General features: G+C 36.6%; 11 protein-coding genes, 1 long non-coding RNA gene and 1 pseudogene across 28 annotated transcripts; 6 read left to right on the top strand and 7 right to left on the bottom strand.

The window, feature by feature from the left end:
* Positions 1–3,535: 3,535 nt before the first annotated feature.
* MEE62 (Leucine-rich repeat protein kinase family protein) lies at positions 3,536–6,406 on the top strand. The gene is made up of 2 exons (XM_022284473.2): positions 3,536–5,111; positions 5,291–6,406. Exons 1-2 carry the CDS (start codon positions 3,629–3,631, stop codon positions 5,938–5,940), a joined length of 2,133 nt encoding a protein of 710 aa, XP_022140165.2. The 5' UTR covers positions 3,536–3,628; the 3' UTR covers positions 5,941–6,406.
* Positions 6,407–10,949: 4,543 nt separating this feature from the next.
* LOC111010773 (transcriptional regulator family protein) lies at positions 10,950–16,830 on the top strand. 8 transcript variants are annotated; one of them, XR_002601386.2, is made up of 11 exons: positions 10,950–11,576; positions 11,962–12,022; positions 12,780–13,006; positions 13,583–13,784; positions 14,282–14,416; positions 14,502–14,578; positions 14,687–14,796; positions 14,958–15,073; positions 15,531–15,583; positions 16,234–16,289; positions 16,405–16,830. XR_002601386.2 is itself a non-coding variant. In XM_022284313.2 (9 exons), exons 1-8 carry the CDS (start codon positions 11,142–11,144, stop codon positions 15,022–15,024), a joined length of 1,314 nt encoding a protein of 437 aa, XP_022140005.1. In that variant the 5' UTR covers positions 10,950–11,141; the 3' UTR covers positions 15,025–15,073; positions 15,531–16,830. The 8 variants fall into 8 exon arrangements, 2 of the variants coding, with proteins under 2 accessions (XP_022140005.1, XP_022140007.1); XR_015789806.1 differs by having other exon boundaries at positions 16,181–16,289; XR_002601387.2 differs by lacking the exon at positions 16,234–16,289.
* A 2,562-nt stretch (positions 16,831–19,392) lies between these two features.
* On the top strand, positions 19,393–23,124 carry LOC111010628 (Xanthine/uracil permease family protein). The gene is made up of 13 exons (XM_022284109.2): positions 19,393–19,852; positions 19,960–20,057; positions 20,266–20,442; positions 20,658–20,758; positions 20,857–20,932; positions 21,012–21,071; positions 21,224–21,408; positions 21,509–21,605; positions 21,693–21,838; positions 21,924–22,015; positions 22,109–22,186; positions 22,262–22,422; positions 22,516–23,124. Exons 1-13 carry the CDS (start codon positions 19,762–19,764, stop codon positions 22,726–22,728), a joined length of 1,575 nt encoding a protein of 524 aa, XP_022139801.1. The 5' UTR covers positions 19,393–19,761; the 3' UTR covers positions 22,729–23,124.
* A 32-nt stretch (positions 23,125–23,156) lies between these two features.
* Positions 23,157–28,842, bottom strand: LOC111010964 (O-fucosyltransferase family protein). Of its 6 annotated transcripts, XM_088121589.1 has the most exons (12): positions 28,644–28,842; positions 28,434–28,542; positions 27,705–27,966; positions 27,182–27,271; positions 26,984–27,083; positions 26,743–26,813; positions 26,058–26,146; positions 25,546–25,666; positions 25,321–25,464; positions 24,388–24,722; positions 24,032–24,272; positions 23,157–23,665 (listed from the first exon to the last, which is right to left on the bottom strand). In XM_088121589.1, exons 3-12 carry the CDS (start codon positions 27,813–27,815, stop codon positions 23,345–23,347), a joined length of 1,623 nt encoding a protein of 540 aa, XP_087977715.1. In that variant the 5' UTR covers positions 27,816–27,966; positions 28,434–28,542; positions 28,644–28,842; the 3' UTR covers positions 23,157–23,344. The 6 variants fall into 6 exon arrangements, with proteins under 6 accessions (XP_087977715.1, XP_087977714.1, XP_022140255.1 ...); XM_088121588.1 differs by having other exon boundaries at positions 28,434–28,842; XM_022284563.2 differs by lacking the exon at positions 27,705–27,966 and having other exon boundaries at positions 28,644–28,841.
* Positions 28,843–29,439: 597 nt separating this feature from the next.
* On the bottom strand, positions 29,440–34,730 carry LOC111010898 (uncharacterized). The gene is made up of 5 exons (XM_088121880.1): positions 34,118–34,730; positions 33,956–34,027; positions 33,440–33,799; positions 30,064–32,073; positions 29,440–29,964 (listed from the first exon to the last, which is right to left on the bottom strand). Exons 1-5 carry the CDS (start codon positions 34,728–34,730, stop codon positions 29,609–29,611), a joined length of 3,411 nt encoding a protein of 1,136 aa, XP_087978006.1. The 3' UTR covers positions 29,440–29,608.
* On the top strand, positions 33,673–35,898 carry LOC148212517 (uncharacterized). 2 transcript variants are annotated; one of them, XR_015789815.1, is made up of 2 exons: positions 33,673–33,844; positions 34,592–35,898. It is a non-coding gene; the product is annotated as an uncharacterized LOC148212517 (long non-coding RNA). The 2 variants fall into 2 exon arrangements; XR_015789816.1 differs by having other exon boundaries at positions 33,673–33,849.
* Positions 35,899–35,997: 99 nt separating this feature from the next.
* On the bottom strand, positions 35,998–40,528 carry LOC111010654 (uncharacterized; annotated as a pseudogene). Its single transcript, XR_015789814.1, has 5 exons — positions 39,692–40,528; positions 39,517–39,588; positions 39,060–39,419; positions 36,718–38,728; positions 35,998–36,625 (listed from the first exon to the last, which is right to left on the bottom strand). The product of XR_015789814.1 is annotated as an uncharacterized LOC111010654 (transcript).
* A 1,408-nt stretch (positions 40,529–41,936) lies between these two features.
* On the top strand, positions 41,937–43,667 carry LOC111010658 (large ribosomal subunit protein uL5z). Its single transcript, XM_022284153.2, has 5 exons — positions 41,937–42,094; positions 42,218–42,325; positions 42,434–42,476; positions 42,577–42,772; positions 43,306–43,667. Exons 1-5 carry the CDS (start codon positions 42,092–42,094, stop codon positions 43,502–43,504), a joined length of 549 nt encoding a protein of 182 aa, XP_022139845.1. The 5' UTR covers positions 41,937–42,091; the 3' UTR covers positions 43,505–43,667.
* Positions 43,668–43,941: 274 nt separating this feature from the next.
* LOC111010657 (Rho termination factor) lies at positions 43,942–45,330 on the bottom strand. Of its 2 annotated transcripts, none has more exons than XM_022284151.2 (3): positions 45,191–45,330; positions 44,710–45,030; positions 43,942–44,538 (listed from the first exon to the last, which is right to left on the bottom strand). In XM_022284151.2, exons 1-3 carry the CDS (start codon positions 45,273–45,275, stop codon positions 44,198–44,200), a joined length of 747 nt encoding a protein of 248 aa, XP_022139843.1. In that variant the 5' UTR covers positions 45,276–45,330; the 3' UTR covers positions 43,942–44,197. The 2 variants fall into 2 exon arrangements, with proteins under 2 accessions (XP_022139843.1, XP_022139842.1); XM_022284150.2 differs by having other exon boundaries at positions 44,710–45,047; positions 45,191–45,325.
* Positions 45,331–45,394: 64 nt separating this feature from the next.
* On the top strand, positions 45,395–48,233 carry DOT4 (Pentatricopeptide repeat (PPR) superfamily protein). The gene has a single exon (XM_022284147.2). The coding sequence runs from the start codon at positions 45,548–45,550 to the stop codon at positions 48,179–48,181; it is 2,634 nt and encodes an 877-aa protein (XP_022139839.1). The 5' UTR covers positions 45,395–45,547; the 3' UTR covers positions 48,182–48,233.
* A 152-nt stretch (positions 48,234–48,385) lies between these two features.
* Positions 48,386–50,160, bottom strand: RLP51 (receptor like protein 51). The gene has a single exon (XM_022284149.2). It carries the CDS (start codon positions 50,005–50,007, stop codon positions 48,661–48,663), a length of 1,347 nt encoding a protein of 448 aa, XP_022139841.1. The 5' UTR covers positions 50,008–50,160; the 3' UTR covers positions 48,386–48,660.
* A 246-nt stretch (positions 50,161–50,406) lies between these two features.
* On the bottom strand, positions 50,407–56,775 carry IRX1 (cellulose synthase family protein). The gene is made up of 13 exons (XM_088121877.1): positions 56,066–56,775; positions 55,562–55,638; positions 55,387–55,438; positions 55,161–55,302; positions 54,564–54,839; positions 53,782–54,127; positions 53,541–53,678; positions 52,922–53,047; positions 52,632–52,844; positions 52,246–52,507; positions 51,954–52,153; positions 51,521–51,874; positions 50,407–51,205 (listed from the first exon to the last, which is right to left on the bottom strand). Exons 1-13 carry the CDS (start codon positions 56,241–56,243, stop codon positions 50,618–50,620), a joined length of 2,952 nt encoding a protein of 983 aa, XP_087978003.1. The 5' UTR covers positions 56,244–56,775; the 3' UTR covers positions 50,407–50,617.
* Positions 56,776–57,503: 728 nt separating this feature from the next.
* LOC148212516 (Transducin/WD40 repeat-like superfamily protein) lies at positions 57,504–62,729 on the bottom strand. 2 transcript variants are annotated; one of them, XM_088121878.1, is made up of 11 exons: positions 62,480–62,729; positions 61,857–61,953; positions 61,468–61,529; positions 61,171–61,227; positions 60,881–60,940; positions 60,414–60,470; positions 60,233–60,275; positions 58,944–59,021; positions 58,208–58,529; positions 57,989–58,142; positions 57,504–57,894 (listed from the first exon to the last, which is right to left on the bottom strand). In XM_088121878.1, exons 1-11 carry the CDS (start codon positions 62,579–62,581, stop codon positions 57,805–57,807), a joined length of 1,122 nt encoding a protein of 373 aa, XP_087978004.1. In that variant the 5' UTR covers positions 62,582–62,729; the 3' UTR covers positions 57,504–57,804. The 2 variants fall into 2 exon arrangements, with proteins under 2 accessions (XP_087978004.1, XP_087978005.1); XM_088121879.1 differs by having other exon boundaries at positions 61,468–61,554; positions 62,480–62,687.
* Between the last annotated feature and the right edge of the window lie 3,869 nt (positions 62,730–66,598).

Here is a 66,598-nt window from a genome sequence, read left to right as displayed (position 1 = left end):
GTTCTCTTGGAATCTAACTCAGAGATGGAGATTGTGATTAAAGAAAAAAAGGGACAAAAAAAATTGAACACCCATTTGTTGGTGTTCGTGGAATGGAATTCCAGGTGTGAAACAGTGAAAAGGCGATTACTTTTTAGTTGGTTTGTGATTAATATGTCTGCTTACAAATGACCCATGTCCTAAACTGATCTAAAAACTCAAAGATAATAAGAAAAAAAAAATAGGATTAACTGTACAGACATCTTTTGTGATCTAAAACTCAAAGATAATAAGAAAAAAGATAGGATTAACAACTGTGCAGGCATCCTTTGTGCTTGGTTAAGATTCTTAATCATTCAAAGTTTTGTTGTTGTGAAGAGAGAAGTGTGTCGGCCATGGGCATTTGATGTGGTGGAAAAACGAATCAACAAAAAATATTTGCCACTGATGCTCCCTCCAAACTAGTACCTGGCTTGGCCGCAACCACAGAATTTCAACTTTGCAATTTTTATTCTCTAGAAATAAAGACGAAATTTGGATTGTTTTTGTTCTAGCTCTAATGATTTTTTTTGTTTGTTTGAAAATAAAAGGAATTTCATTAAGCAACCGAACAATCCTGCTTGACCAAAGTAATGAGCCAATCAAGAATAGTTACATTTCAAATAGTATTCTCTTGTAAATCACAAGATTTCTTTGCAATGGAATGAGCACACACATTTGTGGCTCTATCACCTTGACAAAATACAAAATGTTCTAATAAATACAAGATTTCATTCACCACCCACATAATTTCTATGAGGTCTTTGTTTTCGTTACACAATAAAGATATTACTTCTAATAAATATGATTCTCTCTTAATCGGGTAGACAAATCATATTTCAAGAATGATTCAGTCTCTCCAAAATCTTTATGCTCTTTCTCCAACTTGCGTTCCTCAAAATCCCAATCGAGATCCCCATTTGGCACTATTTCGACAAAGCTACATTGTCATTCAAGGTTCACATGTGAGGGGACGGGATGTCCAAGTTCTAGCTCTATTTGATTGACAAAGATTTATAGTTTTTCCTCATTTTTTAAAAGCTAAAGGTAAGATAAAATAGATTGATTTAATAATGACAGTTCGACTTCCAGATTTTGCTATTTTTACAAAAATTAAAAAGTAATTGTTATTTTTACAAATTCCTATTAATTTCTCTTAACGTATCACATGAGACGGGGTAAGAGTCGGGCAAAATGGGCCTAACCTTGCAGCGAGCTCTTGTTGGGCCTGATTCTGTTTCTGTTAAGTAACTTGTTGGGCTTCCGTAAAGCCTAAATAGTTCCGGCCCATTTATTTTGTGTACTGCCCTCTTGTGTGAGGACATGAAATCGATTCTTTGATTTTGAATTCATACAAATACAAAAACTTTGTTGTTTATCAAAACAACTTTTGTAGCGACATTGAGAAAAGCTCGAAAATAACATCATTGAAATTTGAAAGTGACACGAATCCAAGGTTTCATACACGAATGGATTTGCGAAACTCAATCCTTTTATAGCAATTTGATGGTTTGTAAATATTACAAAATTAGGATGCCACCAAGGAGGAAAAATTCCGCTGCTGTGGAGACAAAAGCAAAAGTTATAGAATTGCACACATAAAGATGTTAAATTGATAAAAATGCAAACTTTATTTGTTCTCAATGAGAAAGAAAATGAAGGGGGTTGGGTTGTAATTGAGTTGGAATTTTGGTTTGGAAGTATGTGGGAGAGAGTGATTCTAATTCAATTAAAGAAAATGGCAAATAAAGAAGCCAAAGATGTGACGTGGGAGAGCAGGTGAAATTGACCACTTTTTGGTTTTTGGTATCTGATTACAAGAATAGGTTGTTTTGCCAACTTCCAAATCCATTGGAATTGGTCAGTGGGTCACCAAAACGAACAGTTTTGGTTGCCCATTGGATACAACATTAGGTTTAGGTAGTCCATGTCAGCCATCTAACGAAGTTGTTCAATATCAGATTAGATTACACTAATTGTGTTTGTTTTTGGATGATCTTGTTACTATTATATATTTTCTAATTATGGATTTGTCATGTAATATCAAATTATTCAAATTTTTGATCAGCGAGAATAACTAAATCTAAACAACTTATTAAAATAATGTTGGTCGATTGGGTTAAATTGATATACTGGTTGCAAAAGTAGAAGATTGCTATTTTGGCTGATTGGCGAGCAAGCAATCTTATCTCTTACCCTGGATCACTTACTTGATTGCCTGCTAGTATTCACTAGGTCTGTTAGCCACAATCACACGTGTTGTTGTCTGTTAGGTATCTCTTTCATTTATTTCTTATTTCAGTTAAATTTTAAAATTGAACCAATCATCTTACAAATTGATTCATCAATTCAAATTTTAAAATTGGTGGTTACGATATTTATACCTTAATTGCAAAAGTTTTGCAAAGGAATGTAGTGCAAGGCAAACAATAGTGTATAAAAACCTTGTCTCCTAACTTTAGAATAAATAAAAATTATTTAATTCAAATATTCAAGTTTTAGAAATAATATTGGAGATGTGTTGTTTAATTGGTCAACTCATACGAATCAAATTCTAAGACCGATTGCGAAAGTGGGTGGAAAAAAGAAAAAGAAAAAAAAAGAAACCAAAACAGGAGGAATACGATGTTCAAAAGCATGAGAAAACATCAAAATGTTTTTTTTTTTTAATATTTTATTTCATTTGCTAAAAGTAAACTCATAAATTGACCTAAATTGCAAGATGTAGAAACTAACAATATGAATGGAAGACAATCACAATCTATTGCCAATAGTCAGAATTAATTTAATTGAAAAATAGTGTGAAGAAAATTAATAATGAAAATGATGGAGAACACGCGGAGGCCTTTTAGCCCTCACGGTCACCAGCTAACCTCTCACTTTACTCATTATTCTTTCTTCCTTTATTTATGATAAAAATTCTTATTTTCCATTTTTTTGGACCCCACAACTAAATGAAATCACCACGACTTATTATTAACTACATTCTTAAATTTAAATTAACAAAAAAAATTTAACAAGTTTCAAAATTCTGGGCAACAGCAACAGGTAACACGTTTCTCGGTCTTGATATTTTGAAAACTTCTTTTTGGATTTATTAGGGAGAAAAAATTATGCAACACAAATAAAAATAAATATTGAAGTGGAAAATTTCGAAGTAAAATCATGACATCTCTGTCCCGTGCTCTGTGCCGCTGCCTGTGACACTCACCATGAAGTCAGACTTCCCTCGTTGACTGCTATGCCCATCATTACCAACCATTTCTATTTCTATTTTATTTTATTTTCCATTCCCTCCATCTAATTAATTAACATAAAAAGTTAATTAATATAGGACTTCTCTAGTATTTAATAAATACCATATAGAAACCAGTTTACAATTTACATGTGATGTGACTTCTCTAAGGGTTATTAATGAAGGGAACTGGTCACACAATAATCATCAGAATACTCTACTATTATATTATAATTTATACTATATAGTTTTTATATTACAAATTGGTGGCCTTCGCCATTGAGCCTTTTATATATAGACAATATTTATTGTATTTTATTGACTCCTCTGCTACTTCCCTCCCACTCCCACTACCACTTCACTTCCTTCCATAAAATGGAGCTCTCCACTTCTTTATCTAATTTTCTTATATACTGTTGCGCCTCCTCCGGGAAGGAAGAAAGAAAAATGGTAACTTTTTGTTTTTGCAGGATTCTGATTCTCATGGCGCTGCTGGCTTCAGTGGACTCTGCCTGCAACGGTGCAGACAGACAATTCGTTTCCAGGGCTTTCAACTCTGTCTCCGGCTTTAATCTGTCTTCCATTTTTGCCTCTCAGCTGAATTCCAACCACTGCAATATTCAAGAAATTACGCTTCCTTCCAAGAATCTCACCGGAATTGTTTCCTGGAGGTTTCTGAGAAACTTGACGAACTTACGCTCCATCGATCTGTCCAGAAACTCGCTTGAAGGTTCTGTCCCCAATTGGGTGTGGGCAATCCCCAGTCTGGTTCATGTCGATCTTTCCGGCAATCGTTTCGGAGGAAGTATTGGTTTTAAACCCAACTCCAGTAAAATTTTGTCCTCTTCGATTCGGGTGCTGAATCTTTCCCAGAACAGGTTCTCTAATTCCGTTCGCCTCTCTGGGTTTTCGCAGCTGAAATCTCTGGACCTCTCGCGGAACAATCTGCGGAATCTTCCATCTGGGTTGGAGAAACTTTTTAATTTGAACCATTTGGTGGTTTCGAGATGTAATATTTCCGGGAGCCTAAAGCCCATCTCTGTTCTTCGTTCGCTCGAGTACTTGGACGTGTCGGGTAATTCCCTGACTGGTAATTTTCCGTCGGATTTCCCTCCGCTTGATGGACTGAAGTTCTTGAATGTTTCAATAAACAAGGTTAAGGGAGTGATTAGTCCCGAAAACTACAAGAGATTTGGGAAATCGGCATTCGTGGGAACTGGGATTACTTTATTAGCTGAAACAAACCCCAGAAGCAGAAGCTTTTTTCCAAATCATCAAAAATCCGAACACCCTCACACGAAATCGCAGAAACCCATGAAGGAACCGGCGAAAAAGGCCAAACCCAAATCAGCATCGAAAACGAAGGCTCTGATAGTTGCCCTGTCCACTGGGGCAGCAGTTTTGTTTTTTGCATCGGCTGTTTCAGTGGTTTGGGTGTGGAGGAGACGAAAGAGAATGATGAAGAAAAACAAATGGGCAATCTCCCAACCAGTCCAGGTGGCGTTCAAGATGGAGAAATCTGGGCCGTTCGCGTTCGAGACGGAGTCAGGATCCTCCTGGATCGCTGATATCAAGGAGCCATCCTCCGCCCCAGTGGTGATGTTCGAGAAGCCGTTGATTAATTTGAGCTTCAAGGACCTGATTGCTGCCACGTCGCATTTCGGGAAGGAGTCCGTGCTGGGAGAGGGCAGGTGTGGGCCCGTGTACCGAGCCGTCCTTCCCGGGGACATCCACGTGGCAATCAAAGTCCTTGAATCCGCTAGATCCGTTGGTCGCGACGAGGCTGTAGCCATGTTGGAGGACCTCTCCGCATTGAAGCATTCCAATTTGTTACCGCTCTCCGGTTACTGTATTGCAGGTAAATTTCAAAAACCGTATCTTTGTTTGTCTCTATTGCCCTTTTCTGCCATTTCAATTAATTCGCTCTGTTTCATCAACATTTTCCCAAAATTCAAACAAACGGCGCCGTTTAATTCACACCCCCATCTGATTTTTCATCGACATTTTTTTATTTTTTATTTTTGGGTTTGATTTTAGGTAAAGAGAAATTAGTGTTGTACGAGTACATGTCCAACGGAGACCTCCACCGGTGGCTTCACGAGCTCCCGACCGGGCAGCCGAACGTGGAGGACTGGAGCACGGACACGTGGGAGATAACGAACAATGAGAATGCGGTGGGTGGGTCCCAGTTGTATTCTCCGGAGAAGCTGGGTTGGCTGACGCGCCACCGCATCGCCGTGGGGATCGCGCGTGGGTTGGCGTATCTCCACCACGCGGGATCCAAAGCGATCGTTCACGGGCATCTGGTGACGTCCAACATCTTGCTGGGCGACGACTTCGAGCCACGAATCGGCGGCTTTGGGTTCCGACACGTGGGCGGCGGCGGGGAGAGCTGCAGCGTGGAGAAAGACGTGTACTGTTTCGGAGTGGTGTTGATGGAGCTGGTGACGGGGATGCCGGGGACGGCGGACACGGTGGTGGGCGTGAGAAGGATGGTGAGAGAGGGAAAGGCTTTGGACGCAGTAGACCCAAGGCTGCGACTCGGCGGCGCGGAATCGGAGATGGTGGAGAGCCTCCGCGTGGCGTACCTGTGCACGGCGGAGACGGCCGTGAAAAGGCCCAACATGCAGCAGGTTCTAGGCCTACTCAAGGACATACATCCTTCTCCACGGAACGGACTCGCCTGAACTGCGAAATGACTCACCTACCCCTAGTCTCGCGGGCAAATTACGAACTGTTGTGAAAAGACTACAATGCCCTTGAGGATATGGAGCTGGAGCAACAGAAAAGTACGTTTTGAAATTGGCCATTTTCGGAAATTGGGACCTGAGCAGCTTTTAAGAAATTTATCTTCTTTGTTTTTTTGGGAGAGGCCATTTAAAAAAAATGTTAATTTGTATAGAAAAAGAGAAAAAAAAAAAGGAAAAAAGAAAAAAGAACAAAGATGAGGTGGTGGGGGTGGGGGGAATATGGAAGTTGTTGGTTGTGGGTTGGGTGGGAAGATCAGAAGGAGAGGGCACCGGCAGAAGAATCCCACTTATTGCTTGTCTCTTCTCCCATCATCAATTACTTTATTTAACCTTCATCTTCATTTCTTTATTTTTTCCTCTTTTGGATTTGCTTTAAAAAAAAAAGGGATTCGCTTTATTCTTTCATCTTTGCATGCGTTTCATTAGTAGTATACTCGTGTATAAGGCGAAATTAATTAATAATTCTTCTCTGTCAAAAAAAATAATAATAAAGCCATCATCTTGTTTAATTGGATCATTAATAATAAATCCATCATCTTGGATAATTTGAAAATATGTCAGACCAAATTAATGTGTGTTGTGTTGTACTCTTTCTATATGGGTGTATTGATTATAGTTAAATAAGTTTCATGAATAGCTATTATATATATTTCCCTATTTTTTTCCAAAACAACCTAGAAAGAACTACCATATTTTCTAATTGTAGTTGTAGTTCTACGTTATACTAACAGGGATATTGTCCCTCCAATATATATATCCATCAACTTTTCTTCATGTAGTAGTCTGTAGGTAGAGGTTGGAAGAATTGATATTAAGGCAGATAGAATAAAAGTGGACAAGCAAAAATAGTCGATGAATAAAACGTGTTCTGCTAACCACGTCAAAATTTTTTATCTGTCCACTTTTTTTTTATCTAGTTTGGTCTACTGGGAATTCTCCCGTTCCCTGGTCAAAGACTTGGTTGGATGCGGGATCTACTCCACGAGGAGCGGTACGGACGTAGATGATATCATCACGACCATTGTAATTGCCATTGTAGCACGTGTGTGGCCCAGCCCATAAGGGACAAAACATATCGAAATAGCCTTACTCACTTAGGGCACTTCGTTCGCCATCACTTTCTACAGGGTTCAATGCCATACATTTCCTCAGAGATTCAGATCGCGGATCTTCTTACGAAGTCCCACACCACTGTGGGATTCCGATACTTAGTATCCAAACTCCAGATCTTATCCCTTGAGGCATCTTGAGTTTGAGGGGGGGGGGGGTGTTAAGCATATTGTTACGTCAAATAATCATATCATTGTTCAGTACAATCGACACGTTCATCAATAATATAAATAACAGTGACAACAAAAATAATTTTTGCATAGTACTAGCGCTTTCTAAAGTTTGTAGAATAGGGACTCATTTCGTAATTTAACCTTATTTATATGATTTTAGTTAAATGTCTGTAAAAGAATGTAATTAATCTATAAGTAATTTCAAAATTTACAGTATATTTATCCTCAAATTCGTGTTACCAATGAGTTCATATTTCAACAAAAAAGAACTTGTGAGACTAATAAAATAGCAGCCCCAATTTCCGAGCGCTTTTCAAGAAAAGCAAAGAAAAATTAGGAAGACGGTATGAATCAAAATTATTTGTTTCATAGTTATCAAAGAAAATGATTAATTTTTAATTCTATATATCTAGTCATCTTGAGTTTACGTGCTTTTAATTATGATATGCATTGATATTTATTTTAATTTTATATAGAGAGGATAACTAGTGGTTGATGTTAGAAGGGATTGTTTTTGGATTTATTTAGTGAAAAAGAAAGGAGAATAAAATAAAGGACATATGCATGCATATGCATTTGTGCGTTTGGTCAAAAGACCAATTACGTGCTTGGACTGCCTGTTTAAATTCTCATCTCTACATATTGAATTTAAATTTTTAACACGTCTATTTAAAATGGCGGTTGTTTTGAACTCAAGAATCTTGTCGATTTTTGATTTCATCTCAAAAATTATTTGGTTGATTATATGGTTAACCATTTCTGTTTTGGATATTGACGTAATTTAAAAAAATGTGGTCATTTTGTGTAAGTTGACCATTTCTGTTTTGGAGTTTCTGTAGTGTTTTATAGTGCTGCTTTAAATTCTATCAATTTCCTCGCACTTTCATGCATCACCATTCCTACTCTCTCCTCGCCCCCTTTTCCAAATATTCCCAATCTCCTTCTCCTTTGTCTCTCTTCTCTACATTAGAGTATAGTTTTTTTTTTTAATTAAAGTTAGTTTAATGTCTGAAGTATAAGTGAACATTTTTCTTTTGAAAAACAAGGGATCGTTTTTCTTAAGAGTATAATGTCAAAGTTAATTCATTAACCACTGTTTCGAACCTCCAATTTGGGGAGATTTCAAAATCTGAATGAATAAACAAAGAAAAAAGAATTTGAAATCCAATTTTTCCTTTAAATATTAAGATTACGTATCATTACAACCTCCTTTGCACATCATCTTCAACCCAATTAGTTTCAAATTTTTATTTGTCCTTTTTTTTTAATTCTAATAACTATAAACTGACTCTCCATGTACAATTTTTTTCATCACCATTTACCCTTTTTTTTCACCACCATTCAAACAAAACAAGATTGATTTTCTATTTTGTTTTTGGTGGATTTAATGTTCCTTATATTTCAATGTTGTTTAGATCTTTATGTTTATGTTTTTTTCTTCGTTTTTATTTTTTTAATATTTGAATTCAAAGGAGTTGTAAAAAAAAAAAACAGGATTAAGAGATTTGCAATTTTTTTTAGTTTAGTTTTTAAAATAAAGATCACATTGACAAGTTTTAACTTTTGTTAAGTTAATTTGGTTAAATTATTTACCTTTTCATGGTTGAAATGACTGGTTTATATTAAAATATTATATTATTAATAATATAATATTCTACAAAATATTAAGAGCATAATAGTAAAATGTTATATTTTCTTTTTATTTCTCGTGAACATCCGAACAATAAATTTTAAATTTTAATAATTTAGAATCATTTTGGTTCCAAACGCAATTAGGAATTCGAAATCATTTACATCCTTTAAAATACTGGAATTTGAAATCATTTTTTACCAATTCAAAAAACCAAATGCAATATAAATGGGTAAATTGGAATCAATTTACGGGATGTGGATTATTCATGGGCAAAAATTTTGGTATAATTAAACTTCTATACCAATCTATTGATATTAAGTGATTATAGGAAACTTTATGATAAATACTTAAAAAGATGTTGTATGTATCTATATCCATGGCTATGATTCCCTAATATAATCTATACCAATTATCATGTCGCTTCAGTCTTTTATTTACCATCAATTATAATTGGTCGCACATATTTTTGTTTTATTCCATAAATATGATATTATAATTGTTTTTGATTTGTATGATTTTATTAATCTACAGATGGACCATAATCAATATGTTTTAATTTAAAAATGAAATAATTAATATCTTAATTAGTTAGTTGAATTATTTGATTTCTAAGTCAGCTGCATGTTGAGAGACGTAATTATTAAGTCTTTTTATCAATCAAACAGTCCTTTATCTCTCGAAAGCTGACACTTTTTCAAGATTAGATTTCCCAAAAGCAAAAGTTAAAGGAATGAAGTTAAAAAGCAGATGTCCATTGCGAGTGAGACACCCATCAATTGGTCAAAAAGTAGCTAACGGACCTTCCCTTCGCCTTCATCCTATATTTCCCACTTTGTTCCCATCTTTGATTAATTTACTGCACATAGTTTAAGGAATCTATCAATGAGTATTAAAAAAGTTTTAATCTCTAATTATCTTGATAAAAGGAAAAAAAAAGTGGTCTAATGAAAACTTCTTCACACTATAATACCATAGATCGGTGATTCTAAAGGTAATAAATGATTGTTTTAAATTCCTAAACTTTAATACTTTGTTTTCATCATCTCACTGAATTCTCTTGAAATGTAACCATAAATTTGTGTTAAGAGATTCCTATAAGATAAAAATTTGTGTTAAAATTTTTCAAATATAGTTTATAATAGTCACTTTTAGAAAGATACATGTAAAAAACAATCTTGAAATTAAAATGAATAAATTTAAAAGTACATAAATAAAAAAAATATATTTTTTAAAAGCACATAAATCAAAAATTGAAATTACAAGTTGAAAATAGTATTTATCTATTACTTGTATATTAAATATTATGAAATATAAATTTCACGTTAATTGATTCACGTATAAAAAGTCAAGTTCTGTTTTGTGTATCTTTTTTAGTTCAACAAGGATGTGAGCCTGAGATCGAAACTTTCCACCTTTCATCTCTCAAATAGTTGTTTGTCCGTCTGATTATATCTTAATTGATTAAAAAATTTATCTTAGATTAAAAAGTTGTTTGAATCTCTGTTCTCCACATGTTGTACTAAAAAAAGAAGAAAAAAATGGAGGTTGTTCGATAACTTAAGCAATAACATCACAGTAAAAATAATATTTTTTAGAAATAACCTTAAATTTGTTTCACTATAGGAATTTCTCTTTAAAGTTTTTATTGTTAACGTTGACTGCAAATAAACTTTTTAGTATTATATGAATAAATTTGAATTGATGATATATACTATGAAATGCATTGATTTACTCTTTTATCTTCTTTTCAATACTCTCTGGGTTGCTGTTGTATTTACTTTTTGTGACAATATCATCAGTTTAAAATTTGGAAACCAACGTATATACTATTAATCCTTTCTAAACTCAATACTCTCGAGTTTTCTTGTTGGGGAGCCCGTATTTGGAGCTCAAAAAATTAATTAAATGGGCCTTTCTTGTCTAAGCCCAAGATCATATCTAGGCTTTAGGCCGATAATTGGGCCTTTTTTTTGTCTAAGCCCAAATTCATTATCCATGGACCATCATCGAGGTGTAGCGTAGTCGTGTTTCCTTCAAGTTTCTTCGTTTTCCCTTTCACTGGTTTTGCCCACCGGGGAAACTGAAAACCCTTCTCCCTAGTATCGACATTGATTCAAATTTCAAATCTTGTGCATCCAATTTGGATCCGTCTTTCGATTTCTGAAGTCCCATTCCGTTGCTGTTGAACTTATTTCTTCCGGGTGCCGAGAATTTTAGCTCTCATGGCATCGAAGAAGAAAGAATCAGAAGGTATAGCTTTGCTTTCGATGTATAATGATGAGGACGATGAGATGGAAGACGTCGAAGAACAACAAGAAGAAGGGGATACTGAACTGCCGCAGCAGCAGGGCCAAGAAGAGGGAGGAGAAGAAGATTATGGAGGAGTTAGGGTTACAGAAGAAGAGTCAGTTGCGAACAGTGACAGAATGATTCTCAGTGATTCTGCCAATGATTCGACGCCGCCGGTTGCTGATGAAAATTTGACGCCAGATAAGCTCAAATTTGGGTCATCCACACCGCAACCGCCTCAGGTTTTGGTTTCATCGTCGCCGATGCTATTACAAGCTGGGCAACTAGATAATCCTGGTAGGAGAAGGGGGACGCTTGCGATAGTTGATTACGGTCACGATGAAGCCGCAATGTCTCCTGAGGCTGAGGTACTTACGACATCTCTATTTGTTTGGTGAGAAACAGAAGACTCTGCTTCTAATTTTAAAATTTTAGATTTCGCTTATTGTTGAAATCATGAATGTTGTACTTGTAAGTGTCGTTGGCTAAGGTTTCAGTAGAATGTGTATTTTACATTTCAAACAACTGGAAATTAAAAAAATATCAATAAAGCGTTGGAGGAAGATGGGTGGTACGACGCTCAGCTATTGCAGAAGACGTTTATTAAGTTCAGCTTTATGGGAATTAAGCCTGCCTATCTGAGATAATTCTTTTAGTGAAACCTGTGTTATAACCACCATCTTATTTGCATAGTGACTGGTGGAAAGTGCGTCTAATTTTGCATAATTTTGCGCTCGTATTGTTTGCATTCAGGATGGAGAAATTGAAGAATCTGGTCGTGTCACTTTTGGCGATGAGCTTTTAGACACTAATGGTTTGTACGACATTTTTAATTATGAAAAATTACCTTGCTGCTTCGCATTTCTATCAGTGCTCCAAGCCCACAGTTAATACGCATCTGCTCTAGAAAACTTTTTTTTTACTCCTATCGTTTCCTATTTGTTTAGCTATTCATACATGTCATCTTAATTGCTTATCTTATGAAAATCTAGATTTTTTTCCTCAATGCTTAAAACTTTGTTTGGCTAGGGGTATCGTGAAATCGCTTTTCTAAGTCGTTGCCTTGTGTAGGAAGTACAAAATATTTTGTTAGATATCATGTTAATTATGTACCAGTAGCATTAGTGTCCAAGGGTGAGGGGTTAAGGAGGCCGATATAGAAAATAGAACTGTTAGCTTTGTTATTTACTAGAAGCCCTACATCATTTAGGCCAAACGACATTAGCATATCTTCATTCTTCACAAGACTAGCAAGGTGTAGGAGGCTTTTTTTACCTTTTTATTGTATCATAATCATATATGCTACTTATTTGCTTGGAACTGGTGTTTTGTTGTGTTAAATATCGTGAACTATTTAGTGTGCGGAAGTTTTCTGCAAGCAATCTTTTATGGCTCAAGATTAATTATTTTGGGATGATTTGGTTTTAGATGTTTGATGAATAGTGAAGAGTTAGCTTCTAATTACTATATTCAGGTGGCAATTTCTTGTGATGCTTATAATCACTTCTCCTGCTTCTTCCTCCTTGATACTATTTCATTTTTCATTATTATTATATTTTTTTATGATGCAGGTGATCTTGATAGAACATCTCCAGGAGCTGCAAGGGTTTCAACACCGAACAATCTTGCCACTTCTCAAATTTCTGAATCACCACATTCTGGTTCAATGAACAATGCGATACCGGAATCTGAAACTGCAAAAGTTGAGGAAACCGTTGAAGAAGAGAAAAAAGACATTGATCCCTTGGATAAGTTTCTTCCTCCACCACCAAAAGAAAAATGCTCAGAGGAGTTGCAAGTAAGTTTCATTTTTGATACAATAGCCACGTACAGTAATTTTTCCACCAAATAGTATGTGGCTCTCAAATTATATTTTGTTAAGAAACATAAAGCAATTGATATATGGAATGTATTTAACCTTTTCTCAGTTCAAACAAACAGCCTGAGTTATTTACTAATGCCATGGGCAGGGTATGAGGTTAGGATATGTTAACATGTTGGTGGGCCTAATGCTAACTTGGTGAGTGTGTGACTTGGTTTTTGACCTTAATGGGGACTGGTTTTTGTTCTTTGGCCCTCTGATGGGCAGAAATTTTAGAATGTGGATGCATGGGGAATTACAAGTGGTAGGTTTTACCGTTATGAAATTATTTTATTTATGCAGGATGGATTTCTCTCGAAGTACTAACACTCCTAGCAACTTGGTTATGACTTACCTCAAGGACCGGTTAAAAGGAACCTAAGGATTGCTAAAGGAGAAAATGGAACCTTATAGTCATTGATACCCACATATTCATCTAGTTTTTCCAATAATGGAAGGCTTGTTCGTTATTAATTCTCCTGATAGTACTTCCCTTTTGTTTTTTATTTGCAGAGGAAAATCAATAAGTTTCTCGAGTATAAGAGAGCTGGAAAAAGCTTCAATGCAGAAGTACGCAATAGGAAGGACTACCGGAATCCAGATTTCTTGTTACATGCTGTGAGGTATCAAGATATTGACCAGATTGGGTCTTGCTTCAGTAAGGATGTGTTTGACCCCCATGGATATGATAAAAGTGACTACTATACTGAAATAGGTCATTGACAATTCCTTCTGTATATCTCTCTTGTGTTATTTCTCATTATCATGTACAAGAAAAGTAACTTGCTCTCAGTGCATGCGTTAAATTACTTTATACCTTATATTAAAAAGTTTTTTTTTTTTTTTTAATTAAACTTCATGATCAGTTGTTTTGTTAAGTTGAAAAGATTGCTCAAGGTTTTATTACCAAAATTCTGGCTGTCATACTGTGATGCTTTTGCTATCATGAACAGACTGATTAGGGGATCTTTTTAAGATTTAGTGGCTATCATGAAGACTAAAATTTTCACAATTGGCAACATTTCTGTCCTTTTCCTCTGGGGTGAAAAGAGTTTATGGTGATCTATGTTCTCTGCACATCCTACTCTTATTGATTGCAATATGCAAGCTTAGTACGTGGAGAATATGTTGCAAAGTACAAACCATAGAATCTTTTATATGCGCTTATTATTAATTTTTAAAACATTATTTTTAAAGTTGCATATTATGTAGTAGAGGCTGACATGAAACGTGAGATGGAGAGGAAGGAGCTGGAAAGGAAGAAAAGTCCGAAGATGGAGTTTGTTTCAGGAGGAACCCAACCTAGTGCAGTTGTGACTGCTCCTAAAATAAATATACCATTTTCAGGTTTCAACCAGTAGTGCTCTAGTCTAGTCTCTTTCTGATTGTGATGTCTTTCTTCTTATAATCTTTTCTGTCATCCCTTTTACAGGTGTTTCAGCAGCTCCTGCATCTGATGCCATTCCGAGGGGGGATGGAAGACAAAACAAAAAATCAAAATGGGATAAGGTGATGATTTGCTAATGTGTATTGTACACATCAGATCAGCTATGTGTATTGTACATATCAGTGATGTGTAATCACAGTGTCACGAAGTATTTGTTGAATTCATTTCAGGTAGATGGTGACAGAAGAAACCCATTAATTTCTGGTGGGTCAGATCCAGTTACTGCTCATGCAGCTATGCTATCTGCTGCTAATGTTGGCTCTGGATACGTGGCTTTTGCGTAAGTTTGTTTACTGTTTTTTGAGAAGATTTGGTTGATGTTGGTTTCTTAATTAGCATAAATATTATACTGCCTTTGGAATATCTAAGAAACTAGTAAGAACACTAACTTTTAGTGGCGTATGAAACTTCAGTATTGATGTGCATCATTCCTGTTGACAGGCAACAGAGACGGCGAGAGGCTGAAGAAAAAAGATCCAGTGAGAGGAAGTTGGATAGAAGATCGTAAGATCAATGCATTCTGTTCCATAGTATTAAGTTTCGAACCATTATTAAATGTAAGGGAAATAGCCGCATTGTAGCTTTTTGTATCTGTTACTAACCATTTATCAGAATGAAAATGTAATACGTCAGTTACCGTTAGTTCCTCTTGAAAATGTAATATTGCATTGCATGTAACTCAATTTTTTTTTCATAAAATTCCTTTGGATAGATTATTTAGGGGAAAATAAGTTACGACATTTTAACGGGGAAGGAGGCTCCTTTATCGTAATTGAGTCTCACAAGGGGAAAAACACTGCACAACATGGGAACATAGTTTTAGATTTGTTCTCTCCATTGGATACAAAATGTTGATAGATCTTTAGTGACTGGTTCAATTGTCAGAAGTTTAGTTAGCTTAAGGCTTTAATTACAATCGAGTTATTTACTATCTACTTGCTGAAGGGATTTTTGTCCACAATATTCAGCTTTGATGATGTTCTGTATTCTGTATTTTTGTTTTTGTTTTTACAGTAGTGGATTCCCCTCCTATGAGTAAACTTGAGGAAGTCGGAACCCTTTGAGAGGTACGTAGATATACAAAAATCCATGTCTGATAACCATCAAGTCAGTGAAAAATTGACAAATGATCATGTTAGATGGGTTGGCCAAAATGAGACAGCGATGTATTTGCCATCCAGCTTCTGCCCTGTCCCTTTCCCCACGCCCCTCGATCTTCAACCCTGCAAACAGCCAAAATTCCAAGCAATTATAAGCCCCCACACAGGCCACACTCAGATTTGATTTTGGGTGTGTCCTCACTTCATCTTCCACGCTCTGGTTTTCTCTCACACACTCGGCACTACCAAACACCACCGAATGCTTTAAAGTCAATGCCACCAGCCTTTAATTCTTCTCGATGCATGTTTGCCGAAAGTTACCTCTTTCCTAAATAACCGCAAAAGAGAGAAGAAAATAAAACCACAGACCCCACAACTTTGTTTGCCATTTTGCTCTAAATTAACCCATTTCCATTCGTTTAATACAAGTTGTTTATGTTTTTGAAGCAAAATTAACCAAAAACTGTTGGGTTTGTGAAAAGAGTGCAAATAAGGTTCCACGTTGGTTAGGAAAGTGAGTGATTCATGGTTTATAAGGGAAGACAATTATTTCTATTGGTACAGAGGCATTTTGGGTGAAACTAAAGCAAAGTCGTGACAATATCATACTATTGTAGAGATATTTGGGAGAACGAAGATACAGTTGTCCTCACCAAAATCAATGATGAAAAGGGTATGTTCTTCCATATTTGTAACATCGGCAGGAAGGAGATCCGGAAAGCATCAGTCATAGAGGTGGTTGTGGTTTGTAATTATAGCGTTGAGTCTCTAATGTTTTGTTGTTGCAGATTTTCAACACAAGTACGTGGGTCAGGTTGAAAAGGTAGGCATTGGCACCCGAGAATTGGTGCTTTTCCCTCCACTCGAGGATATGGGATTCCTTTGGATTGGAAGATGAAGAAAACTGTTTCTTCTCCTAACTCTCATCCCCTGATTTGTGAGACCAAAATACCCATCTGGTGAAACTGGTTTTATATGTTTTTGCACCCTTTGCTTTTTCTGCACACAGTTGCTTTTGGAATACAACACAACTTATCTTCTTTTCAGATGCATGTGAGCCTAAACACTCGTCTCATGGATGAATGTGAAAAGACTAGCTTTCGCCTAAGTTGATACTTGGGAGAGGGTGATGGAGTTTTCGGCACTTCCATAAAAACTTGTATTAATTTTTCCTTTGTATGGATAAAAAAAGTGATCAAATCACCATTTTAGTCTCTTTGGATTTGATCTCAATTTCAATTTCGTTTCTATGATTCTAAAATAGTCATTAAACTCTCTCAAAATGTTTGGATTAGTAATGGATATTAATAGTTTTTTTATGTAACACTTTTTTTCTTTAGATGTGACTCATATAATGATAGAAATATAAAGAAATATGGTATTAAATATTTGTCGACATTGATATTTTCATGTATTCATGAGTTCGACATTGATATCGACACGAGACATTTCTGTAATATTACAAAAAAAAAAAATCAACAAAATATCAATGAGATCCTTTGGACCCTTCTTGGCAAATTGTCTCAACCACTCCATGTTGTCCTAAATCGGCATCAACACTAATATTTAATAATAAAAATGATTTGTATGGGCCATTAGTGAATTTAAACAGTCTCTTTTGCTGTGGATTCTTGTTAATATAAACAAGATCACGAGTATGATTAACCAAAAAGAAACAAAAAAAAGAGCAAATTTGAGAGAGAGAGAGAGGAGAGAGAGAGGAGAGAGAAAAGGCAGCCATTTCGAAGCTGCAGTTGCAGTGTGCAGTAAGAGACGTTGGAGATTTGGCGATTGGTGAAAGGTTTTTCATATAAACACACGTTGGTGTCTAGTCAGCTTTGATCTTTGTTTTCTTTTTCCCTTTACTATTTTTATATTTTTCCCCACTTTTTTCTAATCAATTCCATTGCTCATTAATCATATGCTTAAGCATTAAGTTCTATGCAATTTTATGAGTATCCAACACTCTACTAGTAAGTTTGGAAATTATCAATAAACTTGAGTTTTTGTTTAATTAGTTTATTCTATTTTTATGTAGTTTATAGAATAAAGTTGAGGGTGAATGCTGTAAATTGAATTTAATTCAAATTACAAGTTTCTTTCTAAACTTTTAGACGTTTTGTGTCTAATAGATACGTGAACTCTAAAAAATGTCTAGTAGATCATTCACTTTTAATCTTTTAGATAAATTTTAAAATTTTAAAATTTATTAGACATAACATTGAAGACTTAAAAATTGGCTTATTACCGAGACTTTTTTAAAATTCTCACATATTCTAAAAAGTTCAAGTACTAAACTTGTAATTTAGTTTTGAATTTCTTTATTTCACTGGATTTGATATTTATGTCATTGTTATTATAATTTTAGGAACAAGTCTTTTTTATTTTGTCCCATAAAGATAACCTAACTTACAAAGCATGGTTAGTAAAAAGGATTTGAATCTCTTTGCTTTGTCTACTACTTTTACTATAAGGAAAGATTTTTTTTCTCTCTTTAAAAATTGTGAATTGCGTCTAAAATTCAAGTGCTTTTTTTTCGTCATTTTTTTCCTCTTGATCTCGCATAGACAATATTGATTCTCTCCGTAAAGGAAATTGATATCTTTTCACGAAATAAAAATAGAGAAACTAAAAGAGTGAATATTAGAGTTCTGATTATGTGCATATTACAGTCCAATTTTCATCATTAAAAATCTTCACTTTATATTCACCTTTGTCCCTATCATCCTAATCATGCACCCAACAAAAGGGGGAAAAAAAGAAGAAGAGAGGAAAAAGCTAAAGATGAAAACAAGTAAAAAGATACATATTGACAGCATGGTTTCCACTTCATATTTTAATTTATATTATAATCTCGTACATGTATAAAGTTACTAGAATCAACTGGCAAGAGGTCAACGATTATGTGAGTTACTGAAACAATCCCAATCACCCATCTCATGATAAAAGAATAGATAATAACTCTTCAAGAACTCGTATACACTAGATCGAAGTTTTATCCATTGATAGATGAAACTCCAACAACAAGGTATAGAGGATCACGTCAGCCCAATTATTATTAAACACACGCCTTTAACAATGAATTACAGATTGATTGAAATTGAAATCATTTAAGTTGAAAGCCATAATAAAGCAATAAATCAAATACCTACTGCAGGCTAAGTAGGTTGGAATAAATGTAAAGAATGAGAATGATTGAAACTAGCATATTAGAAAATGAATCGACTAAAATAACCATGAGTAGCGATGATATTATAAGTTTCTTCCTCTTACCCGAATATGCTCCCTTAGCTTTTTGTAAAAACAAAATAGGAAAGATATTGTTGAGCATTAACAATATCATTTCAAAGCATGATGTAAGATAAATATCTAAAAGATGAAAAAAAAACATCTCACAAATTTATACCAACATTTATATAAATACGGATTGATTTCCATGATAACATGAAAATGATGTAAATATTGCGCAAGAACATGACAAGAATTAATTGGTTTTTAGTTGTCCTTTTGATTGACCAAGATTGACCAAATTTTGGCGCATTAAATTAAAGTTGTCTGGTGAGGGAAATTGAAATATCAGACAAGAGAAATTAAATAATGTTGGAACATTTATTTAATAACCTGATTTTTCTACTTGTTTTTTTTCAGGTACAAATACAATATTATATGACACTCAACATTTATAAGGAAGGTGAAGAGTGGGCAACGGTAACATTTGGGGGTTTGGCAGTTTTTATGAGGGTAGTTTCGGGAATGTGGAAAGATTTAACGGGCCTTTTGGGAAGTGTAAGAAAATGAGGGCCAAAGCTAAAAAGCCGCTTGCTAATGGGCGGCAACTCAGAGTTTCTCTCACTGGCCACTGCATTCATCTCTCAAATTTCCTCTCTTATATCTCTGTAACTTTTTAATTTCAGTCACGACTTTTGCTTTTCCCTTTCTTCTTTCCATTGAATTCTCTGTTCTCTCTCTGCTTTGGCCAAGTTTTCGTTCAAAAGAGAGAGAGAGAGAGAGGCCAAAGAAGTGGCTTCCTTGTTTGTTGTTTCTCTGTTTCTGCCTCCTCTTTCGACTTTTTGATTGTTTCTTTAGATACCCATTTGGGATTTCTACACATAGGAAGTTTGTGAACTGGTGTGTGTGAGTGAGCAATGGAAGCTCCAAAACCAGAAGAGATAAGCCATCCGCCGATGGACCAACTTCAAGGCTTGGAGTACTGTATCGACTCTAACCCTTCTTGGGGTAATGCTGTTCCATTTTCCAAATGCAAAGAACTAAACCAACTCATTGATGTTTTTTTTCCTTCTGAGCTCTTAGTTCTTGCTCCTTTTTTGATGTAATAACAACAGCGGAAGCCATAGCTTTGGGGTTTCAGCACTACATTTTGGCCTTGGGTACTGCTGTGATGATCCCTTCTTTCCTTGTTCCTCTGATGGGAGGCGATGATGTGAGAAAATTTCCCTCTGCTCCATTTCTTCGTTTTTGAGTTTGTTTACTATTTCCAGTTCCTACATGGAGACTTGAGAATATTCTGGGTCTCAAATGTGACAGATTCTCCAGCTGCAAAATACAGACAAAAGACAATAACCTCAAACTTTTCATCTCAACATGCTTTTCTGCTTGTTTTTTAATATGGGGTTTGGACTCTGGTACAGGGTGATAAAGTGAGGGTGGTACAGACTCTGCTTTTTGTTGAAGGGATTAATACGCTTCTACAAACTCTGTTTGGAACCAGGTTGCCGACTGTTATCGGAGGTTCTTATGCCTTCATGGTTCCCATTATTTCCATCATTCACGACTCATCTTTAGCAAGAATCGAGGACCCTCATTTGGTCAGTAACCCAATTGAACTTTTTCATTTGCTTCCAACCGTGTGGCTTAATTGTCTCTACGTAAGATTTTGTCCATATATCCAACTCAATCAATGTCCAAAGAGTCAAGCTTGTTGTCTTTTTTCTTTGCTTTTTCCCATAAGATCAGAGGTTCAGAGATGATGATGTGTTGTTTCTCCTAACGTGGAGTAAAATGTAACTTGTTTCTTCTACAGAGATTTCTGAACACAATGAGAGCGGTTCAAGGAGCTCTAATTGTGTCATCAAGTATACAGATCATTTTGGGATACAGTCAGTTGTGGGCTATTTGTTCCAGGTACAACTTAAGAATTAAGAACAAATGTCCTAATAATACATCACTAATTTCTATTTCACATTACAAGTTAATGAGATGAAGTTCATCTTCCATTTCAGGTTCTTCAGTCCTCTTGGAATGGTCCCTGTGATTGCACTAGTAGGCTTTGGTCTGTTTGACAGAGGCTTCCCCGTGGTATGGTTGTATTTACCATTTTAAACAAGGCCAGTTTGGTTGTCTTTTTCAATTTATCTGACCATTGAGGTTTAACCAGGTTGGAAGATGTGTGGAAGTTGGCATTCCCATGCTTATACTCTTCATAGCCTTCTCACAGGTGGTGCACTGATTATCTCACTACTGCAAAACGATATTCAATTAAAGTCTTAATCTTGATTTCCTGTCCTAAAGTTCCATGTCCATTTAAGAGAGAAAAGAGTGATGTTGGTAAACCCTTTTTAAGAATCTATACATTTGCTTCTTTTGCAGTATCTTAAAGGTTTTCATACAAGGCAACTGCCAATTCTCGAACGCTTTGCTCTTCTTATATCCATCACTGTGATATGGGCATATGCACACCTCTTGACAGCCAGTGGTGCATACAAACATCGACCAGAATTAACTCAAGTCAATTGTCGAACTGACAAGGCCAACCTCATTTCTTCTGCTCCATGGTTGTTATCTAAACCTGGTCTCTTTTTTACTTTGTGCTGATATGAAGAAAAAATAGAACTTAACCATGCTAATCCGACCATGTCTTCCTTCATCATTCAGGATTAAGATTCCATACCCTCTTCAGTGGGGTGCTCCAACTTTCAATGCTGGCCATGCTTTTGGGATGATGGCTGCAGTTCTGGTATCTTTGATTGAGGTACTATATAGCTCTACTCTAGCAATATTTATACTTCTTGCTCTGTACTTGAAAAAATATGATAGAAAATTTGTTATCGTCTAACAGTCGACCGGAGCATTTAAGGCAGCATCGCGTTTAGCAAGTGCAACTCCGCCTCCAGCTCATGTTCTGAGCCGAGGCATTGGTTGGCAGGGAATTGGGATTCTTTTGAGTGGTCTGTTTGGAACATTGTCTGGATCAACTGTATCAGTGTAAGTTTGTATCGTTTCTCGTATTGTGTCGCTGCTGGGATTGTCTTCTATGCAAGTTTACTGACTTGTATGGTACGAAATGCAGAGAAAATGTAGGGCTGCTCGGAAGCACCCGTGTAGGTAGCCGCCGGGTTATCCAGATTTCAGCAGGATTTATGATATTCTTCTCAATTCTAGGTTAGCAGAAATTAGTTCATGTAGTAAACAATGTAACTTTACATTTGATCTTTGCTCAAGTTTATCATGGTTGGACTCTGCTGCTTCATGCAGGGAAATTTGGTGCATTGTTTGCTTCAATACCCTTCACCATATTTGCAGCTGTATATTGTGTCTTGTTTGGTCTAGTTGGTGAGTTGATTTTTACATATAATCTCATTTTGTATTCTCTGGAAATGGAATGTTAACAAATTTGCTCTCTCTCAGCCTCTGTGGGGTTATCATTCTTGCAATTCACCAACATGAATTCAATGAGGAATCTCTTCATTACTGGTGTGGCATTGTTCTTGGGTTTGTCTGTGCCTGACTATTTCAGGGAGTACACTGCTAAGGCCTTTCATGGTCCTGCTCACACAAACGCTGGATGGGTGAGTTTATGATTTCACCTGCTTGAACTAAACATTTCTTTGCAACTTTTCGGCGTACCTGTTCTTACACAACTTTTTCTCTTTTATGTGCAGTTCAATGACTTCCTAAACACCATCTTCTTCTCACCAGCAACGGTAGCCCTCATTGTTGCGGTTTTCTTAGATAACACACTTGACTATAAAGACAGTGCGAGAGACAGGGGAATGCCATGGTGGGTTAAATTCCGGGCGTTCAAGGGAGACGGCAGGAATGAAGAGTTCTACACTCTTCCTTTTAACCTAAATCGCTTCTTCCCTCCATCTTGAATGGGAAGGACCAGAAACAAAGAAATGAACCAAGTTTGCTAGCACCACCAGAGAAAAATGACAAACAAAATGAGAAGCATCATTTCAGGATCATTTCCAGGTTGAGAAGATTCTTTGATACGGGGCAGGGTGAAGAAGAGACTCCATCAACGCTGACCATGGGGGGGGGGGGGGGGCATCCCTTGTCCAGTCGTCCTCCCAGTTTTGAGTGCTACTCACTTTGCTCGGAATATTCGAGTTGAAAAAATAAAGCTAGCTTAGTCTTGAAAGAAGAGACCTATATTTTCTATTTTTTATCAGTGACATTATTGATTTGTACTTCATAGAATTTAATCTTTGAAGAAGGTATAACCAGCCAGAACGGAATGATGTGTTGATGCATCATCTACACTTTCACCCCAGTAACTCATGCAGCCAACATGTGAATGTGAAAAATTTACAAGCACCTCTTCTCTCACTACTGAACTATGATATAGTGGACAAGCAAAATGTGCCAGTTGTGAAGCAGATCATACTAAATAAGAATGAACGAATGAATAGAATATCAAAAAGCTGAAGAGGGGAGGATATATGTAAATATGCATTTATATGCAAGCCAGGATGGAGCCGGAGAAGGTTATACTTGTACAGTAGTGGATTTGCACATGCATTCCGGGCACCTTGGTTGCCGATAGATGCTTCTGCCAAACCCTCTGGTCCGGACTCTTTGACCTTCCTCAATCATCTTTCTAACTCTATCTTCAAAAGTGTTCCAGCTTATGGTCTTATTCTCGGACAAGATTGCTGCTAACCTCTTTTTGTTTGGTCTTAAAGTAGGAGCATTGCCACCTCCGTAGTAAGTTCGAAATCCAGACACCAGAGATGATAGTTGGCTTCCAGAGTCGGTCATGGCAAAGACATCAGCACTTGCACAGGCAATAAAATCCAATGCTGCGAGCTATATACAAGAATTTTAGTCTAATGAATTGATAAAACATCAAAGAAACAAGCATCTTTCCCTTGTGATAGATAAATAAATAATAAAAGGATATAAAGCCACATTTAAACAAGTGCTTGGTTCCTAGATAGTATACAGTTGAGAATACTGCTCAATAAGCATCTAGAGCTGTAATCAACATGGTTTTTTTTTTAAGAAAAAAAACCCTGACAGTAGATAGTTGTCCCATACGAAGAAAATTGTTGGAATATATCATGATCCAATGATGAACACTATCAGAAGTGTAGCCTAAAGATTATATCATGATATCATCTTGATGCAACAGATGGAAATGTTGTCACAGGCATGGTCTTCAATGTTATTTACCTGAGAAGAGAAGTTTTGAAATGGTGCAAGTTCACTGGGAGTAAGAAGAGTTTCCTTTGTGACTAGGTTAGGATAGAGGTTGGTGAAAGTCCGCATCCTAGAATTACCACCATATATGTGAGATCCAGCCAAATAAATGTAAGTTCTATGTTTGAATCCAAGACTGGCTAGAACAAGTGCTGCTTCTTCTGGTGTCAAGGGACATCTACCCGACATTCTCAACTCTGTTGTAGAAATTGTTCTGCATATCAATTCGTAATTCTAAGAGTGATCAATATATACTTGCAAGTTACATCAGTTGATATAGTCTGAAAATTGGATAAATTATGACAAAAAAAAAAAATCCAGTAAAGTACTTTGACTTCTTCAAACGCTCAATCAGCAGAGGAAAATGGGTTTCTCTGTATGCTTGAAGCTCCTTCTTCTCAGTTTCTCCTCCTCCAAAGTCACAGAGGGAGTATGCAACCATATCCACTTCAAATCTCAAGTGTAAAGCAAGATACTTTGTAGGACCTCCAACAACTCCAACCTCTTTGGATGGCACATAGTCTATGAAGTTCCCGAGCAATTGTTTATCCAGCATACTTTTTACGGCATCGTATTTTCTTATCCTTTTGACCAATAAAGAACCAACTTGTTGGATTTTTTGTACAAACTTCAGAGCATGGAAGTTGCATTTACATCTTAATCTCTGCCATTGTGAAAAGTTATAGCAAATTATTAAAAGACATAGCAACATTTCAGACTCATCTTGAGCTTCAGAGGATATTCTAGTCACTCAGGAAGATGATATGGAATAAGCCTTCATATTTCATAAAATGTCGAAATTAATCTTCTTTGAAAATATTGAAGTTACTTCTTTTTCCTAAAAGCTTAAAAACTAACAACACAGGCATAAACAGTTTGGTGTTAATAAAGCGATGTTTTTCTTCCAATCATATAGCTCACTTGTGACAATGCAACTGATATAGAAAGTCATGGTTGATCTGAGTCTGCTTGAAGACAGGGAGACTAATCAACCAATCTGCCTATGTTCATTACAATAAATAGAAAATGAGACTCAACATCTTGACTGCTAATTTTAATTCATCTAAGCTGTTTTCTTTCACTCAGAGAACTAAATGTGAAAGTATATGTGAAAAATGTCTAGTCTCTCAAGAGAGTGAACAGAAACATCACAATTAATTTCTGAAAAAAAAAAAGTTACCATCTGTATAGACAGATTGGAAACATTATATGAAAAGTTCGATTGTGAAACCATGCTGAGTTCTAAAGCAATAATTTTTAACCTGAAGGTCGAAAGGTATGGGATCAAAGCCAAGCCGATTTCCAAAGCCAAGGAAGTGAACAACTCCATTCTGCAAAAGAAGAGGGAGAACGGTTCTAATGTAATCTGTGGGCTTCGCCTCTTTCGCAATATCTGCATCAGTAATCTGAAAAAATACTCTAAAGGAGTTACTAAGTTATTTTCAGAGGGAAAGTTGTTACGAGAAGTATTTGCATTTATAACATACCTGACTACCAATTGCCTCTAGATCTAAAGACTTTAAGTAAGAAGGGAGTTCCTTGACAATATGTACATCATCTTTCAGAGTATTCATGAAGTAATATTCTTGGTATATGTCACCAAACTGGCTGTGTTCTCATTAAACAAACAAAGTGTGAGACTCTGCCAGCCATTGGTTGCAGAAAATTTAAAAACTTGGATGGCAGCCACCAATTCCAAATGCTCGCATATTTGAAATAAACTCAATAAAAACGATTTGGTATTTGAAATGTTTAATTTTCAAGAGTTTGATGCGATTGAAATGTCAAATAGTTGAATAATCATATATTTCATATACATTTATCAAACTATAATAAAGAAAACTTGCTCAACTAGCAATTCATAGAACTATTTAAATGATATCGAAGTTTCCATTTAAAAATCACTCTTACATGGCTACATCAGCTGAAATTGTTGTGACAGAATTAAACTTGTAGAACGAAATTAATGGAATGGTACGGGTTCAGAAAGATCTCAGACCTTGGATCATTCCATACATTGCTGTAGAGAAATCTTGGAATAACCAGAGTTGCATTAAGAAGAGATGCAAGTGCAACAGCATTGCAGATCTGCAAGAGTCATAAGCAGTCGTGAAAACTAAGATAAGTAGAGAAGTCAAAAGACATTACAATTGCAAAGATGACTGAAACATGATTTGTTCGAGAAAACCTAGCCAAATATGATTTTATTTTATTTTTTTTGGATGAAAAAACACAACTTTCATTGAGAACTGAACAAATGATTGTAGTAGCACTTAAATACGAACTAAAAAAAATAATAATAATTGCAGTAGTACTTGAACTGTAGTTCAGAATATTGCAAGTAAACTTTACGATCTCCAAGATGGGAAAATGTATTTTCTCTGGACATAGCCAATATGGTGAGCAGTAAAGTTATCTGAACTGCATATTTCTTTGGTATTCCTTTCTATTGTCTATTTTTCCTCAGATAACGTGTAAAATAATGTTCTCCCAGCTACTGTCATCTTCTCATTAGGAGTTCCGGAAGCAAAAAATGTTTAGTGTAAATTCAGTCAGATTGACCATGTCTGAACTTACCAATTTCATCATCAATAAGTGTTTGAGAGTGCTAGAATGCAGGCACAACAGAGAATTCTCTAAGAATTTGACAAGGAAATAATGACATAGAAGATACCAACACTTACAGCTACTCGTTGTTGATTAAGACCACCATTTGCGCTAATTATTACATATCCATTAGTCTTATCAGGCTTCTCTGTTCCAAAATTACAAATATGAGTATCAGTCACACGATAAAGTTCACAAGGCAGAGCAAATAGTTATCTTAGGATACTCATTGTGTCTGGAGCAGCCATTAGCAACTATCCGAGCAAAAATTAAAAGGGTTTTCATGAACGTCAAACAGTTTAAGGTCTGATCGGGCACCTAAATCTTTTCCAATGTTTCCATCTGCACAGGGTACCCATGCAGAGGCCTGAAGATACGGTTCCTTCCACAGGCTTGATTTCTCTGGCTTAAACTCAATCTGAAACCGGAATAGTCTCATATTTAATGTGTCCATCAGAAAAGGACAGGTAAAGCTGATTCGAACATTTAGAGTGTGTAAAGGTTCATGTAACAAACCTCAGCAAGAGAACTAGAAGCCAAATGCACGAGGCGGTCATACATCTGAATTGGTGATTTTTCTTTGTGAATATGGGCATCGTTATCATCCTTGAGTCAACAAAAATGCAAATACCATCACTTGAGATGAAAATGGTTGGAGTCCATTATGGGTAAATAATATTTGACCATCAATGTTAGAACATTGTAATAAGAAAACCATGGCTTCAGAGTCTAGACCTTGGGACGGACGCAGATTTTTAAAAAAAATATCAACTAGAAAATATCTATCCATATTATTTGGGCATTATATGAAGTCAGGACTGATAGATCTTATCAAGAATTTTTATTACAATCAACGAGAGAGAGTTTGAAGGACCCAAGCATACAAAGGATATCAACCAATGTCATTCCTAAGAAGCTACTACCAACCCATTAAACTTCCAAATGCTAATTAAATCTAGAATGATTCCTCAATTGTATTATGACTACTTCATGCAGAGAACACAGAACAAAACTACGACAAAATTAAGCAAAACTTTACCTTGGCACCACTTAATTTTCTGGAAAATTGGCTGTTCCGGCGAATAATCAAATTGACTATGGATAATGTTAAAGAATCAACCAAGAAAACAAAGCCAATCACTCCGATCATAAACAAAATTGACCTCACATGCTTTTGAAGCCAAAAATGCCTTTTGCCCCCATAGGATCCCTTAGAAGCACTAATTTTGGAAAAATCATGTTTCGATCTGTGAATTGATCCAGGTTTCGAACTCGAGTTTATATCTTCTCCTGAAAGTCTCCTGCCAATAGAAGGATTATTCCCACACAAAGATTCTGAACATCTAATCTGATAACCTTTCATTCCTAATGACATTCCCTCACTTTGAGACTCAGGGCGCAGACTTCTCGAAGCCCCTTGCTTCCCCATTATTATCTCTCAAAAGGCTTCAAACATCTATCCAACTTTGATCTTTTAAGGAACCAAATAACAGAAAAACATGTAACCAGAAACTATGAAAGCCTGCATTCACATTTTCCTTTTCCCTACAGACTCTCTGTACCTGTCTTTCTCAGAAAACAACCCACCAACTCAAAAACGCAAGTGATCTAACAAAAATTTAAGTTTGGTAACAAAAATACGGGTTAAACAAAGAAGATATGCATACACGTAGGAAATGGAAGAGAAATAAAGCTGCAAAGGCCAGTGAAAATAGATGAGTGCAATAAAAGCAAAAATTGAAGACCAAATAACACTTTTCAGACTAACCTTGAACAACAAGAAACACTTGCAAACAACTACTGGCTACCAAACGGGGCAAAACGTCGACTTCAGAGCTACTCTCTTTCTGGGTTGCCAAGTTATTAAATAATAGCGCCTGAAATGAAATTTTGAGGATGATGAAGAAGACGGGGAAGAATGGTTCGAACTGGTGATCAACCAAAAAATTTCACAGAACCGTTGGAACGACGACTCTACTTTTTTGGACGATCTGTCGCTCTTTACGTGACTGTTTTGTGGATCATACTGAACTGAAGTATGGCCTGTGATGAAATTTTCCAACCTCATGGCCTAAATTCTTCTTCTTATGCCCCAACCCCGAAAAGAATCAGATCAGACGTTGGTGGCGTGGCGGGTGTAGATTATAGAACTGGAAAAAAAAAAAAAAAAGGTTAGGTGGTGCTTAACTATGATTTTATTTTTGGTCGTCTATTTTTTTTATTTGTCTTATAGTTTAATTTAAAAACGTTTATAAAATTCTGATTTAGAAACTGAAAAATAAAATAGTTTTCAAAACCCTATTTTTTCATTTTTGAAATTTGATTAAAACCTCAAAACTGTTTTAAAAAAATTAGACAAAAAGAATTTGTTTCTTCAAAATTAAAAACTAAAAAAATAAAATTGTTATCCAATGTAGCTTACTGTATAATTAACTTAGAATGCTTTAGATTATTTGCTTATTTATTCGTACTAACAAACAAAACTGTTTAGAAATAACAAAGTTATTATTTTTAAATAATTAGTTCCCGATAGGTAGAAGTTTGAACTTTATTATTCTTTTTTAGTTCGACATGTGAGATTATATGTCTTAGCTAATTTAACTATTATTTATTGGCCAGCATAAGCTTAACTTAGCGGTAATTGACACGTTGTCTTTGACTAAGAAATCATGAATTCGAATCTAATTCCTAAGATAGATGACCATCGTGTGATTTGAACTCTTTCCCTCTCAATTTACCATAATTCATTTGGACCAATAAGTTATGGTTAATGAAGCACTTAACTTTATACACACGGATCTAAAACTGAGTCAACTCTTTAAATAAAAAATTTATAAAAAAAAAGGTTCACTTTTGACTCATTTATATTTCCTATAAACAGAGAGATATTATTCCTATTCACAGCTCCAATATTTAGTGTTGAGATTATGATTGGAATCCTTGCTAACACCTTGCATTTTTCAAAAAATTTGCCTTGATCTTGCAGATTGAGTCAAGAATCTCTTTGGAACTTGCCCTCTTCTCTGGTGATTCTACTGTGCAAGACAAGGCCAACAACATAATGGATGATAGGCACTCACTCCTATGATTGTAAGTTATTCTGTCATCCATTAGCAGATTGGAATCTACAACGTTATTTACTGAGTGAGGATATGATTTGGCTACCCATTCTCTCAAGCAAATTCCTTGTGCAGAAAACATTTCATCAGTGGGCTTCTTTCCTGTGAATGTTTCCATCAGCAGAATGCCATAACTATAAACATCACCTCTTCTTGAAACAATGCCATCCAATCCTAACTCTGCATGCAATGCAACAACAAAAACTTGTTGATTAAGGCATGTTATTATATGGTATGCAGACAAGAGTTTGAAGTTTAACAAAAGAGTGTCTCTGTCACCTGGAGCCATGTATCCCACAGTCGCAAGGGTCATGGTTTGCATAACAGATTCTCCTCCTCCCAAGAGTTTTGAAATCCCAAAATCTGTCAAGTGTGCAACCATATCTCCATCTAACAGTATATTGCTGGGTTTCAGATCACAATGAACTATAGGTTTCCCATAACCATGGTGGAGATAATCAAGGGCTGAAGCAACATCCACCATTATATTCAATCTCTCAAGGATGTTCAAGCAATGATCTTGATGATACAGCCACATCTCAAGACTTCCGTTTGGCATGAATTCTAGCACCAATGCTTTGAAATCCATACTGCTGCAATTTGTGATGATTTTGACAAGGTTTCTGTGATGTATATTGCACAAAATCTCGCACTCTGCTTCAAAGCTCTTGTATGCATTCTCAGCCAGCAAATTGAACACCTTTACAGCAGCAATGGTTCCATCTGACAGTGTTGCCTTGTAGACTGATCCAAAATTCCCTCGACCGACCAAATTGTTTTCACTAAATCCTTGTGTTGCTTGTGAGATTTCCCGGTATGTGGTTCTTCTCCATGTTGGTTGATAAGGCACCAGACTATCCTCAAGTACTTGTTCTTTCTTCCCCCTCAATCGGAATTTGAAGAAAAGTAATACAAGTATCAATAAAAATATGGTTAACAAGGTAGGCACAAGGATAAATACCAGTATATTTGTTTTCTTCCTTGACCGTTGGACTGTATTTGTTGTGCAAGGTGGGACTTGGAGTCTAGAAGAAGCAGCACATAGCCCACGATTTGAGATGAATGATTGAGCTGAGAAGTTGGAAAAAGGACCCCCATTTGGAATTTCTCCTTCTAGTTGGTTAAAGGACACGTTAAAATGCTCAAGACGAGACAGTTTCTCCAAAGACTTCGGAATCACACCAGTTAAGTTATTGCTAGACAAGTCCAAAGTTTTCAGACCAACCAAATTGCCAAATGAGTTTGGAATAGAGCCTTGTAGCTCATTGTGCGATACTGAAAGATTAACCAAATCTGCAAGGCCTCCAATGCTGCTTGGAATCTCACCAGAGAGTTTATTTTTTGAGAGATCTATATCCAACACAACTTTTAGATTCCCAATGTCTGCTGGGAGAGACCCACTCAAAGAATTTGATGACAAGTTCAGGTGCAGGATATAAGATAGGCTCCACAAAGACGATGGCATTGTAGAATTGAAGTTGTTGGAGCTCAGTGACAGAGTTCTTAAACTTGAGAGTTTATCAAAGCATGCAGGTAGTGAACCAGAGAGCTTGTTATTACCTAAAAACAACTCAATCAAGTTCGTCAGTTGACAAAATTCCATCGGGATGATTCCTTCTAAGTTGTTGTTACTGAGATGGAGACCTTGAAGTTGTTTTAGTTTCCCTATTGAAGCTGGAACATTTCCAATAATTTCATTGTCATCCATGGCTAGGACTGTCAATGCTCTTAAGTTGCCAATATCTTTAGGAATCTGACCTTTCATTCCAGCATTCACCATTGAAATGTATTGCAGTGAAGCAGAGAAGTTTCCAATGGAGCTTGGGAAGAAGATGTTTAAAGGATTATGTGACAACTCCAACCAAACCAAGCTTGTTAAGTTGGTTAGAAAACTAAAAATACTCCTTTGAGAAGGGAGAGATTCAGTGGTGAAGTTGTTGAACTGCAAACCAAACCACTGAAGGTTTTTAAGTTTACCAAAAGCAGTAGGAATTAACCCAGAAAATGAGTTTGCTGAAATATCAAAGAGAGTGAGCATAGAAGCATTGGAGATAGATTCAGGAATAGTTCCTGTGAGTTTGTTTAGTCCTATAGTAAACTGAACAAGATTGGGAAGTCCGACTCCAAAATCTGGTGGGAGAGTACCAGAAAGTTGATTCTTAATAAGAGCCATGGTAGCTAAATTTGAAAGATTGAAGATTGCTGATGGTATTGTGCCATTGAAGAAGTTCATTTGCAACCCCAAAAACTTGAGATTTTGAAGGTAACCCAACTCATAAGGTATCTCACCTGTTGCATCAAACAAAACAAGGTTGAAATTGGAAATATATGCTTAAAATTAACTTCACATTGTAGGAAAATTCAAACGATAGTTAATTAAGGATGGAATTTTTCATCATAGTTGTGTTCATTTAGTATCGAGAATCACAACATTAACTTTCATATATTTTGCTTCTAATAAGCTTGATTGTAATATTTCTTCTGATTAGAAGGTTTCTTTTACAACGTAGTATTGGGGTCACTCAAAGGGCCATACCTCTGTTGAATTAATTAGTGCAGCTTTGATACCACTTGTTGAATAAATTAACACAAAAGGAAAGAGACGATCACTTGAAGAAAGATATTTTTATTAGCAAAGTAGAAATATGGACACTCTTGATGGAAGACTCTCACACTCTCTAACTTTCCTCTCTCTTTCTTCACTCACTTCGTTTAATTTACTCCCTTCACTCTTTCACTTGATTCACATGTACATCTCTCTTATTTATAGGAGAAAGATCCTTGGAACCCAAGCAAAAAGAACTTTCTAGGCTCTTCTCAAATCTTACATATTCTAGATCTTTCTTTATCTATTCTTATCCAAAAGATGTCTCTAGAATCCTTTGGAACCTAAGGGAAAGTCTAAGATATTTTCAGATCATTTATTTACAATATTTAAGAGTAATCTAGAAAGACTAATTATTACCCATAGAGAAATGTGCAGAAACTTCCAAGAAGTTTTTTGATAGTTAGTGTTGTATTTCAACAACTTCATTGTGCAGTTAATATATCAAATGGTCGTGTTCTTAGACCACGCTCTTTGTGCAGTACATATTATAAGTGCGGCAATCTCCTACTTGGAGCACCCCACATCACCCGTGCATGCAATGTGCTTTATGCGTGCCTAACGTGGCACACATGCCATCACCACGACTTTTCGATCCAACCCTTGTGCACCAGGCATGACACACATATGTAACCACTGAGGTCCATCGGTCTAACCTTTACACACCAAGCAGCACGCATACGCCACTACGATCCATCGCCCTAACCCTTGCGTATCAAGGGTGGCATAGAAGGGGAAAAAAGATAATTTCTAATCCAATCTATTTTTTGGTTATCTAAAATAAGATAGGTGAAATATATATGTGTATATATATAAAAAGGAAAAAAACGGAAAAAAAAAGAATCACGATAGGGGAAGATTTCCTCTCCTGTCGGTATCGACCCGATCCCTTTAATACGTTGACATGTCGACGTGTCGCTTGAGTTTTAATACTCTGCTTTAGTTATCGATTTAAAACCTTTTAAATTTTGCAATTGTGTGGTTAATAGTGGTTAAATTAATTAATTAAAGAAAAAAGAAGAAAAAAAACTGGAAAAACTGAAATGGTACCCGACAAATAATTGGCCCCGAGGAAGAGGTTCGTCAGGCGAGATAAGTTCCCGAAATTTCTGGGTACGCTTCCCGTAAACTGATTATTTGACAGTGACAAATCCCTAAGATTTTCACATCGCCACAGCGTCGAAGGAAGTCCACCGGAGAGCTGATTATCAGACAAATACAATCCTTCCAGTGCCGGAAGATTTTCACAGATGTCGTCCGGAACCCAGCCGGTGAAGTTATTCCAGGTTAGACCCAACGCCACTAGAGACGAAAGGTTGAAGATCACCGAAGGAATCGGCCCTGAAAATAAATTCATTTCAAGGTCCAATTTCTTCAGCCTTCGAAGCTTTCCAATCTCCGACGGGATTTCTGCTATGCCGAAAGAAATTTGTTTACTAAATTCACAATCCTCAGGTAAGGTAATCTCATTTATTACCCTAGCCTCTTCAGTTAAATGACTAACTCTAATGTCACAATTAGTAACGATAAATCATTAGGATGACTGTATTAGTCAAATACCTATACCTGTGAGTTGATTACCATGAAGATATAAACTTTCAAGCATCGTCAGGTTGCCAACTTCCCTTGGTATGCCTCCTGTAAAATAAAAATGAAATTTTCCACCTCAAGCCCGAGAACTTATTTAATTACTTTTTGCCTGAGGCTGGGGGTTGCACAAAACCTTACCTGAAAGCTGGTTGAATCGTAGATTAAGTATTTGAAGTGAAGTTAAGTTGAAAAGGGAGGTGGGAATGGGGCCAGAGAACTGATTTCCCAAAAGATACAGTTTCTCTATTCTCTGCAGTCGCCCTAACCAAGAGGGAATCTCTCCACTGAAGTCGTTGTATGCAATGTTGAGTAGCTTCAACCGAGGTAGATAAATGAGCTCAATTGGAAGTGGACCATGAAAGCTGTTGTTCATGATGATAACGTAGGTGAGGAAAGAGAGAGTTCCAATTTCAGGAGGAAATGAACCTGTGAGATCCATATAAGAAAAGTTTAAGCTTGTGACTCTGTTGTGCTTAATACTACACCCTATGCCAACCCAATTGCAAACTGAGGAAGTTGTAGACCAATTGTTTGTGATAATGCCATAGGGGTCGTTTGTGATGTGGGCTTTAAGAGCAAGCAGGGCTGACTTGTCGGTGGTAATGTTTGCAGCAAAAGCCATGGATAGGTTGCCTATTACAAAGAGTTGCACCAATGAAAAAGCTGAAGGAAAGAACCAACGCCTCTCCATTCTTTTTTTTTTTTTTGGAAGAATGATGGATTTTGATTGATCAACAGATGAGAAATGCATCCAGGTTAGCAGCTATATAATTAATATTCAAGTGTCTATCTATAGTATATAAGGGCCATTTGATTGTGTTATGGTCCCATTTATTGCTTGTGTTTTTCAAGTTTTTTAAATTATTTAATGATGAAAATTGTTGGTTGAGCAAATTGTTGTCTAAGCTTAGACTGCATTTCCATCCCTCCATGAACTCATTGGAATATTTTTGTATAATAATCACTAAATAATGCCATATATCTCTGATTGCCTTGACTTGATAATTCTTATAGGCACCCAAGATAAAGACCCCTTATTTCTGCTTTTTTTTTTTCCCTTTCTTGCTGTCCAAACAAACGTTAAGCGAGAAAAGAAATGTAGGGAGAATTCTGTGTAGGGCCATGATGCCTATCCTTTAGCAGTCAACTTGTCAATTAAACCTCATTATTAAGCACGAGAGAAACGGGCAGATCAGATGATTTGAGTAGATCGTCCATTAGAAGACCAGCTTTCTTCCGATTAACTAAACGTTTCTTTGACTACGTGGTTAGAATTTATGATTTCATCTTTATTTTGTAATTCATTAATTTATTTTGTATTTGATTTGGTCAAAGGGAAGGATCAATATAAATATAATCAATTAACTTCAGCAAGAAACAACCTGAAAATAAATTATATAATTATGGAAAATCATTGCATAAGATAATTATATGTTCAGAATTCTATTGACTCGGTCACCCAGGGTTAGGCAAGTGTTTACTTTTAATTCTTAAACATTGGTATCTTCGCTTGTTTTTCTATTTGTTTACATCTTATTTAGCTGACTGTAATCCAGAAAGAGTGCAAGATAAGTGCAAAAGTCTGCTATTGAAGCAGAGAAGCTGTCAAATCTTGAAATCTGAAATATTTGCAGTTCGCAAGAGAATACTTGAATCGAAGATTGATCCGTAAGAATTTTGTTTCACAGCTTGAGGAACTCGGAACTTTGCAGATTACCGAAGTTACGATCAAATATGGCATAGCATAGTTAAGTTGATTAGAAGATGAAATGTATTTATTTATTATAAAAGTTCGGAAATAACTAACTGATTTTTTTAAAATTTGCTAATTGTTGGTGCATCTTTATATACATGCAGACTTCGGACAACACTTGATCCATCAAGTCACTGTTGATTATTAATTTGGATATATTCTATTACTTGCATTTACTTATTTAATGATGAATTGGATTTATTGGTATTCAGATTTAAGCATTAGTGAAGCAACCTGGATAATGTTGGTCGATTTATGTACATGAAGTCACACATCATATCCTAAACTTTAGCGAGTTCTTAAGATTAAGGGGAAAACAAAATATAAAAGTTAGTTCATGGCATATTGAAGTGGATATTCATTTTTCTCATCTTAAAGAGTTTGTACATATTTCTACATTTATATGACAATGTCTATCCTAGATCTAAATTTGTATAGTTTGTTTTTGGCTCTATCTAAAAGATCTCGGACCAATAAGATCGTTGCCCATACTTATATATCTAAGGCTTACCTCGATTTCTAATCAATGTACATTGCAACCTCAACCCCCTGCAAGGTCAAAAAGTTTGTCTTGATCTTGTTGAGTGAGTCAAGAACTTCTTTGGTACTTGCCCTCTTTTCTGGCGATTCTGCTGTGCAAGTCAAGGCCAGTAGCATGATGGATGACAGACATTCACTCCTATAGTTAAATTTTTTGTCATCCTTTAGCAACTTCGGATCTATGACATCGTTTAGTTAGTGAGGATATGATTTAGCTACCCATTCTCTTAAGCCCATTTCTCTTGCAGAAAACATTTCATCTGTGGGCTTCTTTCTTGTGAATGTCTCCATCAACAGAATCCCATAGCTATAAACATCACCTCTTGTAGAAACAATTCCATCCAATCCCAACTCTGCATACAGTAGTACATCAAAGAACTTGTTGATTAAAGCATATTATACGGTATGCAAAAGTGAAACTTGGAAGTTTAAGAACTATTGTCACCTGGAGCCATATATCCCACAGTCGCCATGGTCATGGTTTGGGTTATGTAATCTCCTCCACTCAATAGATTTGAAATCCCAAAATCTGTCAAGTGTGCAACCATATCTCCATCTAACAGTATATTATTGGGCTTTAGATCACAATGAACTATAGGTTCTCCGTAACCATTGTGAAGATAATCAAGGGCTAAAGCAACATCAATCATTACATTCAATCTCTGAAGCATATTCAAGCAGTAATCACGATGATACAACCACAACTCAAGACTTCCATTTGGCATATATTCTAGTACCAACGCTTTGAAATCCATGCTGCTGCAGCTTGTAATGATTTTGACAAGATTTCTATGGCGTATGTTGCACAAAATCTCGCACTCTACTTCAAAACTCTTGTATGCAGTTTCAATTAGCAAATTGAATACCTTAACAGCAGCAATTGTTCCATTTGATAGTGTCGCCTTGTAGACTGATCCAAAGTTCCCTCGACCTATCAAGTTGCCTTCACTGAATCCTTCTGTTGCTCGTGAAAGTTCTTGGTATGTGGTTCTTCTCCACGTGGGTTGATGAGGTAATGGGGTATCCTCCAGTACTTGTTCTTTCTTCCTCGCTCGTGAGGTCAGAACAAGTAGTAAAAGTATTAGTGAAAATATGGCTAACAGGACAGGCAGAAGGATAAATACCAGCATATTTGTTTTCTTCCGAGCCATGAGATGTATTTGTTGTGCAAGGTGGGACTTGGAGTTTAGAAGAAGCTGCACAAAGTCCATGATTTGATATGAATGACTGAGCTGAGAAATTCGAGAACGGACCTCCACTTGGAATTTCTCCTTCCAATTGGTTGAAGGAGACATTAAGATACTCGAGATGAGAGAGTTTCTCTAAAGACTTTGGAATCACACCTGATAAGTTATTATTGGACAAGTCTAAGATTTCCAAACTAACCAAGCTGCCAAATGAGTCTGGAATAGAGCCTTCGAGCTCATTATGAGATAATGAGAGATTAATCAAATTTGCAAGGCCTCCCATGCTACTTGGGATTTTGCCAAAGAGTTGATTCTTGGAGATATCTATATCCAACACGGCTCTAAGATTTCCAATCTCTATTGGCAGAGATCCACTTAGAGAATTTGATGATAGGTTTAGATGCAAGATATAAGAAAGGCTCCATAAAGAAGATGGCATCGTAGAATTGAAGTTGTTGGAGCCCAATGACAGAGTTCTTAAGGCTGAAATATTATCAAAGCAGGTCGGCAGTGTTCCAGAGAGCTTGTTATTACTCAAAAATAACTCAACCAAATTCTCTAGTTGACAAAGTACTGTTGGGATGTTACCTTGTAAGCTATTGTTACTAAGATGTAAACCTTGAAGTTGTTTTAGTTTTCCTATTGAAGCCGGAATGGTTCCAGTGATTTGATTGTCATCCATAATTAGGACTGTCAATGCTCTTAAGAAGTTACCAATATCTTTAGGAATTTGACCCTTCATTCCGGTGTTTACCATTTAAAAATACTGAAATGAACTAGAGAAGTTTGCAATGGAATTCGGAAGGTAGATATTTAGAGGATTATGTGATAATTCCAATCTTACCAAGCTCGTTAAATTGGTCAAAAAACTAAAAATACTCCTTTCTGAAGGGGGAGATTCAGTGGTGAAGTTGGTGAGCTCCAAATTTATCCACTCGAGGTTTTTGAATTTACCAAAAACGCTGGGAATCAACCCGAAAAATGAGTTTTCTGCAACATCGAATAGAGTGAGCTTAGAAGCATTGATGATAGATTCAGGAATGGTTCCAGTGAGCTTGTTTCTTCCTAAAACAAGTTGGACAAGATTAGGAACGCCATCACCGAGGTCTGGTGGGAGAGTTCCAGAAAGTTGATTCTCAACTAGAGCAATGGTACTTAAGTTTTTTGAAAGGTTGAAGATTGACGATGGTATTGTGCCATTGAAGAAGTTCTGTTGCAACGCCAAATACTCAAGGTTTTGAAGATAACCCAATTCATAAGGTATCTCACCTGTTGCACAAGCAAAACGTGATCCACACGTGTACTATACAAACTTCACATATGAAAATTCAAACAATTATTTGCCTAGGCTATTATTTCACGACAAACATACCTGTCTTTTTTAGTTCTTCAACCTCAAAGATGTAATTAGTGTCTGTTACATTTGGACTGGTAGTGTTTATTTGTTTACGAACCGTATATAATTCATTTATAAATAGTATATGTCAACTGTCATCCAGGTTTTTTTTTCATGATAAATGTATAAGACACCTAATAAAAGTCTTTGGATGATGGTTTGATCTCCTCGAATTAGAAAAAATAAAGTCAAATCAAATGATACCTGACAGATGGTTGGCTCCGAGGAAGATCCGTGTCACCCGGGTTAAGTTTACTACAGCTCTGGGTATGCTTCCTGTAAACTGATTATATGACAATGATAGATCAATGAGATTTTCACTGCGCCACAGCGTGGAAGGAAGTTGGCCAGAGAGAGAATTGTAAGACGAATACAATCCTCCCAGCAGCGGAAGATCTTCACAGATACCATCCGGAAGCCCGCCGGTGAAGTTATTCCCTGATAGGCCCAATGTGACTAGAGACGAAAGGTTGAATATGGCCGAAGGAATCGGCCCTGAAAATAAATTAAACTCAATGACCAATGTCTTCAGCCGTTGAAGTTTCCCAATCTCCCTTGGAATTTCTTCAAAACCGAAAGCAACTAACATTAGGACGACTGTATTGAGAATTCTATCCTGAGCTACATAAATTTTGATGTCAAAACTGGATTAGCCAAATACCCGTGAGCTGATTACTGTCGAGATATAAATCTTCCAGCATCGTCAGGTTTCCAACTTCTCTCGGTATGCTTCCTGTAAAATAAGAACAAAATTTCCACCAAAAGCCAAACAGAGCAAGGTTAGAACATATTGGATTACTTTCTGGCTGAGCCATGGGGGCTGCACAAAACCTTACCCGAAAGCTGACTCATCTGAAGATTAAGCATTAGAAGCGAAGTTAAGTTGAAAAGGGAGGTGGGAATGAAGCCAGAGAATTGATTCCCACAAAGATACAGCTTCTCCATTCTCGGCAGTCGCCCTAACCATGATGGAATCTCTCCACCGAAGTTGTTGTTTCCAATACTGAGTAGTTTCAACCGAGGCAGATTGATGAGCTCCATTGGAAGTGGATCATGAAAGCTGTTGTTCTTGATGGTAATGTAAGTGAGGAAAGAGAGAGTTCCCACTTCAGGAGGAAATGTGGCCGTGAGACCCATGTAAGAAAAATTTAAGCTTGTGACTCTGTTGTGCTTAATACTACAAACTATGCCAACCCAGTTGCAGACTGAGGTAGTTGCAGACCAATTGTTTGTTATAATGCCATAGGGATCGCTTGTGATGTGGGATCTTAGAGCAAGAAGAGCTGCCTGATCTGTGGTGATGTTTGCAGCAGAGGCCATGGATAAGCTGGCTATTACAAGGAGTTTCATCAAGATAAAGGCTGAAGAAGAAAAGAACCAACCCCTCTCCACTGTTTTGGAAGAGATGCATGCACGTTGGCAGCTATAAAGCTAATGTTCAAGTGTTTATCTGTGATATGTAAGGGCCATTTGGCATTTCTTTTTTGTGTTTGTCTAGTTTTTGAAATTTCTTACTGATGAAAATTGTTGGTTTGAGCAATAGTTGTCACAATCTTAGACTGTATTTTCATTCCTCCATGAGATCATTGGAATCTTTTCTTATAATAATCACCAAATGGTGCCATCTGTACCTGGTTATCTTGACTTTTGATCATTTTTATATAAATTGAAACCCCAAGCTTTTTTTTTTTTTAAATCAAAAGTTTTCCCTGATTTTACTTTAGAATTTAGTCGCTGTCCAAACAAAGGGCGAGTGAAAGAAATGTAGGGAGATTCTGTGCTTAGGCCATTGATGCTGATCTTTTAGAAGTCAACTTGTTGCTCGAAACTTCTTCGGGGAGATCAGATGCAATTAGACTGGCAGCTTTCTTTCAATAAAAGACACATTTCTTTGACTTTGTGGTTAGAATTTATGATATCATCATTATCATCCTTATTTTTTAATTGATTATTTGATTATGTATTTGATTTGGTCAAATAAAGATAATTAGCTCTAATCAATTTAATAGAAAAAAGCCTGAAAAATCAATCATATAATCATGGAAAGTATAATCATCGAAAATCATATTATAAGATAATTAACTATCATAATTCTATTGAGTGGACCTAGGGTATGATAAAAAGGAAAAAAAGTGGACCGAGGATTAGGCTAAGGCAAGGTGGCTTTTTTTTAGTTGAATAACATGTCTTTTGATTGAGAATTTTACCTTTAACTAGTTGAAATGTATTTAGGTTGATGTTGATTCATAAACTTTTATAATTTATACATATAAACCTGTATTTAAATACGTGACGTTATTCATGATGTCTATTTATAAACTTTAGTTAGGTTGACATTTATTCGTATCATAACTTTAGTTAGGCCAAACTAAGCATAGTTCAAATAGTTAAGACGTCTATCTCTGACCAAAAGGTCGTGAGTTCGAACTCCCACTCCATCAATATTGTACTTAAAAAAAATAAAAGACTCTGACTTATTCACAAACTAGTCTAATAAATTTTTGACCTTCAATTTTTGTGTTAAATAGGTTTGTAGAATTTAAACATGAAATTTTGGGATGTCTTTGGTATGGTAACTCATATTCTCTTTCTTATTTTCATATTTAATTTAGTGAATATTTTGAAAACAACAGTATTTTTCAAATTGAGAATATAAAAGAATAAATATACTATTTCATATAATAAATAAAAAATTAAAACTGATAAGATCTAATATATTATAAATTTATAATATTGTAAATTAATAATGCTACAAAATTTAAAATATATATATTAATAAATTAATTGATAATATTTGGATTAAATATTTAGTTGGTAACTATACTAATTTATAAATATATTACTAAAAACTTTGAACAAAATTTTAAATTGAAATTTAATTTTTTAATTCTGTTACTAAATACAAAATAGGATTGTTAAGATATAGGATTGTTAAAAAATGCTAAATAGGATTGAAAATACAATTGTTTCTTATATAAAAAAAAAGAAGATTGAAAATAAAATTCTATTCTTCTGTATTAGATGATTGTTCTTTAAAGTTCAATTACTAAATTTGTAATTTGTGTTTAGGCTTTCCCTATTGAAAAAAAAAAAAAATCAGAATAATTTTAAAATGTTTATCCGATATTTAAGGGTTTGGGGCTTGGAGAGCGACTTTGAAGAAAAGCCCTGAAACCCTCATCTCCTTTCCTTCGTCTGCTGTGGCCGTCACTCTACCTCGGCAGATTCAACCGACGATGGTACTGTTTCTGCTACTTGTTATTGTTTATCTCATATCATATGATTTTGCAGTATCAAACTTGTAGTGTAGAGGACTAGCTGGTTGTTTCATGTTTTTTACGGTAACTTGATTCGAATTGCAGGCTTCGGAGAAGAAGCTTTCGAACCCCATGCGCGATATTAAAGTCCAGAAGCTGGTTCTTAACATTTCCGTCGGCGAAAGCGGCGATCGTCTCACCAGAGCCGCCAAGGTCTCCGCCCTTCTTCTTTTGCGCACTCGTTTTTTTCCCTTTCATAACTTCACCCCATATGCATTCCGATCGATTTCTTGAATTCTACAACGGTTTCTTTATCCATAGGTGCTTGAACAACTAAGTGGCCAAACCCCCGTCTTCTCGAAAGGTGCTGTCGCTATTTCATTTCAATTTTATGTTTCTTTTTTCTTAGACCCTAGGGGTCTCTGTTGTTTGTTTTCTAATTTTCGTTTCTGTGAATGGAATAGCCCGTTACACCGTTCGGTCTTTTGGGATCAGGCGTAATGAGAAGATCGCGTGCCATGTGACAGTGAGGGGCGAAAAGGCAATGCAACTTCTTGAAAGTGGTTTGAAGGTTAAGGAATACGAACTCTTGCGCAGGAACTTCAGTGATACTGGCTGCTTTGGTTTTGGTATTCAGGAGCATATTGATCTCGGAATCAAGTTAGTTCTCATTATCCATTATCCTTTCTTAATCTTTGTGATTGTTATATGTCTGTATATTCAACACACATTGTTCTTGCTCACTAGGAACCTTATGTCCTACCTTAAACTGATTTAAGAATATACATTTTCGGGTTTTGGTCTTGCTGTAGTTACAGAAACTGGCCTGATTAGAATTCTGACATTATTGGCTTTACTCTTAAGCACTGTAAATGAGCAAACTTTATCTGAAACTGGTCATAGAGGAGACGCTGGAAACATTGGATAATCTCATCATACTGTAGGAGTGGCGTTGATACGGAACCGTACTTATACATGAATTGAATACACACTTTGAGTTGAGAATTGAGAATTTAAACTTTTGATTATATTTGATTATGCAATAGTGGCTTTCCATTCAGTAAATAATCTGCTGACCAAGGCATGTGTAATCCGGGAGGGTCTAGTTTTTCTGATCTGTAATGATAACATATATGCATTATTGAGCTATATGGAGCCTTGACAAATAATCACTGTCTTTTCTCCATCTTTAGGTATGACCCTTCTACTGGTATATATGGTATGGACTTCTTTGTTGTTCTAGAACGTCCAGGTTACCGTGTAGGGCGTCGACGTCGATGCAAGTCACGTGTTGGAATTCAGCATAGAGTCACCAAAGAGGATTCAATGAAGTGGTTTCAAGTTAAATATGAAGGTGTCATCCTTAATAAGTCTCAAAACATTACTGGCTAGATTACCCTCAACTTTGGTGGCTTTACAGGTTTTTGTAGTCTCTTTGTTTTTTTATTGGAATTTACTTTAAGGTTGAAGACATTGATTATTTTTTACCTGTATTCTTGAGACTGAAAAAAAAAAACTTCATTCTAATGGAAATTTTATTATCTTGCGACTGAAATTGAAGAGTTTCCCTATGACTTGGTAGAATGCAATAGTGTTGTGGCTGTCAAGCAAAGAGGTAAAAGATTATCATCTGTGATATTTTTTGTGGTTATTTTGTACCAAACATTAGATTATACTCATGCAGCAGTCAATGCTAAAAGGAATCACCTGTTTGTGTGTGCGCACTGTGAATGCAAACACGTCTGTATCCTTGCCACCCCAGGATTAGGGCCCGTGTGGAGGCAGTCTACTATCGCGCTGCTGATTTTAGACTTTAGAGATAAACGATATGTCTGAGAATTAGACTTTAGAACATCCATCAGATTTAATGTTTTTTGAATTTTATGGTCCAATCCGAACACTGTAGATTAGCTTGCATTTTTATCATCAAAACAACATGATGAAACAAGTAGAAAGTGGAACACAACGGGAAAATTTAAAATAAAAATGGAAGAGACTGATGATTTACTGTGGTGACTGATTTTATCCGGCACAGAAGAACAGCAGGGGCATGACGAATTTCTCCTAAAAATGGTCTACCATGGTTTAGGATCTCAGAAGTTCCAGGAGCTCATTTTTCTTCAATTTGGAATAACCCTTAATTCCTCTAGATTTTGCTACTGCTTTCAGCTCGGTAAGCTTCATATTCTCTACACTTGGGAACTTCATTTCCCTGCTTTCAGCTATGGCCTGAGAAGGCTCCTCCCTAAGCTGTGATCGTGAACCATTTCTTCCTGGGGGAGATGGGATTGGTGATCTCTTCACGAATTTAGATGGTGGTCGAACTAACTTGAATTCTGCTGCTGGCGAAGTATGATACATTTCCGGCTCTTCAGAGATGCCCTTTCTTCTCAACACTTTAACTCCTGCCTTCTTTGAAGTTCTGCCTGCCATTGCCCCCAATGTGTTGATTTAATTAATAAAGATATGGGAGATAGAAATTCGTTAATCATAACTTGAATTTTGTTCTTGCGAGATTCATTCATGGGTTTTGAAATGTGGGACAAATTTCCCTCAAAAGCATCAGATGAGATGAGATGAGACAACCAAGAAATTACCTTTGACTTGCTTCCTTGATTCACGAAGACTCTCCAAAATAGACTCGGCTCCAATCTCATCCTCGTGGGAATCTTCATCTTTGGTGGTTGCAGAGTCCTTGGCAATGGAAGTCTGAATCTTTCTGAAGAGAGCAATTATCTCCTCCTGGTTATTTGATTTGGGATTTTTTAGGTCTTCAGCTGCCTCGTTTCTATTGGGTTCATTCTTTCTGGTCCTTCCTGGCCCAGAACTTCTACGGGGAGGCCGTTGCCCTGCATTTCCACCCCCATTGCTCGTAACAGATACTTGAATTCCCTTGCTAGAATTCACAGCTGCAATCTCTGCCAAATTTAACAAGCTGCATCAAAAATTAATCCCTCAGCTTGTGAACCACACAAGATTTAGCCCTCGGGCACAGCTGCAACAGAAGTTGTTCAATTTAAGAAGATGGGTTTTGTGGGAATGGGGAAGGCAAGGAAGAAGAAGCCCCATAGGCCATACCTTTCAAAGCGAAAATGGGTCTCCTTCCAAAAGAGACCAAATTGGGAAAGCGTAGAGTTCGAGACTGGAAAACTACTGCCTCCATCTGATTTTCCCTGAAAAATGCAGTTCTTGGAATATCCAAACTGCATCAGATCCACAAGCTGTGTGTATATTTTATAGGTCGGTACTTCTTCATTGCCATTCAACGCTGGTCCACAAGCTTCTGAAGCGCCTGCTCCCACGTGGCCATCTCACTGTTCAATCTTCCTTTTTATTTGTCCCATCCTCTCTCCTTTCGTTGCTCTCTCTTTCTTTAATAGCAGAAATTTCGCTACCATTTTTGCTCCTTCTCACTGGGGCTCTGCGGCAAAAGCCATGCTATTGGTGGCAAAATCTCCTCCAACCTTCTGGTTATCTCCCACCGGGCACGATCGCCATGGTTTAGTGAACCTGAAATTCTCGCATTCCTTCGTCTTTGCCAAACCAAAATCAAAATTTTCCTTTTCGAATTCGGCCTATGCTTGTACGCAGATTTACCCTTCACCATCGCAAACGAAAAGCTATCTCGATATTGAACTTGATAACTCCGCCAGAATTGTCGAGTTTTGTGAAGTGGGTGATCTGAAAAATGCTATGGAGCTTCTCTGCAGCTCCGGAAATGCCAACCTTGACTTGGAAACTTACTGCTCCGTCTTGCAGCTTTGTGCTGAACGAAAATCGATTCGATATGGGAAAAGGGTTCATTCAATAATTGAATCTAATGGGGTTGTGATGGACGGAATCTTGGGGGCGAAACTAGTTTTTATGTATGTAAAATGTGGGGATCTAAAAGAAGCGAGGATGATTTTTGATAAACTATCGGAACAGAAGGTTTTCCTCTGGAACCTCATGATTAGTGAGTATGCGGGAAATGGTAACTATGTGGAGAGTGTAAATTTGTTCAAGCGAATGATGGAGTTGGGGATAAAACCTAATTCTTATACATTTTCTAGTGTTTTAAAATGTCTCGCTGCAGTTGCACGTGTAGAACAAGGCAGGCTGGTTCATGGGTTTATCTGCAAGCTGGGGTTTTCATCCTATAATACAGTCGTTAACTCGCTAATTTCTTTCTACTTCGTGAGTAAAAAGGTTAGAAGTGCACAGAAGCTGTTTGATGAATTGAGTGACCGAGATGTGATATCATGGAACTCTATGATCAGTGGCTATGTTAAGAATGGTTTAGAAGACAAGGGAATTGAGATTTTCATAAAGATGTTAGATTTCAGTGTTGATGTTGATTTGGCTACAATGGTCAATGTGCTTGTGGCTTGTGCAAATACGGGCACTCTTTTGTTGGGTAAGGCACTTCATTCTTATGCAATAAAGGCGGCTTCTTCTCTTGACAGAGAAGTTATGTTCAAGAATACTTTACTGGACATGTACTCAAAATGTGGAGATTTGAACAGTGCCATCCGGGTTTTTGAGAAAATGGATGAGAAAACCGTTGTATCTTGGACTTCGATGATTGCAGGCTATGTACGTGAAGGTCTATCCGATGGTGCAATTGAGTTGTTTGATGAAATGAAAAGCAGAGGCGTCGTCCCGGATGTTTATGCTGTGACAAGCATTCTTCATGCTTGTGCTATCAATGGCAACCTGAGTAGTGGGAAGATTGTACACAACTACATCAGGAAAAACAACTTGGAAACTAACTCGTTTGTTAGTAATGCTCTTATGGACATGTATGCCAAATGTGGCAGCATGAAGGACGCGCAGAGTGTTTTTTCTCACATGAAAGGGAAGGATGTAATATCATGGAATACTATGATTGGAGGTTACTCAAAGAACCATCTTCCAAATGAAGCTCTTAACTTGTTTGCAGAGATGCAAAGAGAATCAAAGCCTGATGGCACAACGGTGGCATGCATCCTTCCAGCCTGTGCGAGCCTTGCAGCGTTGGATAGAGGTAGAGAAATCCATGGATATGCATTAAGAAATGGATACTCTAAAGACAAATATGTTGTCAATGCACTTGTTGATATGTATGTAAAGTGTGGGCTATTAGTTCTTGCACGGTCACTCTTCGATATGATTCTCGATAAGGACCTTGTCTCATGGACAGTGATGATAGCAGGATATGGCATGCATGGTTTTGGTAATGAAGCTGTCGATATATTTAATCAGATGAGGATTTCTGGAGTTGAGCCTGATGAAGTATCCTTCATTTCAATTCTTTATGCCTGTAGCCATTCTGGATTGCTTGATGAAGGATGGAAATTTTTCAATATTATGAAGAAGGAATGTCGAATTGAACCCAAGTTGGAGCACTATGCTTGTATGGTGGATCTTCTTGCCCGAACCGGGAATCTGGTGAAGGCTCATAAATTCATCAAAACAATGCCGATCGAACCAGATGCAACAATTTGGGGTGCGTTGTTGTGCGGATGCAGGATACACCATGATGTCAAAGTAGCAGAGAAAGTTGCAGAACGGATCTTTGAGCTAGAACCAGAAAACACAGGATATTATGTACTTTTGGCAAACATCTATGCAGAGGCAGAGAAGTGGGAAGAAGTTCAAAAGTTAAGGAAGAAAATCGGACAACGTGGTTTGAAGAAAAATCCAGGCTGCAGTTGGATAGAGATCAAGGGCAAAGTCAATATCTTTGTTGCTGGAGATTGCTCCAAACCCCAAGCCAAGAAGATAGAGCTACTTCTGAAAAAACTAAGAAGCAAGATGAAGGAAGAAGGTTACTCTCCAAAAACAAGGTATGCCTTGTTAAATGCAGATGAAAGGGAGAAGGAAGTAGCCCTCTGTGGGCACAGTGAGAAGCTAGCCATGGCTTTCGGTATGCTGAATCTCCCACCCGGCAAGACTATACGGGTGACTAAAAATCTCCGAGTTTGCGGTGACTGTCATGAGATGGCCAAGTTCATGTCGAAGAATACCACGAGAGAAATCGTTTTGAGAGATTCGAATCGTTTTCATCATTTCAAAGATGGATATTGTTCTTGTAGAGGTTACTGGTGAATGGTGAATGAAATTCTTAGTAGCTTTCTTATACAAAGGACCCATTTTTTCACCCAATTACTAGTTGCTCTTTTCCCTCTTGAAGTTTACAACTTTGCAAATAACTTGAAATCAAAAGCTATGCCCACCTTCTCATCATCACTATGTCTGACCCTTGCTCTCAGAGAATTACATATGAATAAAAAGGTAGAACCCGCTTGAAGAGACACTGAACATAATGATATTTTATTGAGACAAGATAGCAAATGAAAATATAATAGAAAAAAACAAAAGGAAAAGAAATGATGTTGATAACACCCAAAATGAACACATCATAACATAACAAACTGTGAATCCTCTTCCCTTTCAAATAATTGGACCAAACCCCCTACATTTACAATGCCTCTCATGATTTCTTTACTATTGCTTCTACAAAAAAAATTTGAGAAAATTTAAAAACCCCAAAATTTCTATTCTAAAACTAAAACCGATTTCCACTCTCAACGACAACACTTGGACAGACAAACCAGAAAAACAATGAGAAAAATTATGGAAGAAAGCCCAATGGCGACTCCAAGAACTACTTTATTCGGTCCATCATGAGACTCTTTCTTGTGGCTGCTAGTATCATCTTCATCACTATCATCGTAGTCGCTGTTACTTTCATCAGCCGACGAATCTTCCTTAGCTGGCGGTGGCGACAATGGCAGCCCATGTCTATCACAAGGAGCAATCCCAAGCTTCAATTTAGATGATAAAATTGAATGGTTGTAGCACAGATTGCTATTCCCCTTTATCTTGAACATTTCCAACCTACTCAAGAAAGACCCATTGAAAGGCATTACCCCATGGAACTGGTTGCTCTCGAGATTAAGATACTTGAGGCTCTTCATCTCCGAAAGGAACTTGGGAATTGTTCCGTTCAACTGGTTCGAGCTCAGATCGAGGTGAACCAATCCTGGAATTGCCGTAATCGACTCAGGGATCGATCCCGACAGCGAATTCGATGCCAACGACAGGTTCTGAAGCGAAATCAGGTCTCCGACGGAAGTGGGTATCTCGCCATTGAACTCATTAGAGGCTAGATTCAGAGATTGAAGATTCTCCAGCAGAGTAATTGAGTTGGGTATCTTTCCCTTGAGATTATTACCCGAAAAATCAATGTGGGTAAGGTTGCGATTCAAATGCTTCGGAAAGAATCCTGTGAGATTCGCATTCGAAATAGTCACGGACTTGAGGATATTCATTCTGCCAAGTATGACAAAAGGACCGGAGGCATTAACAGGGACATTGGTGACAGAGAGATCGGTGAGGTTCTCGAGACGGCTGAGCCAGACGCCGGTGAGCCTGCGGAGGCTGTTAGTGCAGGTGAAGGATCGGAGAGAGGCGACCAGATCGGCGGGGAAGCGAATGGGGGAAACGGGGCAGTCAACAAATTGGAGAGATCTGAGAGTGGAGAGGGATTTCAGAGCAGTGAATGACAGAGCAACATCGTCGGAGCAATTGGCGAGGCGGAGGAAAATCAGGTGGCGGAACGGCTCGGAGGAGTCGCAGACGGTGGCGTTGTGAAGTGAGGGTTGCTTACACGGGTCCCTGAAAGTGGGGATGCTGAGTGATTGCAGAGCTCTTAGTTGCTTCGGATCAAGACTGTTCGAAGAAGGGGACGGCGATGTCGGTGGCAGTAATGGCCGTGTGACGGAGGGGGCGGAGGTCGGAGACGGAGTTGGAGGAACTTCAATGGGCGCCGCCGGAGTGGCGGTGGGCCTGGTCGTGGCGGCGGCTGCGGCGGCGGCGGAGATTAGGAGAAGAAGCGAGAAAATCGCTGCCGGCGGCGGAGGCGGATTCATCGTTGCTCAGAGAGACGTTGGGGCGAGTGAGCTGAAGCACAGCAGCTGAAGCTCGGAGTTTAATTTTAATGAGGGAAGTGGGCATGTGACAGTTGGCATGATTACTAAAATACCCTTGCTTTTGCAAACTTTAACATAAAATGCCCAACTAACAATTTTGGCTGCTGACGAAGAAATAATTAACACTTGGTACATCAAAATTAAGCTTTCGTCTCGAGATCAGATTCCAATGGTTTATTAAAATCTACAAGTAATTCCAATCATAGTCTAAAAACAAATCAAACTTTCCAACAATAGTAAGAGTAAGTTGTTTACGCATTCAGAAATTGGGATGATCATGAGAAGAGAAACACTAAACTTTGTCAAAACTTGAAACTATAATGAGTGAGGAAAAGTGGATTTTGAGGAAGGTGATGACTATCTGTATTCATATTGATATTGCTCACACCAATGATTTACATTGTACAAACAGAAGAACCAAAATATTCATACGTATTCAACTGAATCTGTATATTTTCATCTCAAACGATGCCAAAAGGAAACTGATAATCAATCCTATAAACAATCACGAAGAGCCTTTGACAAGCAATCAAAGATTGTCGGTGACGACTCAACAATCTATGGCAATGCAGCTTTGTGCAACGGTTGTACCGTCAACTTGGTTGACAAATGGGTTTATCTTCACCCAAACAAGTGAGAAAACTGAGGCCAACAGCACGGACCACAGAACAACAATGGTTGGAGTCCGGTTTTGGCGACCCATGAGACCTTTGAGGAATGGATAGAGATGGAAAATCACCCAAAAGGCAAAGAATACCTTGCCAAAAAGAGGTCCCCAGGCCTCATATCCACCGTTTAATGCATCAGAAAATCCTGCAACGACACCGACCATGTTGATGACAATGAGGGTTGTAGGAGGGATCAAAAGTGTTGTCCATTTCACCATGTAAAGCTCTCCAAACTCGGTGTCATCAGCTGCCTTTGCAGTAACTGTGAAGTTGGTGTCCACACCAGCTAACATCTTTAGGAACCCTTGGAAGACAGCAAAGAGATGGGCAGAAACGCCCCCTATGACCCAGAATTGCTCGTTACGCCATAGATCTTCAATGCTAACACCACTCCAACGCAGCTCGAGGACACTGGTGAGAATGATGGACATGAAGAGACCCAGAAAAAGGGTACTTGCTAGGTTTGAGAGCTGCATGGTGTTGAAGAGAACTTATTTTAAGAAGTGAAACTAAATAGACAAAGGAAATTGAACAAAAAGTGAGGCAAAATTATACACAAGGATTATAGGCTGTAGCTATGGTTCCGTTCCTTTTGGTCATTCATTATAGAAGGGGTATTCAGTCCCATAAATGCAAAAGCAACACAATCTATTTCAATATTTAACAAAAAGTAGGAACAGACATGGCAAGAAAATGCTTCTTAAAGTAAGTATAAATTTTGTTGGTTATATTTGAATATTTTAATGTAATTATTAAAAAGAAAGCCCGAGGGCAGATATATTTACCGTTGGTATGATAAATTTTCCTGTCAGGAGGCAGATTGCAGGCAATGTACAGTAAGCAACAAGAGGGAGGGAGGTGAATGGATAAACAATGGTGTTTATGTATGCCATCCTTTGGAGCCATTTGAGCCGCCCTCCTGCAAATCCATACCACAAAGGACAATGTCTACTGAAAAAAATCTCAATAGATCCAAGTGCCCATCGAAGAACTTGGTGCAGACGATCGGAAAGGTTAATTGGCGCTGATCCTTTGAATGCTGGCCTTGAGGGCATGCAGTAGATGGACCTCCATCCTCGGCAGTGCATCTTGAAACCCGTTAGGATATCCTCAGTGACTGAACCATATATCCAACCAATCTGGAAAGCAGAACCATAAGTTGAAAATGATTCTCGAGGGTTTACTTTATATCAAATGAGAAAAGGCTAAAAATAATACCTCTTTTCCCCAAGCAGTCTTCTCTTCATAACCACAACCAATGACATGAATTGCTTCTCTGATCAAAGTCGATGGATTTGCAGATTCTGCAACTCCTCCATTTTCCATTAGTGTAGACTCAATAAATACAGAAGATAAGCCAAAAGTTTTCTCAAAGCTCAATTGAGAAATCAGCATTGACCTCTCATACTCATCATAATCTGTAGAACAATGACAAAACTAAATTTAATGGCAATTCAGAGAATTATAGCCTTAAATTCCAGAAACCCAATTCCACTAAGATTAGACTTACTATCTATTTCCCTGAGGTTAAAGATCGCAGCATCGAGCTCTTCTCTTTTGGCATCTCGCTGAATCTCAGTTGGATCTTTAGAGGCCTTCTTGAAAGGACAGCAGCATGAACAGCAGCCACACCATGAGCAGGATGATGAGGACGTCTTAGATAAGCTAGGCATAGTAGGAGGTCCGTAGCCATAAAGTGCCTGTCTATTGAAGACACAACCTGTACCTACATAAACTGGTCCCTGGATGCCATCAAGTCCTTTCATGTTGACCTGAAACAAAAATGAAGAGACTCTCAATACTGATGAGCCCCAAGACAGACTTATGCAGGGATAAAGGTCGACTGGTATAGTATTATTATGTTTCCACCTCTATTTAGTTATAATTTAAACTCACATCAAAGAAAACTGTGTTGCGGTTAGCATATCGATCACTTCGATCAATGCCATCAAACCTCTGAGGAAACTGAACATAGCATACATCTCGACCTACTTGTGGGTCCATCAAGAAACACATTGCCTCCCGTATAGCTTGGCTATTGTTAACATAGTGATCACAGTCAAGGTTGAGAATGTAGGGAGCGTTTGTGAGAACTGCTGATACTCTAACCTGTTTAAGGACAAAAATTTAAGTACACAACTTTTATGTGCCTGAAACAAATAAAAATATGATAGATGAACGAATACCAGAGCATTTTCAGCACCAGCTTTTTTGTGATGTTGGTAACCGGGTCTCTTCTCTCTGGAAACATAGACTAGCCGAGGAATTTCATTACCCTCTATGTCATGGGCGCCAGTATTTCCAAGAAAAACCTGAAACAACCAATCCTCTGTGTTTGAACATTTTGATTCAATTTTTTAAGTGAAAGACACAGGTAAACGTGTGGATGGATTATTGAACAAAATGGACACAAAAAAAGAAGGAAACAGGCAAAAATTCCATCTAAGACATTAATATTCTTATGCACCAACAGTCTATGGTCTTGAATTATTTTGAAATGACGGTTTTTACGACCACTTGATGTTTCTTTCACAAGGGGAAATTTTATAACTGAAGAACTTAGAAGTTTTTCAACATAAGCAGAATATATAAGCAAAAAGGTACTTAATTGTTAATTCTACACCAACCAAATTTGTCCAAGGTTTGATACAATCTGAACTGAACTTTTTCTATTAAGGTACGGCATTCAGGAAACCTAACATTATATGAACAAGCTAATTTGGCATTCATTTGCTATTGTAGAATAGGAGTTGAACATTCTTCTCTGCTAGTAGAATAAGGCAATCAAATTAATAGTGTGTTAACCTGAATCATTCCAGGGTGGTCACGTGGATTATTTCCTGGCCAAGCTGTTCCATCTTGCATGGACCAGCCTTCATCTGGTGTTTTTTGAGCCTTGGCTACCAAAGCATTGACTCGTACTTTAAACTCTTCATAAGCTCTCTGCAATGAATAAGCAGACTAAGTGTTAGATAACTATTTCTGACCAATGACCTACCGCATGATGTATTGAGTGGAGTGTGAAGAGGAAGCTTGAAGTTCTTACTTTCATTGCTCTACGTTCCTTGACAAAAGAAGGTTGCACTTTATCTTTCAAATAGTCTATTTTCTGTGAAAAGTAAAACTCAGGAGCTCGGGGTTCAATGGAGAATCTCTTGCAGAATGGAACCCACTTCCTTGCAAAGTCGGCTGTTTCAACTAGAGATTCAAATGTGAGCATAGCTGCACCATCGTCAGACACATAGCAGGAGACTTTATCGACAGGATAGTCCACAGCTAGGATTGAAAGCACGGTATTGGCAGTGATTAGTGGAGGTTCTTTCAATGGATCTACGGTACTCACAAAAAAATCCACAGCAGCAAGCTGAGAAGGCTCTCCCTCTCTTTCATACCTGACATAGAAACAGAAAAACATGCGACTCAAACACAATCAATACCATATCAAGCTCATCAAATTGAAGCATCATGTACCCACCACTTTTTTTATTCCTAATTAGATAGTATTCCATATTTTATCTGTCATTATATCATTCTTCCAAGCCTACATGGTACCCAAATATCTTTACTGCAGTTCAGTCACCATTGTTTGTAAAGTGAAGAGAAAGAGGCTGAATGGACTAGTTTAGTGAAAACGAAAACACAATATGTTTTTATATTACCAGTTCACCTAATTTGTTAGAAACAAACTATTACAACTTTAAGTGAGGTAAAAATGGAAAATCTCCAAAACTTTCCCCTAGATCACCAAAAAAAGAAAAATATTATAAAAAAAAACTCCCTAATTACTTAACTAATACGTCAATAAGTTATGCAGTCTTGCTCATATACCTGGCCGATAATCTGTCGATGTAAGTGTCCCTGCAGACGGGATACCATTTAGGGAACTGATCCAACACCCAAGAGAAGGCAAACCAGATTTCACATATAATAGAAGTGAGCCATAGACCAAAAGCACTATCAACAGGATTTGTTATTCGATATTGAAAGAAAAGAGCTAGAATGATCAATCGCATGATTATCACTATTCTGTATGGTGTTAATCTGCTCGATGGAATTGGATAAACTGAAGAAAATGTGTGTTCAACTGCAGCCTGCTCTGAAATCCTGTAAGAACAGAAATCACATTTCCGTAAGTTGTAATGACTGAATTATCTTATCATTAGGAGAATGTAATTTTGAGCATTTTTCTCTGAATAAAACTTGTAACATTAGCTTATATTCTTCTCAGAAATAGGATGTCAAAAAATCTGAGTGTCATTAAAAAGTTTGCAGATATGAAGCCAGTTTAATAGAAAAGCACATCAGCACACAGAAACCGGCTTTTAGCTTCAAGTCGGCATGAAGAATCTGAGAGATAGGACCAATATTACCTTTTTTTTTCCTTTTTTTTTTTAATAACAAACACCATAACCTCCTTGTACTTACTGTTTCTCCTCCATTTGTTGTTGAGGTGGAATTTGAGCTTCTTGTTCAGTCTTCACGGAAGGCCTTTTCTTTTTGTTCTTCTTATCCTTCCAACTCTCTACTCTGTTCTTCCAAATTGGGTTCCCAGATTCATCATTTAATTCTTCATAAAAACAGGTAGAGCTTATTAAGAATAAGAACAATATTAAAGGCTCCAAACGCGATTTATAAAATGTATATCAATTACCACTATCCACTGTTGACACACTACTGACATGTCTAGCATGAACTCCGGCATCCTAAGGAAAAACAGAAATGAGATATAAGTTCGTGAGGAACCTAAAATATTGGAAATTAAATAGTGAATACTTGTAACTCGGTCACAACTCGCAAGTAAATGAAACTGGCGAAATAAAATTTACCTGAGAATGACTGAGATGAGATGCTATTGTGTTCCGATCTCCTGACATCTTCGTATCAGCATCCATCAGTAAGTTCTCTAAAAATTTCAGAACGTGCAAACAAATTCAGAACTACTAAAAAGACAAGAACCACAGATATAATGAGACAAAAGAATGCGAACATAATCCCCGTAGATACTTCAAATTTCCTAACATATTCATAAGTAATTAAGTATTAGCAAACCGAACAGGGATCAAACTAATAGTTAATATAAATCCCGACATGAAACTATCTAAGAATTGGTTGAGCGTGAGCAATTGCAGAATTCGGATTACGATTTTCATGACTTTTTTTCAATTCAGTCTACCAATGACCGTTATGACTTCTGATACCATACCATATGATCAATCACAAATATACTCAAACTGAAATAGAAATTCCACTCAATGAAACTCAAGTTCCTGAACAGCAAAACCATAAAACTCTTGGAAAGCAACTAGGATAGTTGAGCGATCAGAATATACCGTCAAATGGAGCCCCGCACCGCAAGCAAGCTTTTCGGCCTTCCTTAATATCATACTGGACGCAGACTTTGCAAATATGAAAATGGCACTCATGGCAAGCAACGAAAACCTCTCCATTGGCATCAACTCCGACTTGCTCACCACAGTTGTGGCAAATCGGGACATCAGACACCATCATTTTTGTTCTCACTCGCAATTCTGCAAACCCCAAATGAAAGATAATCGCCGCAGCCCCAGAATCTAGGTTTTCTGGGTGATTTTATATGAAAAAGGAACAACCCAGATGAGTGGTATAGGTCTGTGAGAGAGGGCGATGAAAACATTTTAGAAATGCGGAAGAATGGAGGGTAGTAGTTGAAAAGACGAGAGGTTGGGAAGTTGGTTTCACCCATCTGCAGAGAGATAGAGAGAGGAAGAGGAGATGAGAAGCAAAGCCTGAGCTGCAGCGCTGTGCTGTGTACAGAGAGATTTGAATTCTTGCGGGAAGTGTAAGCAAAGATTTAGTTGGGCAGAGTACGTCTTTGAGCTACTAACAGACGATCGTGCACCAACCCCATCCACAAACACAAGCAACCAAGCCTCAGAAACTGCGACGCCCCCCTATAAATGGTACAGAAATCTTCAAATTCAAGTGCACTTCTTTCTTACTACAGTGTGAATCTTCTTCGTTCAAACTAAATCCTTGAAATGGTCGCTGGGAAAGGAAGAAAACGGTGGAGGGAAAAAATCGAAAATTGGATACTGTTGGTCGATCAACTAGTTTACTTCTTCTGTTCGATTTGATTGGAATTAATTAGTACAAACAAGGCAACGTACAAAATTATCCTGATTTAACGTAATATTAGAGAATAATCTGTAGAGTGTGTTGAGTCAGATCATTTCCCGCGTTTTTAGAATTGCTGATTCAATTTTTTTGGGTATCACAGGCTCAGAAATGCTGCATCGAAATGAGAAGCTTTTTTCTTTTTTAAATAATAAAATTTAGTGCTGGTCCTAAGGAGGTATCTCTCATTTATCAAGTTTACAAAATAAAGATAAAGAGAGAGAAAAAATAAGAAAGAAAATAGAATAAATAGTTAGTCAAATTTATTAATGGCGGTAAGTTTACCTCATCGTTTCCTATCTCTTTCTTTTCTCAAGGATCAACAAGAATATTTTGATTTTAGGTAGATAAGTAATTGTCTATAGCCAAAACTAGAAAACACTTTTTTAACTTGAGAAAAGTATATTTAGCTAAGGATTAAACAAACTTCCATCAGAAAGGAAACAAACACCACTTGAACAATGTGTTTGGGAGTAGTTTTGGCAGGCCAAAAATCACTTTAAACTGATTTTTAAAGTATCATTTGGATCATGATTTTTGAAGAAACAATTATATTGAAACCTCTTCTTTTCATATTCATTTATTCTACCATTACTCCAAAACACACTCTAAATCTCATGATAGACTTTGTGTAATTTGTTATAAAGAGAACATGATACAGAATAAATACTGCAGTGTTCGAACTCGTATAAAGTAATTTTTGCTTCATCAAGATGTTCAATGCAGATCCCTGAAAATATGAGGATGCACTATTAGGTGGGTGGTAACCCCTGCAAAATCTCTCTTGATCCCAAAATTGTGACCGTAAGGATCTAGAATCAGATTCTTCAAAATATGGGATCAGCTGCATGGTTCATTCAGATTTCTACAGGTTTCTCCCCAAGCTTCATGATCAGGCAAGCCGACCCGTGAGTCTCTAGGCAACAGTATATACCTTCACTACTTTACTGGTATCACAAACGATTAGGTTTTCTGTTTCAGATGGAGTGGTACATAGCCAATTCACCTGCAGAAAATTGAATCACCAAATTAGGAAATAATTGATGAAAACACAAGTAACAGTATGGATCGTGAATGTGAAAATGTCGATAGAACCCAACCTTTTTGCTCAGATTGATGTTCAAATGGAGAAGACTGTTGTTTCTGCCTGCATCCCCAGCATCAGGAACTCCAGAACAATTCCAAAGCTTTATGCATTTATCATTCCCACCAGATACTATGAACTTCCCTTTCTCCCCAAATTGAGAAAATGTCCTGAAATTTTCCATTTGGTAAGGGAGATTCGTCACCTTGCATAAGAAGAGAAAGAAATTACTTACACACAGGACACAGCAGCAGAATGTCCACCAACAGTGTAATCCAAATGTAAATTCTTTCTTCCAGTTTCTTCTTGGTTATCCGTATCACAAGCTGCAGTAACTCCCTTAGACTTGGGTCTTGTTTGTAATCTTTTACCCTTTGTAGAAACCTTTGATTTCTCAGATTCAATATCAATCATGTCCACGACACCGTCGCCCCTTGCCACGACACATATCTGACCCAATTTGTCCAGCATATTAACTTCAGGAACCGCTATTGCATGAATAAATGCTGGATTAAAACATTGTCCAGAGTTACTGGAAGGGTTGTTGTCCGGGCTACCTGTTGAAGGATGAAAATGACAAAACAGTTAAGTGTTTTTATACGTGTGTTACTTACATTAAACAGATACTGGCATAATCGTAACCATTCTTTCTTTTCTAAAATTATCCATGCACGACCATGTCAATGACATTGAAACACATAATCTGTAACAAATCAAATTATATTTATATTGCCACCACTTATGAACATTGGAAAATGGAATATGATGCAGTTATTAAGGCATGTAATAGTAATTTTTTTTCTTTTCAAAATTGTGTGCTATTATTACCACGTCTTGTAGACATCGTTGCATGATTCACGATACAGGCAAATGGAAATTAAGTTTTCAAGAATATATATTGGGTGAGCTAGGGCAAACAAAATGGAAAGCATGAAATAACACATGAACAGATGGGCTGCATGTGTACCAACCAAAATCAAGTACTTTGATGGGGCGCCCTCTGGAGAAGTCCCAAATAATGAGCTTTGAATCAAGACCTCCCGTAATAACTGTGAAGTAACAGAATTGTGAAATAGCAGTCAGATAGTAAAGATGAGGCTTCCCATTGTCTCAATATGGGACAACTTAGAAAAAAGAATACGATGACTGTGATAGTGTGTAGTGTAGCATCAAAAATAGCAACTAGCAAAGAAATCGATGACGTATGTGACTACCAAACCATGGAAATGTTCAATTCAAAAGAAAAACAAAATCTAAGAACTGAATGTTTTTTATACTCTAATTCTGAACAAAGTGGGCTAAACACTTTAAAGTACATCCGAACTTGCGACAACTTACTAACAGTTATAACTTATCGTTTAATTCTAAGTCTGGTAGGAATTAGGATAGTCAGCAAAAGAATAACATCTATCAATCCTCAAACTATAGAATTTGAACTCTAATTGTGTCCAATGAGTACCCACTTCAATAATGTCTCAGGTTATCCAGGATTCCAGGGGTCGTAAATACATTGGCATGGGGAACGCCCACAATAAACCTAACTTTCGGGCCTACGGTACCATAAATTTGTACACTAGGTTCTCTCTGTTAAGCATTTCTCTATCGCATTCCCAGAAAACTCTGAAATATCAGTATGCAGGATCCTAAATCCGTCTTCAAATATGATGCACAAGCTGCAACACAAGACAAAAATATGGTTTCCATCTTTCCATCCATGTGTTCATGGAAGTTGAAATACATCCTTCATGTGGAAGAATAAAGAATCTTCTCTTGACCTCAAAGAATCACTCCAAAATCCAGATTGATCATTTTATGAAGCTGTGTCTCACAATGATCAATGAAACATATCAACAAGCAGAGTATATCTCCATCAAGATCGAGACTCAAGCTTAAGTATTATAAGAGTACACCTTTGAAAGTTTGGATCTTTTCATTTCCTTTTTTTCCTTTTTTTATAAGTGCAATGAAGCTGCCCTCATGATAAATGAGCTCTCTTTGAACTTCTCAGAATCCAGAATAAACACTAAGGTCAGGAATAACTCATAATTTGATATGCTTAGCTACTTCTAAACAGTTCACTGGCATACACTAATCAATAAAATAAATGATCCTGTTCACTGTAGAAATCAGAAACTATATATTGCAATGTAAGCTATCAGATTCAAGAGCTTATAATGCAGACTGGACCACCGATTGTCTCAAGTGAACAATCACCGAAGAAAAAGGTGGAGAAAAAAGTTAACATGTTCCAAGTAAATACCTTCCCATGGTCTCCAAGGAAGGAACTGAACACTGCTACAGATCTAAATATATGGTTCAGGATGCAAAGATGGGATCCATGTAACCTGATTAAAGAACTGTAGTGTACATGGGAAAAAATGGAATACAGAGGGCCGCAACCTGATGTATTAAAAAGTGCTTCAAGTTTCAAGAAAGGATACACTCGAATGGCCAGATCTTAATGTTTTATATAAGCATTGCTGGTGAATGTCAATGATCTGCCATAAAGAATATAATCAGCATTTAAACTGTCAATTTGGGCATAGCAACATTATAAACCATTGCTTCTGCATTTTTATTACTAAAAAGGGCTGGGATGTGTGCATGCTTGCATAAAAGACTGAGATAGGGCATTACAATTCTTAACATACTATAGATCTCACTGGCAATCAAACAGATGGAGGCAACACTAAGGTAAAAGGATGCTGTAGACACTTGATGCCAGCATTTTTAGGTCCTCACTAGAAATTATACTCAAATAAAAAAAAGATCATAATCTAATTACCAGAAATCATACAACTATTAATCTAATCAAACTGAACTAAAATCAGAAAACAGAACAATCGTGCATGCTCATTTGAGTTTGAATCCCAAGAAAAAAAAAATTCAGTAAGCTAAAGATGCTGACCTTAACATCACCACCATCATCGGCAGCAGCGAGAAAAGAAGATTTTGGGCTGCAAGAAACCTGCATGGGAAGGAGAAGTTTTGACTAATGGCTTCCGACCAATAATAATTGATTTTTTATTAAAAAAGAAAAAGAAAAAAACTATTAGATTATATAGGATGTCTCCACGCCTTAAAACAAAGAAAATAGCATCATTACTAAATTAAAGTTCAAAATACATCTTCAAAGTGATTAGAACTGATCCAACTAGAGCAAGATAAATGTATAAACCATATACTGATTAGCTCTACCTGATTGATCTCCTCTTTGTTGTAACTATAACTCCCCAATGGTTTCGATGATGTGGCCTCCAAAAGTAAAAAGAATAAAAGTCATGGCATAGCAAGCATCAACAAATGAAAGTTCAAAAGACATCTTCAATCTCATTAATATTAATACACTTCTTATAGGAAAGGCACAAGACATGACTAAATAGACATCAAATATTGTGATATTCGGAAAAAGTTGACCACGAGTTGCATTAGTTCAGTACGTTCTTTCCTATAAAATAAAAGTATATAGTTTTTAACGATATGAAACTTCATCACCTGATGGACATCAAATGACTTAATTTCCTTCACGGAGGAGATGTAAATAACATCTTCATTCCCTGAATAAGCCACAAAAAAACAAAACTAAACAAAAAGGAAAAAATGCAGAATGCATCAGCAGAAATTGTAACAACAAAAAAGAATGTACAGTGTACACTTGAGATTTTAGTTTCTATCTTGAGAATATAATTATTTTAGCTAGCGGCTCGTTAAGGATGCCACATCGAAAAGATCAAGAGACCTATAAATACATGGACTACTCCTCAGTCCTCTCATTGCTAATTGTTAATTAGTTTTGAGATGGAATCCTACAAATATTAAGGTGTATCATTAATGTTTCGTTCATCACTGAGTTAAATAAAAGAGTGACTAAGAGAGAAATGGACCTGGCTTGAAACATATGGATGAAATAGGTTCTGTTCCAACTTCCATAATGGATACGACATCTTTGCATCTCATGTCAAACCAGCAAACACAACCATCCTACATCCTCCAGAAAAACGTAGAGGGAAGAAGTTAATTAAGAAGTGGTAACGTCCAATAAAGAAAAGCTAAATACAATTAACTAATGTAGTCCAGTCCAGTTATTTCTGACATACCCGATGTCATATGAATGCAAAATCCTTCTAAAACATCTATGTTGGCAATTGTTTCTAACATCAGTTATAGAACGACAATTCTCAGTTTTAATATACTTTCACGGTAAATTTGAAGCTCAAATCGAGCATGGAAACTGTACACTCAGAGGCGCAAATGAGATGTCATTACAGGCTCAAGGAAGATTGTGCAACCTACTAAAATTCAATACCGTTTAATAGCTTACTCGAAGAAAATTGTTAAAACTGGTAGAGCTGAACATTAGCAATGAGGACATTGGAAGTTAATTGTTCACTGAATTCAAGGAAAGAGGACGTAAAGGCCAAAAGTACAGTCTACTACTTAACCGTTGCACTTTCTCAGCAAGCAAAATAACTTTAGAGGTGGAGAAAATGGAAGTTGGAGATATAACCTCGCCTGAAGTAGCGACAAGGCCAGGACGGTCATGCGAGGCGATGCAGCACGTTGCAGTGGCTTTGTGACCCCTCAGTCGTCTCGGCGGTGCCTCCGACATCTTCCCCTCTCTGCAGTCTGCCCTGCCTTCAGTTCTCTCTGCGTTTCCGGCGACTTGGTCTGCTGCGGCCTACGAGTCGCCGATGATCGTAAAATTGGGTCTTCTTCGATCAGCTGGGTTAGCTTTGGGCTACTTGAGTTTCGGCCCAAAGCTTATTTTCTCCTGACCAAATTTGTGTTTTCAAAATTTTTAAATAAAATAAAAGGTTTCTTTTTTTAACCTAAAATTTTAGAGAACAAAAACCCACAAATAATTTTGAACTGAATTTTTATTCTCTTTTTTTTAATAATGTTTAGAGTTCTTGATAATTTGTAAATCTTTTGTTTGATTAGACTTTCTATTATTTTGTTTTTTAGTTTTCATCTTTATATGTTGCAAATTATGATTTTTACATCATTAATAATTTGAGGCATGTACCATTTTTTTTTAGAGAGCTAGACATATTCACGTACATATTATTTAAGGTCAATTTGAACTTAGCTCAACAATAATTAATGCAAGTCTCTGACTAAAAAGTCATAATTTGAGTGTTCACTTCCACTAGTTGTATTAAAATTAAAAAAGAGTACTTTTATGAGTAGTTATCTTCCCACTAACAGCATTAAACTTTTATAGCATCCTTTTTATATTTCTCTCTTATTTATTAAATACTTAATGGTGGTTCTCTTATTTATTAAATACTTAATGGTGGTAAGCAAAAATGGTACTTACCAAAAACTCGTATATATTATGTATGGACACATTTTAGATTGGCTAGATACTTTTCATTTTCCAATATATATATGGTGCGCTCCCGATGTTTTGCATTTTTTTTTCGAAAATGGGTGAAAAAGTTGCTAATATGAAAGAATTATTATAACACCATTTCTGACAAAAACCCCTGATCGATCAAATCTACAAAGAATTATGAAAACCCAGAAGAAATTAAAGGAGAGGAGACGAAGATGAAGCATAAAGTTTCCAACTTTACAAACATTATCCTCCAAAATACAGAGTGGATCGAATGCCGAGAACAAAATCGTCATCTACCTTAGAAACTAAACGAATGTATACACTTCCTAATGTTCAATCATCTGACAGTGCAGGCCACTGCATAAGCCCACGATCTGATGTGCTCTTTCATCGCCATACTGTCTTCAAACGGAGGCATCTTCTTCTTCTTGTAAACTTCACCCCTAATTCTCTGTTCTTCAAACATCCAACATTCAGAAATCTCCTTTACGACAAAATTCAGATCTATTTCTCCAAGGATTTTTCTCCTCTGCCTCAGACACGAACACGATGATCTCCTTATTCTGCTTCTTGATCTCCTCTTCTCTTCTTTCGTACTAATTTCCACCTCTGTTTTCGTTTCACACCCAAACCCAAACCCACCATCTTGATCTTCCAGTACTGCATTGTTATTCTCGCGCATGGGTGTCGCGATTTCTTCTCCTTCGACGTCGTTTAGGGTGGGATTTTCGAGCTCTTGGATGGCCGGCGCCGTCGTTCCGAAGAACCAGAGAGAATCCAAATTCTCTATTACCTTACACCCGTTCATCCTACCCGACGCCCATAAATCCCAATGAAGCTTCAAACTATTAATAAACCAAGTTTTAGTGGGTGACAGCAAATTACTAAACTACCATTCCATCACTGCCACGACAACAGCCTCTTTCTTTGAGGGTATTACAGTAAATTTGAACATTTGGGATTGGGCTTGGAGTTCTGTTCTGTTGTGCTGTAAAACCGTGGACTTTTTGACCGACCGTTCACAACTCCGTTAAAGTGAACGGAAAGTCACTCTAACGGTCGAAATTAGACGTGCAAAACGACAATAATTGCATTTTTTTCGGGACGTGGGGCCGACTTTCAGAATGCCAACCAGAGCCAAACCAGAGCGTGGTTTTGTGGGAGTTGAATTGAAACGATCAATCACTAATTAATTAATTTATTATTATTATTATTATTGTTCTTTTTCTTTTTCTTTTTACGAAAACGAACCAATAAGAAAAGAATGAAAGTGAAAAAGCATAATTTTTTTTATTTAAATAATCAGCCTGAACTTTATACCAAAGAATCCATATTTAATTTGAAATCTCTAGCTTTTGAACTATAACGGTATGCATGGTTCACATGTTATATGTGTTTGGTAAATCGCTGATTCAAATATAACTCGCGTGGACAGAACATTTATTACCATATCTATGGTCAATATTCAATTTATCCACTCTCGTATTTTTTTACTTAAAAAATGTATAAATGTTTGGTAAATTCATTAGGCTTTAAAAATTCAATATCCTACTTAAACAAATACGACATTACTCTCTTCTTTTAAGCAAACTTTTTATGATTTGATATGATTATATATGCACCTGAGATATATTTTATATATAGAAAAAATTCAAACTAAGTATTATTAATATTTAAACTATAATGGTGATTTAGGATAAACTAGTATGTATGAAGAATTATTTACATATTTAGTTGAGTTGTTTTACTTAATTAGGCAATTAAGTAGTTATTTCACCATTAACTTTTTGATAATTGAACTTTATTTTGATTTGTGTTACGTGTATATATAAGTATATTCTTCTTTTTTAAGTCGTATATATAAGTATATTCTCGATCTAGAGATGTGAATATATATCAATATGGTTTTCTCTCCGAGTTATACTTGTTAAGTGTTTTTAGCCTATTAAAAACACTTATAATTTTTTTTTAAAAATATTTAGTTAGATAATCAAAAATAATTTTGAAAATTTTAAAAATACTAAAAAAAAAGTAGTTAAAGTGACTTTTAGAAAATAATTCAATTCATGCTTTTTTTATCCTATAATCACACAGTTTTTTTCTCTCTCTCTCACTGAAGAAGAAAATTTTATAATCACACCGTTAAACCATAAACGTCTAGTTTTATCATCATAATATATACATTACAACATTTGGGATTTGCAAAGTAGAGTACAAATGGAAATAAACAAATAGGGAAAAGCAATAAAAAGAATAACATTTAAAAAAATTAATTAGTTTAAATGTCGAGGACCAAAAAAAAAAAGATTTAAAAAAGTTTTATTCAAATCATGAATTTCAAACTCTATGGTAATCTTCGGTTGACCCATAGTAGTCAAAGTAAATTCTAAAGAATTTTAAAGGAAATAAGTACCCACTATGAGTAGATACCTAATCAAAATTTAATATTCTAAATTTTTTTGATAATCAAATGTAGTAAGTCAGACTCACGTGATTAAGGAGAAGAAGGGAAAAAAATTACTCTACGAATGATCTCTTGTTTTAAAATATTAACATTTTATAAACTTCTTTACAACTAAAGTTAATTACATGGTACACTAATGTCTATTAAAGTAATTAAAATTATAACCTTAATTTTAAATATATATATTTGACCGAATCAATATTAAATATTTAAAATATATAATAATCACCACTTACAACAATTTTTAAGTTCAATAAAGAAATATATAACTAATGTCGATAAGGGGGAGTTGTTTATAAGTTCAATATATTAAGATCTTGTCTAAAATAAAGCCAAGTTGGTGAAAGATTTTTTAGAATATTTAAAGCTACCAACACATATATTTTATGTAGAAATAAAATAATTAGTATTAGAAATAAATTAATCCTTGGCCTCTACAATGAAGAAGATGGTTTTTTATTAATTTAATGGGGGCAACATGCATTATGCATATGGATAGCGTTTTATCACAAAATAACGAATCAAACAAACAAAATTACGTAATACTCCCAAAAATTAAAAAATGAAATAATACTAAAAAAATGAAATAAACTAACATTCATTGATGTCACCCCTTTACTTTATTTCAATTTTTTTTCCTTTTAATTGTTGGAGTTCAAAAATATTCCTCCATGAGAGGAAGCTTTAGATTAAGGAATTTGAATAGGGTTATGCAACTAATTCTCTGATGTGGCAAACTTATCCCCTTTCTTTTACTCTTTCAAACCTCATGAAGGGTAAAATTGAGAGGGCAAAATTGTCCTTGCCGGCAACTCCTTAAG

Source organism: Momordica charantia, assembly GCF_013281855.1.
Source record: "Momordica charantia cultivar OHB3-1 chromosome 3 unlocalized genomic scaffold, Mcharantia_2.0 BLBB01000003.1, whole genome shotgun sequence".
In the NCBI taxonomy this organism is placed as follows: domain Eukaryota; kingdom Viridiplantae; phylum Streptophyta; class Magnoliopsida; order Cucurbitales; family Cucurbitaceae; genus Momordica; species Momordica charantia.
Note: the sequence above shows the minus strand (reverse complement) of the source record. Positions and strands in the feature narration are given on the sequence as shown.

Excerpts from the sequence above, each read along its gene's own strand:
- MEE62 (XM_022284473.2), top strand. The coding sequence starts at position 3,629 with ATGGAGCTCTCCACTTCTTTATCTAATTTTCTTATATACTGTTGCGCC. Across the intron at positions 5,112-5,290 it reads CTCCGGTTACTGTATTGCAG|GTAAAGAGAAATTAGTGTTG; the intron begins GTAAATTTCAAA and ends GTTTGATTTTAG.
- LOC111010773 (XM_022284313.2), top strand. The coding sequence starts at position 11,142 with ATGGCATCGAAGAAGAAAGAATCAGAAGGTATAGCTTTGCTTTCGATG. Across the intron at positions 13,785-14,281 it reads TGACTACTATACTGAAATAG|TAGAGGCTGACATGAAACGT; the intron begins GTCATTGACAAT and ends CATATTATGTAG. Across the intron at positions 14,417-14,501 it reads AATAAATATACCATTTTCAG|GTGTTTCAGCAGCTCCTGCA; the intron begins GTTTCAACCAGT and ends TCCCTTTTACAG.
- LOC111010628 (XM_022284109.2), top strand. The coding sequence starts at position 19,762 with ATGGAAGCTCCAAAACCAGAAGAGATAAGCCATCCGCCGATGGACCAA. Across the intron at positions 20,058-20,265 it reads CTCTGATGGGAGGCGATGAT|GGTGATAAAGTGAGGGTGGT; the intron begins GTGAGAAAATTT and ends ACTCTGGTACAG. Across the intron at positions 20,443-20,657 it reads GAATCGAGGACCCTCATTTG|AGATTTCTGAACACAATGAG; the intron begins GTCAGTAACCCA and ends TTTCTTCTACAG.
- LOC111010964 (XM_022284560.2), bottom strand. The coding sequence starts at position 28,094 with ATGGGGAAGCAAGGGGCTTCGAGAAGTCTGCGCCCTGAGTCTCAAAGT. Across the intron at positions 27,272-27,704 it reads GAAAATTAAGTGGTGCCAAG|GATGATAACGATGCCCATAT; the intron begins GTAAAGTTTTGC and ends TGTTGACTCAAG. Across the intron at positions 24,273-24,387 it reads GAGCGTTTGAAGAAGTCAAA|AACAATTTCTACAACAGAGT; the intron begins GTACTTTACTGG and ends ATTGATATGCAG.
- LOC111010898 (XM_088121880.1), bottom strand. The coding sequence starts at position 34,730 with ATGCATTTCTCATCTGTTGATCAATCAAAATCCATCATTCTTCCAAAA. Across the intron at positions 34,028-34,117 it reads ACGATTCAACCAGCTTTCAG|GAGGCATACCAAGGGAAGTT; the intron begins GTAAGGTTTTGT and ends TTTATTTTACAG. Across the intron at positions 33,800-33,955 it reads TCATGGTAATCAACTCACAG|AAATCCCGTCGGAGATTGGA; the intron begins GTATAGGTATTT and ends TCGGCATAGCAG.
- LOC111010658 (XM_022284153.2), top strand. Across the intron at positions 42,326-42,433 it reads GTCTCACCAGAGCCGCCAAG|GTGCTTGAACAACTAAGTGG; the intron begins GTCTCCGCCCTT and ends CTTTATCCATAG. Across the intron at positions 42,477-42,576 it reads AACCCCCGTCTTCTCGAAAG|CCCGTTACACCGTTCGGTCT; the intron begins GTGCTGTCGCTA and ends TGAATGGAATAG.
- LOC111010657 (XM_022284150.2), bottom strand. The coding sequence starts at position 45,321 with ATGCAGTTTGGATATTCCAAGAACTGCATTTTTCAGGGAAAATCAGAT. Across the intron at positions 45,048-45,190 it reads ACCCATTTTCGCTTTGAAAG|CTTGTTAAATTTGGCAGAGA; the intron begins GTATGGCCTATG and ends TTTTTGATGCAG. Across the intron at positions 44,539-44,709 it reads ATCAAGGAAGCAAGTCAAAG|GCAGAACTTCAAAGAAGGCA; the intron begins GTAATTTCTTGG and ends GGGCAATGGCAG.
- DOT4 (XM_022284147.2), top strand. The coding sequence starts at position 45,548 with ATGCTATTGGTGGCAAAATCTCCTCCAACCTTCTGGTTATCTCCCACC.
- RLP51 (XM_022284149.2), bottom strand. The coding sequence starts at position 50,007 with ATGAATCCGCCTCCGCCGCCGGCAGCGATTTTCTCGCTTCTTCTCCTA.
- IRX1 (XM_088121877.1), bottom strand. The coding sequence starts at position 56,243 with ATGATGGTGTCTGATGTCCCGATTTGCCACAACTGTGGTGAGCAAGTC. Across the intron at positions 55,439-55,561 it reads CTCATCTCAGTCATTCTCAG|GATGCCGGAGTTCATGCTAG; the intron begins GTAAATTTTATT and ends GTTTTTCCTTAG. Across the intron at positions 54,128-54,563 it reads ATCGACAGATTATCGGCCAG|GTATGAAAGAGAGGGAGAGC; the intron begins GTATATGAGCAA and ends TTTCTATGTCAG.
- LOC148212516 (XM_088121878.1), bottom strand. The coding sequence starts at position 62,581 with ATGTCGGAGGCACCGCCGAGACGACTGAGGGGTCACAAAGCCACTGCA. Across the intron at positions 61,954-62,479 it reads TTGTCGCTACTTCAGGCGAG|GATGGTTGTGTTTGCTGGTT; the intron begins GTTATATCTCCA and ends TGGAGGATGTAG. Across the intron at positions 61,228-61,467 it reads AGTCATTTGATGTCCATCAG|GCCACATCATCGAAACCATT; the intron begins GTGATGAAGTTT and ends TTACTTTTGGAG.